The sequence below is a fragment of the Jaculus jaculus genome, chromosome 6, assembly GCF_020740685.1.
Source record: "Jaculus jaculus isolate mJacJac1 chromosome 6, mJacJac1.mat.Y.cur, whole genome shotgun sequence".
Taxonomy (NCBI): Eukaryota; Metazoa; Chordata; class Mammalia; order Rodentia; family Dipodidae; genus Jaculus; species Jaculus jaculus.
The window spans coordinates 8,623,359-8,693,704 of record NC_059107.1 but is presented as its reverse complement, the minus strand read 5'-3'; the positions used below and the strand labels follow the sequence as shown (position 1 = coordinate 8,693,704).

The 70,346-nt window shown below is 47.4% G+C and overlaps 2 protein-coding genes and 1 pseudogene across 5 annotated transcripts; 2 read left to right on the top strand and 1 right to left on the bottom strand.

The window, feature by feature from the left end:
• Positions 1–11,133: 11,133 nt before the first annotated feature.
• Mfap3 (microfibril associated protein 3) lies at positions 11,134–28,662 on the bottom strand. 3 transcript variants are annotated; one of them, XM_045152007.1, is made up of 5 exons: positions 25,542–25,791; positions 25,126–25,170; positions 22,917–23,011; positions 19,324–19,759; positions 11,134–15,399 (listed from the first exon to the last, which is right to left on the bottom strand). In XM_045152007.1, the coding sequence occupies exons 4-5, from the start codon at positions 19,640–19,642 to the stop codon at positions 14,615–14,617; spliced, it is 1,104 nt and encodes a 367-aa protein (XP_045007942.1). In that variant the 5' UTR covers positions 19,643–19,759; positions 22,917–23,011; positions 25,126–25,170; positions 25,542–25,791; the 3' UTR covers positions 11,134–14,614. The 3 variants fall into 3 exon arrangements, with proteins under 3 accessions (XP_045007942.1, XP_045007943.1, XP_045007944.1); XM_045152008.1 differs by lacking the exons at positions 22,917–23,011; positions 25,126–25,170; positions 25,542–25,791 and adding an exon at positions 28,583–28,662; XM_045152009.1 differs by lacking the exons at positions 22,917–23,011; positions 25,542–25,791.
• Positions 28,663–28,747: 85 nt separating this feature from the next.
• Positions 28,748–62,387, top strand: Fam114a2 (family with sequence similarity 114 member A2). 2 transcript variants are annotated; one of them, XM_045153237.1, is made up of 14 exons: positions 28,748–28,798; positions 34,880–35,103; positions 35,434–35,533; positions 37,612–37,704; positions 39,138–39,229; positions 43,310–43,444; positions 44,066–44,224; positions 45,667–45,790; positions 49,342–49,421; positions 54,607–54,726; positions 55,141–55,280; positions 57,649–57,721; positions 58,733–58,786; positions 61,221–62,387. In XM_045153237.1, the coding sequence occupies exons 2-14, from the start codon at positions 34,894–34,896 to the stop codon at positions 61,371–61,373; spliced, it is 1,533 nt and encodes a 510-aa protein (XP_045009172.1). In that variant the 5' UTR covers positions 28,748–28,798; positions 34,880–34,893; the 3' UTR covers positions 61,374–62,387. The 2 variants fall into 2 exon arrangements, with proteins under 2 accessions (XP_045009172.1, XP_045009171.1); XM_045153236.1 differs by having other exon boundaries at positions 28,756–28,798; positions 34,877–35,103.
• Positions 32,795–33,152, top strand: LOC101597726 (annotated as a pseudogene).
• Positions 62,388–70,346: the final 7,959 nt, after the last annotated feature.

The window sequence follows — 70,346 nt, the reverse complement described above, 5'->3', positions numbered from 1 at the left end:
CTGCTAGTTAAAGGGCAGGGCGTGTGCCATACAGGTATTCTGACTTGAGAAGCCACTGTGAGCCTTGGGTAGGAGGTGATGTAACCTGCCCTCAGGCAGCGCACCCGGCAGGGCTGGGACCTTAGCCCAGATCCTCTGACTCGAGGGGTCAGCTGTGTGGCCTGGCCCCACGTGGGGCACAGGCTGAAGTCAGTTAGCAAGGGAGACAAGACAAACAAAATGTCCAGCCTCTGAGGGAGCCCGGGGCCTTCCTCTGCAGCTGGGAGGTAGGCAGAGAACCCAGAAGTAGTCCAAGGAGGGAGTGGGCAACCAGCAGAAGGGGCTCCGAGGCTGGGAACCGGCCCCTGGCTTGAGCGTGGCGGTCACAGTGGACCCCGGTGACAAGCGTTAGTAGGGGGACTGCAGGGGTGGCAAGTCCCCTTTGCAGAGTGGGGTGGAAAGCTGGAGGACAGACCATGCTTTTCAAAGCTGTTCTGTTTGAAGTAGGGAAGCATTAACACACTTACATCTTTGTTGGGAAAGGAGTAGACACTTTAGTGAAAGCAAACGCCTACTAGGACTGTTGCTATGCTCCTGGCACTGCGTTTGCTGATGTACGTGGCTTGTCTTCCTCTCAGCGTTTCTTCCTCTCCATCATCCTACGAAGGGTCCTGTTATGGTCTCTAAGCTACAGACCAAGGAGCCTGAGCTCTGTGAGCCAAGCTAGTCTCCCCAAGGACACACAGTGCAGGTTCCCGAGCTGCCTTCAGAGCTTGCACTAGCTCTGCCCAGCTGGGCCATCTTGCATGAAGGAGGCGGTGGGGGTGGGGGTGCCTCTTTACACGCTCGGATCTTGGTGCAGCGCAAGAGAAACTAACAGTCACTTAAATCGTGGCCACAGCACAACGTTATCAAGTCCCGTGGGATCTAGAAGAACTTCTTTGCTCTGTTACTCCACTGCTGAGTGGCTGTGTGCAGTTCGGTTGACTGCCGGCAACATGTTGTCTGGGTGCCCCTCCCCCAAATGTGCCCCTAAACAAGTCTGCAAGGAGCAGCCTCAAGTCCACCAAACACGACCTCTGCCCTTGTTGCCAGAAGTAACAGGAGGAAGGAAGTGGGGTGCAGAGGACAGAAGGTTTTAGGGCTAGCCAATGCCGTTAGAGGAGGAAATGGGAGTGGCTATTACTGGCTCCATTAGGAGGAAGGAGCATGGGGTGGGGAAGAAAGTTTCAGTTTAAAGAAAAACACTAGCGGTTTTAACTCTCAGGATTTTTGTCCATTGCAAGAGGCTCCTAGAGCTGACACTTAGGAAAAAGCGGAGACCCATGAGGAGGAGGCCATGTTTGGAGTGATGCAGGCACCCAGGCATTCTGGCAACTCTGCAAGCTAGGGCGTGGCATGAAGGATCTTTCCCCCAGAGCCTTGCCAGCAGACACCCTGGTTTCAGATGTCTAGATTCAGACCTGAGAGAGGAAACTATCTGCTGTATGAAGCCACCAGGTCTATGGTAAATTTTGTCATGGCAGGCCACGAAACTAGCACCGTACACGTGGTCGAAACTTGGCAGTATGGCTGAAGAGGATTTTCTTTTTATTTTTTTATATTGTTTATTTATTTATTTACTTATTTATTTATTTGAGAGCGACAGACACAGAGAGAAAGACAGATAGAGGGAGGGAGAGAGAATGGGCGCGCCAGGGCTTCCAGCCTCTGCAAACGAACTCCAGACGTGTGCGCCCCCTTGTGCATCTGGCTAACGTGGGACCCGGGGAACCGAGCCTCGAACCGGGGTCCTTAGGCTTCACAGGCAAGCACTTAACCGCTAAGCCATCTCTCCAGCCCTGAAGAGGATTTTCGTGGCACCCCACACACCATGAGAACTAACTCTACGCTGGATTCAGATCTCCATTAAGAAGATACTAAAGAGCCAGGTGTGGTGGTGCACGCCTTTAATTTCAGAACTTGGGAGGCAGAGGTAGGAAGGAGGGTGGATCGCCGTGAGTTCGAGGCCACCCTGTGACTACATAGTGAATTCCAGGTCAGCTTGGACTAGAGCGAAATCCTAAGACACTTTGGGAGAGGTTCTTCTGGGAGTTCTCTCTGGAGGTAATGTGGTTCAGAGTGAATATAGCAAAAACGGGGTTCTAACTAGGGACACACGCTTGCTGCCTCTGCCTGTCACCTGGAAACCTGCTGGGACTGTAGCAAGGGTTCACAGGTGTCTGTTGCATGGCTAACAGCAGAATGCCCATGCTCTGGCTCCTTCCGCAGTGTGCCTGTGGGCTGCCGAGCTGGGGGCCAACACTCCTTTGCTGAAGTTGGCAGGCTCTTGTGTCCACAGGCTCAGGTGAAAACCTCTTGGCTGTGCATTGATAAGATTAACCAGGGGAAATTGTCAACATGGAAACATAATCTTTGTGGATTTCCTTTCCCAACTAAGAAGGACATTCCAAGCCAAGTGGGCATTCCTCTTAAACCCGTGGCTGAGCATCCTAAACACAGTGCCCGCCCAAGTTTGCTGCATTGAGCCATTGATTCTAGTTACTCTGGAGGAACCTCGGGCCTTGGAGATGAACTCCGGAGTGGCTGCTCATGACTAATGGCCAGCATTTACCAAGCAACTAGGGCAGGCCGGATATTCACTCAGCACTATTTTTTATCACCCATCTCACTCTGCAGACTCACGTTACATGTCAAGATATTGATTGTCTCGCTGCTGTCCAATAAGGCGGCCTACCAGCCTTGCTCTTCTTAGGGGCCCAGCATTAGCAGGGACACGCTGGCGGTTTGGTGAACATATGGGAGGATGTTGTTCTGTGTTTCAGAACTTAAACCCTCACAAATAAGCTGTGACACGTGCTAAGAGATGTGTATTACAGACGTGTTTGAAAGTAAGACTAGAACTATCTACAGTGTCCATCTGTGGGGGTTGGGTAAAGGCACATTTCACTAACAGTATGTCACAAAGCCACTCCAAAGAATGAGGCAGGGATTTAGACGCTCGCATAGAAGATGCCAGAGGCCCAGAATCCGAAGAATATGGAACAGGGCTGTGGTGGTTTGATTCAGGTGTCCCCCATAAACTCAGGTGTTCTGAATGCTAGGTTCCCAACTGATGGAGATTTGGGAATTAACACCTCCTGGAGGCGGTGTATTGTTGGGGGTGGGCTTACGGGTATTGCCAGTGTCTCCTTGCCAGTGTCTGGCACACTATGCTGTTGCTATTGTCCGTCTGATGTTGGCCAGGGGGTGATGTCCACCCTCTGTTGTTTGTGCCCTCGTTTTCCCCTGCCATCATGGAGCTTCCCATTAAGTCTGTAAGCCAAAATAACCCCTTTTTTTCTCTCCAAAAGCTGCTCTTGGTTGGGTGATTTCTGCTAGTAATATGAACCTGACTGCAACAGTAAGTTGGTGCCGAAAGTGGCATTGCTGCTAGACACCGACTGTGTGGCTTTGGCCTTTCAGAGCTGATTTTCAAGAGGAACATAGAAGGAAGAGACACCTTGCAGTGCTTGATGGACTATTCTGACCAAACTCAGACCTGAATTCAGTAAGAACTATGGACTGTGAGGTTTGGCTTATGAGGGTGAGAAAGAGCTTTGCTTGGACTGGGCTAGAAGCGGGTTGTGTGAGAGGCTTGCTGTTGCGGCTGTGTCCTGAGAATTTGTGCAGGGTTGCTTCGTGTAGAAATGGACTGGTGTGAGTAGAGGGATATGGCACAGAAATGAAATCTTTGGGCCAAAACTTCTCTCCGTTCAGCTGCAATTATATGATAATTACAACTTTTGAGATGGGGCCAGCTGACCTGCAGTAGGGCGGCAGGAAGAATGTAGACTCTTTTGAAGGAGGCATAGTGTTCTGAATGCTAGGTTCCCAGCTTATAGAGATTTGGGAATTAACCTCCTGGAGGCAGTGTATTTTTGGGGGTGGGCTTATGGGTGTTATAGCCAGTGACCCTGGCCAGTGTTTGGTACACTCTCCTGTTGTTATTGTCCACCTTATGTTGACCAGGAGGTGATGTCCACTTTCTGCTCATGCCACTGTTTCCCCTGCCATCATGGAGCTTCTCCTGGAGTCTGTAAGTCAAAATAAACCTTTTTTTTTTTTTTTATCACAAAAGCTTCTCTTGCTCAGGTGATTTCTGCCAGCAATGCGGACCTGACTGCAACAAGGACCATTTGTATAAAATACATGGAGCTATAGGGAAGGGAGATGGGAAAGTAATGAGGGATAGAATTTTGTGAAATGAAGACAATTATGGGGACTACTTGTTGAAAGAAAAGAAAGGACAGATGCATAAAATACTGCTAACCCACAGGGCAGTATGGGAGGACAGAACTGGATTTTCTTTCTTAACCTAAAAATCGTCTATCCTGTTCATGTTTTTAAACAATGCCTATGTATTGAACTTATAATTAACAAGGAAGCAGAGGACGTGGGACTTGTTACCAACATTTGGTGTCTGCGGAGACTGCAGAGTAACCACACAGGCTTATTCTGCATGGAAGCTCAGGCATTGAGGAAAACATGGCTCTTAGCAGGACGCGTACCAACACGTGCTAGATCAGGTTAATACTGTGCTCAGAATAGACCTCAGTCAGCAGTCTCAGACATATTCAAACGCAGTGAGGAAAGATAGGCCAGAGCCCAAATGCTGAGCAGATGGATGGTGGAACATGCTTCCCAAAGTGTTATGAAGTCACAAAAGCATACAGGAAAACATAGTGTGTAGCATGAATACTTAATTTATAAGATGTCTCTTCTTTTACAGGAACCATTCATTTCCAAATTCTTCCCCTTTACAGGGCTATTGTGTGAGCCATTAGATACTAAGCCCTAAGATCACAGTGCAATTCTAACATTCACTAATGGTTTTCCCTGTACCAGGCACTTTAGCCCTCACAACACCTCGAGGGTGGGGGGAGTGTGGTCACAAACAGGCAAACTGATACCCAGGGAAATGAAGAAAGCACCCCCTGCTTGATAAGGACAAGCATGCCCGCATTCCAGGCAGAGGACATGCCTTAGGCATCACCTGATCTATAGGCAGTGGCCAGATGACTCTGGACCTCAGGAACTATGCCAAGAGCTGCCTTCCACCTCAACAAACGTCCCAGCAGGGCCCTGCATCTGTCTCAGGTAGCTGAAGCCCAGGGTGAGCTGAACTATGCTGGGGCCCTTGGGAACACTATGTGGGTAGCAGGGCGGCACCAGTTCCTTCCCGAGACCCGCATGCCTTATACCTGAACATCCACCTTGCGTGTGTGCACGTGTGCACAGGCACGCTTGCACACGGGTGCATGCGTGTGGAGGCCAGAGGCAACCTCGGCTGCCCTTGAGGAATGGCATTCACCTTTTTTATTCATTTTGAAGTTTTTAAAGCAGAGGTCCCACTCTAGACCAGGCTGACCTGGTCCCTGTAGCTTAGGCTGACCTTGAACTCGCAGCCATCCTCCTACCGCAGGCTCTCAAGTGCTGGGATTAAAGGCATGCGCCACCACACCCAGCTCATTCGCTGTTTTTGAAATGGAGTCTCTCACTGGCCTAGAACTCTTCACGTAGGCCCAGGGAGCCCCAGGGAGCCTCCCAAGCTTTGGGATTACAAGCTCAGACCACCGTGCCTGGCTTTTTTAGGTGGATTCTTGAACACAGGTCCTCACATTTGCCCAACAAACACTTTATTGACTGAGATACCTCCCCAGCTCCAGAATGTCCAGTTTTTAAAAATTGTTTTTGTTCATTTATTTATTTATTTGAGAGTAACAGAGAGAGAGAAAGAGGCAGATAGAGAAAGAGAGAATGGGTGCGCCAGGGCTTCCAGCCATGGCAAAGGAACTCCAGATGCATGGCCCCTTGTGCATCTGGCTAACATGGGTCCTGGGGAATCGAGCCTTGAACCGGGGTCCTCAGGCTTCACAGGCAAGTGCTTAACCGCTAAGCTATCTCTCCAGGCCGAACGTCCGGTTTCTGATGCTGGTCTTTTCCTACCCCTGGGCGCCACTGTCAGCCCGTCTGTGGCTGGCGGACCACTGCGGCATCACTTAGCCTCATCTACAGCCCAAACGTGCTTGAACGCTGGTTACCACACTGGGCTCTAGGACGTACCCTGGAGTGCAAGCCTGATCCTGTTACCCCTCTGTAAAACCAGGCCTCTTGCTTTTAGCAGGAAGACAGCTTCCTAGTCTTGGCTGGCTGGGGCTCTGCAGTTAGCCCCTGGCCTCCTTGGCAGCACCATCCAGAGCCATGCTGAGTTCTTAGGCTGTCAAATGCATGATGGCTTTGCCTTTGCCAGCCTGTGCATTCTGTGGCCTCTCAGTGTGAACCAGCGGAAAGGCTATTCTTAGGCGAGGACATCTATGCGGAGCCCCTGGTGGGCCTTTTTTTTTCTTCAGAGACAGGGTCTTAGGTAGCCCAGGCTAGCCTTGAATGTGCTGTGTAGTGAAATGAGGTGAACGCCTGATTCTCTTGCCTCTACCTTTTGAGTAGTGGGATTACAGCTTTGGGGCGTCATGCCTGGTTCATGTAGAGCTGGGACGGGAACTCGGGGGCTTTGTGCCCTCTAAGCAAGTACTCTACCCAACGAACCACATTTCCAGCTCCCCCGGCCCCGCACCTTCCAATGGGCCTTTGACTCCTGTCACACTGGTACTTACTTGATCATGGAATGTCTTCCTCCAGAAAGTTATGGGCCCCAGAAAAGCAAGGGGCCACAATGCCCTTGTTCATCACTCTGAGGCCACACCTGGCCTGGCGAGTGCTGATGCCCCACAGGTACCTGTGGATTAAGGAAGTGGGAGAATGGGGAAAATCTGTGTCCCATGCTGTAGGAGATGTCAGTTCGCCTGAAGTCCACATTTGCTGTTTCTGAGCTTGCTTCCATTTCACATCCGAATATGACAGCATAGGCTTCTAACAGCGTCCCCAAGTCACTGACAAAAGGCTATGCTCAGTGCACTACCAGAGGTGGCACTGAAATTCATCTGAAAGCTACTTGCATTAAAAATGTTCAAACCATGAAAAAGTCTTTACAACAGGGATATTAACTATGTGACAAAAAAATACTAATACTTAGCAAACACCCATCAATGCCAGCCAAAGTGTTCCTGTTTCCATTTAATATGCTTATGTAATTTCATATTGCAAATGGGTGCGTTTTATTTCTCCTTTTTACTCAGTTTTCAGGAGTTACATGAATAAGAAAACAAATGAATTCCTTTCAAATGGCTCCCTGCTCATAGATTCCAAGTTTTTCATAATAGTAGGTAAAAGCCTTTAGCATTTCCAGTTATTTCAATCAGTTCCTTTGTATTCTAGAAAAGCCAGAAAACATATTACCTTTATTTCAGCGGGAGAGGGAGGCAAAGAAGATAAATATTTATTTATTTGAAAGAGGTTAAGACGCACTGAGAGAGGGTGAGAATGAGAATATGGGCGAGCCAAGGCCTCCATCCACTGCAGATGAACTCCAGATGCATGTGCCACCTTGTGCATCTGGCTTTACCTAAGTACTGGGGAATTGAACTTGGGTCTTTAGGCTTTGCAGACAGGTTCCTTAACTGCGGAGTCCTCTCTCCGGCCCCGATAAACGGTTTAAGCTCACACAATCATAGTAATCCACCCATCTTTGTACCAAGGAGGCCACAAACATTTATGATGGCCAACTTGGATGACAGGCTCTGTTTCAATTGTTGGGAATGGAGTGGGATAGGAGATGGGTAAGGAAGGCCTCTGTGTCTATGGGGGCTGAAGTTCACCAGATAAGTGAACAAATAAATTAGAAAGATCAAATAGTGTCTGGGTGCAGGGGCATTAATCTGCAATTCTTGTACTTGGGGGGCCGAGGCAGGAGGAGCAAGTTCAAGGCCAGCCTGAGGTATATGAGAGTTACATCAGACAAACAAATAAACACACAGCTAATATATACTGTTCCTTGTTACTCAAAACTGTCACATGAAAGGTGGAAAACTGAATATATGCAAATATTTCCACAGGAATGGAGGGGACCTTGTATGGGTCAACTCAAGAAGATAGGCAGGACAAGAGTTGCTGGAGGGTCAAGAAAATGTGTGTTTGTGTAGACACACGCGGGTGCTCATTCGTGCACGTGTACACATGCACGTGGAGGTCACAGGCTCGTGTCTGGTGCTTTCAATCGCTTCTCACCTTACTTTTTCTTTTGTGGGGAGGTGACTCTCGGTGAACCTAGAACTCAGACTTATCTAGACCAGCTAAGCCTGTCAGCTCTAAGGGATCCATCTGTCTCTGCCTGTCCAGCCCTGGGATCACAGGTGTGGACTGCCATGCCAGGAGCCTTTTCATCATTGGGGATCCAAAACCAGGCCCTCATGCTTGGCCCCATGGGTGACTTCTGAGTGCCAACAGCGGACTGACGCCCTTTCTTCTTTTGTGTCTAGCTCAAAATCTCACCCAGTCCTTTCAAAATCTTCTGCTTGCACACTTTTCATTTTTCAGTCCTGTCTTTATCACCTCCTGCTGATGGACGGAGCACCTGGTGATACATGCCTCTTTTAGGTGGGTTTTTATAAGAACATATTATTATTATTATTTTTGAGGTAGGGTCTCACTCTAGCCCAGGCTGACCTGGAATTCATTCTGCAGTCTCAGGGTGGCCTTGAACTCTCCGTGATCCTCCTGCCTCTGCCACCATGCCCAGCTCATTTTTTTTTCTAACTGGCCTGCACACCTCTCCTAAGCAGGTATCTGTGACTTGAATCTCCAGCCTCTCAAGGGAAGGAGTGTCATCAACCCTCAGGCGATGCTGGCTGGTTCAGGCACCACCTTTTCCTGGGGTTCCTCAGCGTCAGTTACATCAGGCCCCTTTGATGCTGGGGCTCTCGGTTAACTGTTCACTTTCCAAGTCACTGCTTGCATCAGCAACCTTCTCTGGGCTTCTGGTTTTGCTCACAGGTGTGTAGTGTAGCTGGTTTGTGGGCGGGCATCCTGAGAAGCGGGTCGAGTAAAGGTGGCTCCACGTTCTAAGGGTCAGCACAGCGAGGAGCCTCAACAAGAGTCTGCTTGGTTTCTGACATGGAAAGCACGGCACAGAGGGGGTTCTTTTGCAGGTACTCCCCTTCTGCTTAGGGACAAGGTATTTCCCAGAGGGTGGCCCTTCTCTGAAGGAGGCCCCTTTGAAAGCTTATTTATCAGCACTGTGGATACTTGAGTCCCTCCTGCCACTGCCCAGCTGAGTGGGGGACAGAGCAGTGCCCCTGACTGGGAGAATCCGCAGCAGGCTGGCAGTGCCCGCACTCCTCCAGGCAGATGGGGTGACATATGCGCATTTACATGTGTGTGTGTGTGTATATATATATATATATATCGCCTAATCAATAGACTCTAGTGAAACATGAAAACTCAAGAACATGATTAGAATTTAAGGGGCTCTGAAGGAGTTTAATTCCTCAAAGAAAATGGGCATGATTCTTACACAGGCAGAGGACTTAAGTAAAATACCAACAGTATGGCTAGAGGACCCAATTCCCTTCTTGAAAGGTCTGAAACTCCCTTTCCACATTACTTATTTCACTTCTGGGAACAGCCTCGACTTGGAAATCCACCCACATCCCTGGATCCCCTCTTCCCTGCCTCTCCCCTCTCCTGTCCCACCCGGTCCCCTCCTTCCATTCTGCCTTGTTGTTCTTGCTTCTGAAGTGACCAGGCCCACCTTGTGGCATCTGGTTCACCACTTGGTACTCAGCACAAGGCTCCCCGATTACAGATGCACCCCGAGGATGCAGGTCAGAACATGTAAGTCTGCAGTGGAACGTGCCTGCGATCTGGGCACTTGAGGTGGAGGCAGATGAGGAGTTCAAGGCCATTCTCAGCTACAAAGTGTGTTTGAGGCCAGCTTGGACCAGAGATCCTGTCTCAAAAACAAAACAGAAAACAGCTGAGCGTGGTGGTTCATGCCTTTAATCCCAGCACTCGGGAGGCAGAGGTAGGAGGATCACCATGAGTTCGAGGTCACCCTGAGACTACACAGTGAATCCCAGGTCAGCCTAGGCTAGAGCGAGACCCTGCCTCAACAAACAAAAAAACACTGTGTCACCATCCCTATGAGTCTCCAGCTTACGGAAGAGCATTCAGTATTGGACAGGTGGTCAGTGAGGACTTGTTAAGAGATCACACAGGCTAAGATAAACCAGTGATGTCCCAGCAAAACCCCTTTCTTGTCTGCTGTTTGAGCCACATATGGGAGACAAGTGATGGCCAAATGCAATTCTGAGATGAATGTTTCGTTGACAGCATGTGTTAGCCGGACATGGCTAACAGAGCCCACACTCTGACTGTGATATTACCATATGCTCCTTGTGCAGAATGGCACATGATGGTTTTCTTACGTGTTGGTATGACTAATCTTCATGCGACTTCTATCACATAGGTTTTATCAGCTTCACAAGCTTGGAGAGGAGAAGACATTATGTCGAAGTGTATGGTGGAATTCTACACTGAATTCAAATTCACTTCTCTATGAAATCATTGACATCAGGTTCCGTCTTCTGTTGCCCTCATCCATGACTGTAGACAGTGGTTGTGTCAGGATGCCACATTTAGTGTGAGGCTAACAGTGGCATTAGGACTTGGCATCCTGTGATCTCTCGCCAGTGAGAATCTTTAAGTAACAAGTTTTACCTCCCACCAACCTCTGACTTCCTTGATTGTTCCTGTCACCGACATTCATACCTAAGCACTGCATACCTGCTTCTTCTGGCTGCTATAGCTCACAGACTTTGCACTCTAACATGTTCTTCAAACACACACACACACACACACACACACACACACACACACACACACACACACCCCTCCCATTTCCAAGCCTTTGCCAGCATGCTTTATTTCAGAAGAAAGTTGAAGTGTTGGGCCAGGGGCAATGGTCTGTTACCTGCAGGATTGTGGACAGGTTACGTATTCCATAAGGCTCATGACACCAAACACATATATCAGAAAATACTTGTTCTGTTCAAGGTAGCCATGGTGGAATCCCATACACACTGAATCCAAAGTTACTGCTTAACATTGACATCAAATTCCACCACACGTGACAGTGAAATGCTCTGTAGATCGCCGACAAATAAAATGAACGCCACATTTAATAATAGTGCACTTAAGTACGACTTTTTCCTTTAAAAGTGATGTTACAATGTAGGTTGTTTATTAAAATGATAACTATTGCACATGATGTGAATCACACAAATGACACTCGTTTCCTTTTGTGAAATGTGCTCTTGAGAACCTGGCAGCTTCTGTCTGAGCCTCCCGGCGTAGGTGAGGAGATCGGAAACACAATACATATGAGTTACAACTGCTGGTGTCCCTGGAGACAAGACCAGCGTCTACGATAAGCTGGGCTCTGGACAATAAGCGCACATTGCTTCTGAGCCAGCAGGACGCAGTCAAGTCTGACCCGGGGAGAACCACATGAAGGGTGCAGAGTGCACTGGACAGGGCTCCCGGAGCTCGGGGGACTAAGGGAAAGGCCATGCAGGAAGTGCCTTGACCTTAAAACACACGTGGTGAGGAAAGCAGGAGCCTTCTCGCCTCCAGCCCAGGCCAACCATCCGGAAGGCATTTGTTTACGTCACTGCCGTGGGCAGGAAATGCACATGTTCACTGGGTCTGACTCCATAAGTCTTAAAGCCAGGCGTGGTGGTGTACAACACCTTAAGTCCAAGGTTGGTTTGGTCTACATAGTGAGCCCCTACCTTGAAGAAGAGAAGACGAGGGGTGGGGGAAGAGGTTTAAAGCAGGCATGGTGATGCACACCTGTAATTCTTGCTATCATTCAGGAGGCTGGGGCTGAAGGATCAGGAGTTCAAAGCTAGGGTGGACTATATATATGTATGTATGTATATAGCCAGACCCTATCTCAAAAGCAGACAGACAAGCATAAAGTCATAATAACAGATGCAAACTTGAGGCCAGTTTCTGACCTGCCTTTAAACACAAGCAGGGCATTGATTCCAGGGACGCGTCTCTATGAGGAATCTACTAAGATATTTAAATGCCACCTTCTGGGAAACTTATCTCACAAAGGTACTACTTAATTCTGTAAGGAAAATAAGGTTCATTAGATGACAATACAAATTTACAAATATGATGAAAGCACTATTTTAGAAACATTTTGTGGCACAAAGGCATTTTTTTTTATTAACTACACAATTCAGCAAGATAAAATGAGAACTACACCAGTGTCTACAGACTTAGATTCTAGTTTAAGTTTAAAAGAAGTTTATAAACAGATGGGACTATTCATTACGTATGGAATAACTGACTATGGAAAATATTTGAGGTTTTCTCTTCTTGAAAACTAGCATTACTAACACCAACTCCTATTGAGTTTTGACTGACTGACTCTGCACCAGATCCTTTGGGATGTAAAGCAAATCAGGTACCCTGGCCAGGGTCTTGTACATACTAGGCGTTGTGATGTGAATGTAAAATGTCCCCTGTAGGCTCAGGTGTTTTAACACTTGGCCCCTCGCTGTTGGTGCTGCTTGGAAAGGTTATGGACCCTTTGGGAGGCAGAGCCTTGCTGGAGAAGTAGGTCACTGGGGGTGGGCTTTGAGATTTGATAGTCCAACTCACTTAATGCCAGCTTTCCTTCTGCCTGCCAATGTGATGAGCTGGCTGCTGGCTCCTGCTACCATCTCTTCCTTGCCACGAAACTGTGAAAGCTTATACAAGTGTTTCTCACACACACACACACACACACATTTTTCCTGTTTTTGCAAAGTACTATTTCCTGGGACTCTGGTCATTAAACATGTCTGAGAGCTTCAAACACTAAAGTTCCTCTGAGAACATGTGGGGCAAAACCACTGCCTTTATCGTGACAAACTCCACTGTAAGGTATGATTCCAAATGTGTCACATTAGGGAAGAGATGGGGCTCCTATCTGAGGACTGAGTGCTACTCACCAGAGGAAGGGAAAACATGTTCTACAATCTCGGATGTGTGCACGAGCCTTTGTTCCTACAGCCCAATGTATGAAAACAGTTTTCCTTAAGAAATCCATGTCTATGAGCCAAGGCAAGCTTTGGCTAAATGATTAGTAGCTTTTGTTTGGCTGCGGAGGTTTCCATGGAAACAACCGGAGACAGAAAAGGCATCATTATCCTCTCATCCATATGCCATCAAAAAAAAAAAAAAACAAAAAAACAAAAAACCCAAACCACCAGCGCACTGCTTCATTCATGCTGTCCAGGGCAGACGCATTACTTCTGATAGGCCTGGACAAGGCAAGGCATGAGTCTACTGCTTACACTTTGAATCCCCTATCTTCCTCTGCTTGAAATCTTCAATTAAAATCGAGATAAAGCTCCTATGAACATTTCCCTCAGGCTCTCTAGTTCAAGTAATGCTTCAATAACCAGAAACCAAATGAAGAAATGTGAAGCATCGGGTGGAGTTGCACTGCCAACGTTTGAAATTACATGGCATCAAGCTTCCTGTAGCTGAAGAGTATTCACAGCTCCGCCGTACTGATCTCAGCGAGCACGGGGTTTATGATACACACGTAAATCAGGCGGCACCAGCCAGCATGGTCCCCTTTCTTTATGACTACATTATCTGTGAGCGTTTGAATACACGAACACACCAAACACAATGATCCCAGCCACTTTCAGGAAAGTGCTTCTCAGAACGGCCTCCAAAGAAGTCCTGGCTCAAAATTATGCACCGGAAACACACGAAAATAAAAACATCAATGATGACACATCAGAGAGACAAGCAAGCTAAGGAGGCATGCAAGCTTTAGCACCATATTTAAGACCGCAGAGGGAGAGTGCTGACTGCGGCCTGCAGAGGAATGTGCGGTTCTAGACGGTCTCCAGAGCGAGGCCCCAACCACAGCCCGCCTGTGCGCTCCGTACTTTTAAAAAGCAGCAGCCTGGAAAACATAATTTTCTAGAGACAGACACTCTGACATCCTCTTAGCCGAACAGCACTCAAGACCCTCTTCTTTAGGGACAGACTGCTCACTTGGGGAGATCAGGTGGGAGGTCACCGCCAGCCTCAATGACTTCAATAATGTCTCAGTAAATTAAAAAGACATGATTTACTCCCAAGATGGACCAATTTACTCAGACAATAGTTTTCCAATGTGCCATCTGCTCCCCGATTTCTGTGTAACAGCGTGTGGACCCTGAGGACTGTAACTGTACGCCCCCAGGGCAGAGCATCAGACGGCCCCACAGCGTCAGCGCCGAGACAGCGGACACTTGCCAAAGTGAGGGCGGGAAGTCTGGGGGAAGGTTTGCTTTCAAGTATGACAAGCTGGGGGTTTAGAGCAAGAATCCACTTTTGGTGCCACAATCCAGATCCCCCACATCACCGCTGACACTCTCGGGTCTCAGCATGAGTGTCTCCCACTGTTTGGCACTCGAGCTGCTTTCAATCCGAACCTTACCATGCTCCGCTTTGCTGAACTCAAGGAAAAGGACACAAATATTGGGGGAAAAGTTGCCTTTTTCATAAAGATTTTGGCAATTCACGTTCGGATGTGCTTAAGATTAAAAGGAAAACTCCAGTCACCATTTGGTAAAAGCAGTATTTCCTCCAGGAGACAAGCTCTTTTCCTGAGTGTTTCTGGGCGAGCCGGCGGTGGCGCCCCTCAGTCCTCACACGGCCCCTCCTTGTGGTGACAGCCGCGCTGGGCAGGGTCGGGGTCGCCGGGCGGGCTGCAATGGCTGCTGTCTTGAGAGTCGGCCCCGATGCTTTTGGTCTCTGACTGCAGGTGGACAGACACCTGGACTGCTATCTCCTGGCCCTGCTCACTCAGAGAGCCGTCGTCTGAATCTCCCCCTGGGGAGCTGCTGCGGCCCAGCTCGGGGTTAATCACATAGATGCCGCCTTGAGCACCCAGGGCGGGCCGCTCCTTCACCCTCTCGCCCACGTCGTCGGGGTCGTCCACTCGCACGGCTTCAAACATTTCCTCCACGAAGGCCCGGCAGTTCAGGATGAGGGGCGGGAGGGGCACGCTCCGGGCCAGCTCCTCAATGTAGCGCGCAAACTCCATGGTCTTGAACTGCGTGACTTTGGCGAGCTCCAGGGTCTTGGCTGAGGTGATGATGGGGATGCGTTTCGCAATCTCAAAGGCCTTCTGCAGTTTCTCGGCACCTTCGGTTCTGAAGAACTCGTTGATGGCCTTCTCGGTCTTGCGAAGATGGGTGCTCATCAGGCACAGGCGGGTGACATTCAAGATGAGCGTGATTGTGAAAGCAATCAGGCACACCACCACATAGTAGATGCTCATGTCTCCCGAGGTGAAGATCACACGGAGGGTGACGGAGTAGGAGGCACGAGTTGGAGACGTGACGACACAGGTATAAAGGCCTCGGTCATCAAAGGCTATGTCGGTGATATTTAGGAAGTTGTAGGCAATCAGCCATTTTCCACCTGATAAATATGAAAAAGAATTAAAATAAGTTACACCATAAGAAATATTATTAAACAGGTAACTGCTTCAACATTCTACTCCTCATCTGTTAAGAGCTACTGTTTGTTTAAATCATGTGAAAAAGGGCAGATGGCTGTGTCTAGAGCCACGACTGGAAAAGCCTGAAACTTAAAACAATTAAGATCTTTCTTTCTGAGACTAAGAATTACCACCATTTCCTTTTCAGTCTCTCAGGAAGACAAGTATAAATACTACTAAATGACGAATCTTTGTTTGTTTTTTTTTAAAGGTAGGGTCTCACTCTAGCCCAGGCTGATCTGGAATTCACTATGTAGTCTCAGGGTGGCCTCGAACTCACAGCGATCCTCCTACCACTGGCTCCTGAGTGCTAGGATTAAAGCATGCGCCACCATGCCTGGCATAAATGACTAATCTTTTAAAGAAGTTTATACATAAGCATGCTGGTTTATACTATAATGGCTACATATACATTTTGATAAACAAGAAGGAAATATGTTAGAAACATAAAGTGAGGGATGGTTATATATTGGGTGATGGGCTATGCACTAACTAATGAGTCATCTCACAAGACAAAGTTCTTTTTCAAGAAAGCACTTAGCAATGGAGTGCATGTGTTTGATCACTAACTGCCTAACCGAGCATGCCTTGCAAACACTCATTTGTTTTGATTCAAAAGCTTTGCTGATGATATCTTGATTTTCTGGCAAGAGTAACTGAAGCACAGGCCAAAAGATATATCTCAAGTCAGGGTCAATGAATCGCTTGGCAAAGAGAATCAAGTTATCCTTAAAACACCTTAACTCCAGCTTTAAACCTGACACACTGCCCCTCTCCCACACATGAGGACATCTACATTCACAGACCATGCACACAAAGTACCAAGTGTGAGACGACAAAGCACTGGTGACGCGGCATCCTTCCACAGTGTGCTCTGCCTCTGTGATCTCATGGTAACATCCAAGAAAACTCTGTGCTTAGCCATGAAGACCACTGAAATATGGGACAACAGACTAACTTGGGGAGTGGGTGTACACCCCAATGACTAGAGGTAGTTTCCCAGGGAAGGCTGGTACCTAATCTTCGGGCCACTTTCCTCAAGATTCTAATGGTTCTGCATCATTGCAGGGGCCTGAACACTCGTAAGCCCATCTTGCTAATCACCAGAACTAACCCAGGGTCTATAGTCAATTATCTCTAGGAGCCATTGCTTCACCAATGCAGAAATCCCAGAAGACATGTGGCTGTGAACACAGTTGTTATCTCCTAAGTGTCTGCCCATGAGCTTGGATCTATGGATAGGACACTCTTTAAATCCCAGCCACGATGAACTACACAGACTCCATTAATCAACCACTGCACTGTAACCACAATCTAAACGCTAGCTCACTTGCTGATAACAGCTCAGGATTTATGAACCTTAAGACTGGACTGACGTGCTCTTTAAACCTCTCCCACTCGAGATTCATAAAACTTAATACAATTTCCCAGAGCTGCTGCTGAGAGCACCAGTGATAGATGTCAGGGGTTTTCAAAGCAAAGGGAAAATGGGAAAATGAAACCGACATTCCACTGGGCCGGATGTGCCTGAATCTAATGCTTTGTTTATGCAGCTAGCCTATAGTGATCACATTGAATAATTCAAATCTCGGATGTGTTTGTTCAGAATGTTCTAGGGCCTAGAGGAGATAGAAGTCTTCTTCAGGGGACTGAAAATATGTTCAAAATGCATATGTTGACCACCTCTTAAGTCTGATTGAAGACTGTATTTTAATAAGCTGATTAAAAATATCCCATTATATCAATTCAACCTCTTCAGTCCCACAGTTAGTATTTGGTCTGCAGAAGGTTCACATGTTTATTGTTTATTAGATATATACAATTCCCATGAGGAATTTTCAGAAAAGGCCACTTTACAAATATGAAAAATAATGAATACTGACTATTCCTGTTAGAATAGTCAACCGAAGGAGACAGGTGGTACCTGCTTCTAAAGTACATCTGTGCTATGGACTGGGGATGTAGCTCAGTGATGGTGTTTGCCTAGCATGTGTGTGTGTGTGTATAATGCCACATATATAACCTTTTACACAGATACATGTATATGTATGTACATACTTGTATTGGAGATCAAACCCAGGGCCCCCACCCCCACACACACACACGGCCTCACACATGCTAGGCAAACACCATCACTGAGCTACATCCCCAGTCCGTAGCACAGATGTACTTTAGAAGCAGGTACCACCTGTCTCCTTCGGTTGACTATTCTAACAGGAATAGTCAGTATTCATTATTTTTCATATTTGTAAAGTGGCCTTTTCTGAAAATTCCTCTTATGGGAATCCCCTAACTTAATCTCCAAGTTTTTAGCTTTTCATGGTAATTTCCTTTTTTATTTATTTATTTATTTATTTGAGAGTGACAGACACAGAGAGAAAGACAGATAGAGGGAGAGAGAGAGAATGGGTGCGCCAGGGCTTCTAGCCTCTGCAAACGAACTCCAGATCCCTTGTGCATCTGGCTAACGTGGGACCTGGGGAACCGAGCCTCGAACCGGGGTCCTTAGGCTTCACAGGCAAGCGCTTAACTGCTAAGCCATCTCTCCAGCCCGGTAATTTCCTTTTGAGGTACTTGATAATTCAAATAATCATTGCAAAGTTCTTTTTAACAGAATTGGTTAAGAAATTAAGTCGCCTAGGGAGCTGGGCGTGGTGGTGCACACCTTTAATCCCAGCACTTGAGAAGCAGAGGTAGGATTGCCATGAGTTCGAGGCCACCCTGAGACTCCATAGTGAATTCCAGGTCAGCCTGGGCTAGAGTGAGACCCTATCTTGAAAAACAACAACAACAACAAAAAAAAAAAAAAGGAAAAAGAAAAGCCAGTAGCCTGGATTAAGAGGTGTGGTCATAGATCCACAAATAGAAGAATGAAATTAAAACCTACCAAAAAGTACACTGAGGTTGAATTATCAGTGTAATTTTTAAGGCTAAAATATAAGAAAAATTCCTGTTTCCAAGTGTGCAGTGTGGACATGCATGTGGAGACCAGAGAATAGCCTCACCTCTTCCTCAGGGCCATTTATTTCCTTTGAGACAGCATCTCTTATTGGACTGAAACGCACCAATTAGGCTCACCTGGCCGGCCAGCAAGCCCGGGGTTTCTGTCTCCCAGCACTGAAATTATAGGTGCGTTGCCCACATCCGTCATTTTTACGTAGGCTCTGATGATCTAAATTTAGGTACCCATGCTTGCAAGGTGTGATGGTTTGATTCAGGTGTCCCCCATAAACTTAGGTATTCTGAATGCTAGGTTCCCAGCTGATGGAGGTTTGGGAATTAATGCCTCCTGGAGGCAGTGTATTGTTGGGGGTGGGCTTATGGGTGTTAGAGCCAGTTTCCCCATGCCAGTGTTTGACACTCCTGTTGCCATTGTCCACCTTATGTTGGCCAGGGGGTGATGTTCATCTGCTGATGTCGTCATTTACCCTGCCATCGTGGAACTTCCCCCTCAAGCCTATAAGCCAAAATAAACTTCTTTTTTCCCACAAGCTGCTCTTGGCTGGGTGATTTCTACCAGCAATGTGAACCTGACTGCAACACAGGCAAACACTTTACGAATTGCTTTATCTCCCCAGCCAGCCCTACAGTTACTTTGTTCTTTTTGAGAGGTATGACATTCAAAAAGGCTTTTTTTTTCTTCCTCAGTGCTGGGATCAGCACTGAATCAGGGCCTTAGCATGCTAGGAAGTGCTTTACCACTGAGCTGGGCCCTTAGCCCCTTTTGAAAGGTTTTAAAGCTATTCAACTTGGTACGTCACCTTTAGACTTCTTCTGTAATATGTCACAAAAACCCAAAGAACAAATGGGAATGAATAATCTTTAATTAGCCCTGGCACAGTTACCTCTGCCATCCAGTTCTTGTCCTTTGGAGTTGTACCAATGGATGTCTTCGTGGTGACCGACTGTAAGAGGACATTCAAGTGAAACGCTAGCTCCCTCTTTGGCTATGATGACATCATCACCTGTGTGGGAACCTGCTAAAAGTCCAAAGCCAGGGAGAAAAGATGTGTTGTAGGAACTATGGTTTGCTCCCAGTGGGGGCCCATCTCCCGAGGCCAGAGCAGCTGTCCCCATAACAAACACTGCTGTGAAGAGGCAGCAGCGAGGGGGCTTCATGGGAAAGTGAAGGAAAACGTTTAGGCTTAGAAAACTCAAAAACATTTATGTTGTAACAAGAGTGCAGTGGGTGACTTATTGCTTGGTACAGACGTTTTCCCAAAAAGGTACATCCAGGTATATTTTGAGGTCTTCAAGATTAAGAAGATGAGCATGAAGAACCTGAAAGAAAGCCAAATATGATGTTAACCGATGCTCATAACGGGGCGAGACTGTCTGTTCTAGAAACGAATAGGTATGAAGCTGATTCAAGTAATACTACTGGCATCAGGGAGGGATTAGAGAATACCCCAAACTAAGCTCCCACAGATGTGGCGGAGAAAACCCCGAACTGGATGGGCAGGCCTTGAGGTGGCTTGAGCTCTGCCACCAGCCGCATAGCCATGGAAGCAGTGCCTCCATCGTCTCCGAGCGGCGGCTGTCCCACAGTCAGGGAGGCCCGGATGGAGCTCATCTCCAAGAATGCCTTGGTTCTGGAACAAAGGCTTGGACTGCATTTCTCAATGACAGATATTCTATACAAGAGGAAGCCACGAAAGGCTAAGCTAGCAAAGCACTCTTCAGTTAACCTGCACCACTGCCCCCTGTTGCTTGAACAACTGGTGTACCACAGTCATAATCATGAAGACCAGAGTCTGTGTGATCCCACATATATATATTAAACATAGATGACACAGGACCAATTGAGGTGGAATCTTTTCTTTGTATCAGAAAAAAATGCACAAACTGCATGACCAGAGATAGACTTTCAAGGCTATACTCAACCTTCCTTTCAGGTAAAAATGTTAGCCTGAAGAACTTTCTGTTAGTAGTTTCTTTAAAATTGAGAGATAGAAATCAAGAAAACCAACTTCATTCATAGCCTGAAGTCTAGTAAAGCTGACATCTTAAGTGTGTAGTGGATAGAAGTGCAAATACAAAACTACCCAGAAGTACGATCAGACAAATGTAAAGGAAGAACATATCATAAAATAAAAACCTAATCTGAGTCTAAGGCTTATGATTATCTTCCTGCTAACCTGATTTCCACTTTAAATTACTGGCTCTCAAAAAAAAATTAATTTACATTTCTATAAAATATGGGCTGAATGCTTGGCTTCATTTCTTGTAGAGGCCCAAGCTAACTAGCTCTGGCAGTGACATCTGCTTCTCTCTGGGCCCGCACGAGGCCATAGGTCACAGAGCACACAGCGCGGGGAATCTGTGTTCTGTGGTTCCACTCCTCACGGTCTGAATTATGAGAAGTTCCAAAAGTCACTTAATAATTTTCATTAGCCCTGAGAGGACGGCAGAATGACGACAATAAATATCTTCTACAACTTTAAAATTTAAGGACAAACTAAAACTCTGGGCTTTGGTCCTCCTGATGCTTTCGGCACACATGTCTTAAGACCCTACATAGCGGCAGAAGAGAACCCCTGACCAGAGGCACCGGCAGCCGCTTCGGCGGGGCTCTGGGCAGGTCACCACTGCGGGAGAACAAAGCCAAACCGAGCAGCGCTGCGCAGCTCTCCCCCACCCCTTGTTTCGTTGCTGGCATCGCCGTCCTCCCTGCCTCCCCAGCACCGAGCTTGGAAGGGAGGTTCACGGCGTCATCCACTCGGCGTCTACTGAGCACACGCCCCGCCACCTCTGCCTTCACAGATCTCAGCCTGGCCGATGCCAGACAACTGAGCACATCTATAGTACGCGCAGTCTGCCTCAGGGGAAACACAGGCTGCCGCGCGAGGAGCCTGCCGAGGAGCTGGTCTCACTGCAGAGCCCCCGGGGCAAGGGGTGGGCAGCCGACCGGAGGATGAATGGACTCCGAATGGACGCAAGTGCTGCAGGCAGAGGGTGGGGGACGGCAACGAGCAGCAGAAGCAGCAGGCCGTAGCAGCGTGCATATAGGAAAGAGCCACAGGTGGCAGTGGTGGCAACCATGCCTCGAAACCAAGTTCAGGCGGCCAGAGGACATGGGCTGAGTCTGGACTCTGGAGGGAAGAGACTAGGTCTAGTCTCGACTCCAGTGTGAAATCAGACATGAACTGTGGACATCGCAGGGACTGAGGTAAGTAAAGGAGGCATTTGTCCAAGGGCAAGGACTGAAAAGGTTAACGAACTGCGCGGTTCAGGAGAGGGGCGGCTCTTCTCTAGCCATGTTCCCTCCCAGCAAGAGTTAGTGCAGGATACGGCTCCTGCTCCCACATGCACAGCATCGGGCAGTGAATGGTCTCTGCGGGCTGTCGGGTAGCAGTGTCCTCCTCTCAGAAGACTCCAGGCAAGGAGGGCATTTGCCTGACAAGCACAGGCCTAGAACTGGCCCTAGCACCACAAAACAAGGAACAGAGGCTTGGCACCGCCTAACTGCCGCATGGAACCCCTTTTTCATACAGCTGCGGCTCTCTTGCCAAGGCCTGGCTTCTCCTTCCACAGGGAACCACTGCCCACCTGCACACAAGAGGGCGGCCTCCTCCTCACTGTAGTGCTGGTCACCTCCACCACTCAGGCTCTTGCCAAGCAGCTCTCTACTGCTGGGCAGTCGGCCTCTCAACGCTGAGCCCTGAGCAGTTTGTCCTCTCAACACTGAGCCCTAGGCAGTCTGTCCTCTCAATGCTGAGCCCTGAGCAGTCTGTCCTCTCAACACTGAGCCCTAGGCAGTCTGTCCTCTGAATGCTGAGCCCTGAGCAGTCTGTCCTCTCAACGCTGGCTGTGGTACATTTTTTGTTGTAACTAGCACATGTTTGATAAATAATGGAGAGCATTTCAATTTTGTTAAGGTCTGTGATGGATCTTTAGAAACTGAACAATGTTAACTAACAAGAATCCTGTGATTCAGACTTTTTAAAGCAATACTTAGATCCTCTGAAATAAAAAGATATGGGACTAAACAATCACAAATGCAGGGATTCCAAACCTAACTGAGTATCAACATTATCTAGAAAGCCCCACCCCAGCCAGGTCTGGTAAGAACCTACTGGGAGTTGGCCTTAGAATTAATTCATGGCTTTTAATTAGCAACCTAGGTAGTTCTGTGGCAGGGATCCTTGGATTATCAGCTAGGGTCCATTACCAGTTTCCTCAATCCCATCGACAAGCCTGCCCAATGGTGCACTAGCTTCCTGCAGACAAGAACTCACCCAGCACCGTACATTCCAGAAGTAGCTTCCTCGGGAGTGCCCGTCATCTGATAAAGTCGGGGCATGAAGGTAAGAGTGCTGACTCAGACTCACTAGAATTCAGGCTTTGACTCTAAGCAGCCCTATAGCTTTTTACAAATGACTCAGTCCTTGTACCTTGCCCCTTACCTTTACAGTAGGAAAAAAACAACACTACTTACTCTCACAAGAGAGTGGGGACTCTGATCGCTGTAAGTTCGAGGCCATCCTGAGACTACATAGTGAATTCCAGGTCAGTCTGAGGTACAGTGAAATGCTACTTCCAAAAAAAAAAAAAGAAAAAAGAAAAAAGAAAAGAGTGTGAGAACTCTGAAGGAGTATAAATGAAACTCAACTGGGCAACAGCCATCGCTGACTGAATCATTCGTGTTTAAGGCTTTCACTTGTGCTAAAACTCACAGCTGAGTTCACTTGTGCTAAAACTCATAGCTGAGGTCACACCATTACAACGCACAAGCATACAGAACACACATCACTATTTAACAACCTTGCGTGCCTGTGGGGGCGTCTTTATGCAATTTTAAATTTTAACACAAAACAACATGTTTCTCATTTTCTTCCTGTAGACCAGTATTTTGCAATAATATGGGTCAAACAGGCATTGTGTGTGACATTACCCGCGTTCCGTACGTGTGACATACAACGTTCCTTGAGATCAGCCTGAGCTACTTTCTCAAGCCCTGTCTCCCTCTGCTGGTGTCCAGGAGGAAGTCAATCCCTTAGTTAACCAAGCTCGGCAACAGCTCTGTTCTTGGAACTCAGGATGGAAACATCTGTGGTTTAAGGCCACTTGAGGAAGAGAAGGCGCCCAGGGGGCTGCTGGACAAGGGGAAGCTGAGGGACAGGGCAGAAGGGCGGAGAAGTGGGGGAAAAGGGAAGGAGGGAGGAAGAGGAGAGCAAGGCCCACATGTGCTGTTCTGGTTCTTGACAGCTGTCAACTTCTTGGCTCCAGTGACTTTTAAAATTTTTTTGAGGTAGGGTCTTGCTCTAGCCCAGGCTGACCTGGAGTAATTTCTTCAAAATAAGAAATAGTCATCTCTGTTCAATTTTATAATTTTATTTGAAATTAAAACCACAAAGACCCAAGCCGAACACGCGAACGAGGAGAACAGGGCAGTGGCTAGACAGAAGCCTGAGGTCCGCAAAGGAACGGACCCTGAGCCATGGCCACCAGGTCCGTCCCCAACCACCCTCCTCGCACTTGGTGTGGCAAGCAACCTGCCCCGTGGCCAACGGGAGGTGGTTCTTTTGCTCAGTCCCATGCACGGGGGTTAGGTACTGTCCCAGACAACCGGGAACTCATAAACTAGCTTAGAGGGTGGGACAGAAAGAGCTAAGTACATACAATATGGACTGAGAAACCCTGGGAAGCCAGAGAGAGGAGGAACTGGGGAGCGTTAGAAGTGACACACACTTTCAGGTGTGGGTCTTGCTAGAATACCACGCCTGCTATGCTCGATGTAGCGGTGGACATTTGAGGCTGGACAGAGTTCAAAAGTGGACACCAAGTGCCACCATTCCATAAATATTTAAAAAGGGCTGCACTCTGCTTGGATTGAATTTTATATCGTCTCTCCTCAGCATACTGAGAAGAGTTGAGCATGACACTCCAGCAAAACCTGTTCTTTTTTCAGGCTCCAGGCACATACAATTTCGGGTGTGTCAGGATCACAACAAAGCAGAAATGTTCAGGACTTCGCCCTGGCAAAATCATTCTGATCACTGACTGTGATTTTAGCAGACAGAAATGAAAGAGCCTACGGCTGTCACCCCCCAACAGACTGACTGCTGTTGCTCCTGCCATTTGTACCCAGTTCTCAACATGCTCAAAAAAGGAAGTACTGGGGCTGACTTCTGATCTAGGGCTCTAAGAGAAGCCGGCCGAGGAAACTGCTGTCTGCAGTATTAGCTCAGGGATAAGACAACAGGAAAACACGGACACCTAGATGCTACTGGATTTTTCCCCCCTCCAATTATACTGGGATGTCAATGCTCTATTAATAATATTAGTAATTACTATTAGTAATTACTGAGCTGCAGGCTGAACTTACAGCTTGTCCACTCTGCCCCACACGGAGGAAACGGCGCTCCATACTGGCGGCAAGAACACCAGAAGAGCTGACTGTGAGAAGGGCTCTCTCTTTCCCTTAGCAAGGAACAAAGAAGGCTGTTAAAAGTCAGTATTATTCGCAGCAGTGACCATTCCAGGACCACTTACTTAGAGCTTCTAACGGAAACAGCCCTATACTTTTCATACTATCTCACCTTTGGGTGCGCTCAGATCAAACATACTTTCTGGTATTCTGAGAAGCACCTTTTATGTTTACCTATATTAGATGTTTGGTTTAGCGCTACGATTATTGGTCATACCTGTGATTTTTGTCCTCTCTGCCATAATCATTTATTCACTAGGAACTGGAAGAAAATGACAAACATCAGTAAAACAGGCTTAGATTTAGGATCGCTCCACCCTAATGTTTTTCCCCACCTCTGTGAGCAGTCCAGGCTGCCCTCAAACTCAAAGTCCTACTGTTCTTGCCCTAGGTCCTTTCATCACACCTGGGTACCATATTGTCTTTGAAATTTATTTTCTTGGGTTGGAAACATGGCTCATTAATTAAAGGTACACTTGCTTGTAAAGCCTGCCAGCCCTGGGTTCAAAGTGGCACATGCATCTGGAGTTTGCCTGCAATGACAAGAGGCTCTAGTGTGCCCATTTCTCTCCTTCTCTTTCTGCTTGCAAATAAATAAATAGTAAAAAAAAAAAAATTAAAAAAAAAACTCACTTGGTGCGCATGTGTGCAAGTCAGAGACACCTTTCAGGCAGGTTCCTATCTTCCACCTCATTTGAGGCTGGGTCTCCATCTGCAAGCTTCAAGCAGACTCCTGTGCCCACTTCCCTCCTTGCTTACAGACTACAGAAGCCAGCCACATTTTATGTGGGTCTGTGGACCTAAACTCAAATACTCAGAGCTGCATGGCAAGCGTTTTCTGTACTGAGCCCATCTCCCCGGTCCCTTCTTTTTAATGCCTAAACACTTGGTCACCCACCAGATCTACATGGTGAGACCCTATTGCTAAAGATGACCCAGGCTGCAACCCCAGGACACTGAGAAATCAAGCAGGAACTGAGATGGAAGCCAGTATCCTGTTGGCTAGCCCTCATGAGCTGATGGGGACAATGGTCAACAACACCATGAACAAGCTGGGGATCCAGCCAGGCAAGATGTGCTCACCTGTGCAACAGTGCACACAGGCTACAGAGGTAATCAGCTGCTCTCTGATTGGACACGAGAACTGGTCAGTGGGAGAAAACACATACCTGGTACTGAAAACCGAATCAGAAATCTATGGATAGGAATCTCATGCACTCTAGAAGGGCGTTATCACTGTTCTTTGGCTAAAATGAGAGAGTATGCCCATTAAAACGTCTTCTAGCCAGGTGTGGTAGCGAACGCCTTTCATTCCAGCACTCGGGAGGCAGAGGTAGGAGGATCGCCATGAGTTCAAGGCCACCCTGAGACTACAGAGTGAATTCCAGGTCAGCCTGGGCTAGAGTGAGACTGCACCTCGAAAAAAAAAAAGTCCTCTAAATGTCTAAGTTTATCCGCTTTGATTCATGCTGCCCTCACTCTTGGTTAGAGAATCTGCATTATACAGATGGCAACAAATACTGGGGAGACACAACACCTACCAATATGACAAAAAATAAAAAAAGCCAGCTGTCTTTGTACCAAGAGCCAAGCCACCTCTATCACACTTGCTCAGGCCACTGAAACCATACAGAGGCGGCAGCATACTAAATCTGAGCTGCTCTCACAGCTGAGAGCCTGCTCCACGGAGATGATGGCAGACACGGCGGAGGCTCAAAACTCCAAAACAGAACAGCTGAGGCTGTTGAGAGCTCAACACTAAAAGTAGACTTGTAACACCTGCTCCAAGGCTCAGGGAACACTGCAGAAGAGGGGGTGCAGGAGTATCCTGAGGCAGTGTCCCCCACATCCACAGAGACTGACTGGTGCATTCATGACCCCAAAGTGATGATGACCACAGTAAAGAGAGCCCTCGGTGAGAAGGGAACATGAGAGGACAACCCAAGGGAATGTGGCCTACATGCACTATGTTCATCCATCTCTCATGGACTTTTCCACTAATCATGATACAATCTTAAAATTCCAGCCTAGCACCCACAATTCTCCAGGAGCAGACTCAGAGGGCAGAGGAGGGCTCACAGTGCCTACACACACAAAACCTGCTTGCTGAGAAGCAGGTTCACTGTGAAAGCAGCTCAGTATACGGCCTTTAGGCGCATAGCAATCACGGAGTTGCTCTGGTGTGCTCTAGGCGAGTCTTGGCATGTTTCCTGCCCGGCCTTAAGTATGCCTGTCTTACTCTCTACTGTCTCTCAGTAGCTTCTCGCCCTAAAGTTCAGGTTCTATTTGTTCCCTCTGTGTACCTCCTCCCCTACTATCTCGACATCTTCCTGTGAAAATTCTACTCTCTGTAACATTCCACTCTCACATTATTCAGGAAACTTACTTACTGAAACTCTCATTCTAGCCTCTTTAATTTGGATAAATTTCTTTTGGTCGGTCAGTCACGACTCTTAAGACTCATGGCAGTACCCTTTTGCTTAGCTACCTGCTCAACCTCTTTGCCTCAATCTCTGTCACCTTAGTGCTGGGATTACAGATATGTACCACCGTACAAGGCTGGAAAATATTATTTACAGAAATGCTGGCTATGTTGTCATGTAACAAGCTTACTACTATTACATGAACGAATTATTAGTTACTGCTGGGGATCAAACCCAAAGACTTGTACATGCTAGGAAAGTGCTCTCCCACTGAGCTACATCCCTAGTGCAAGATGTGGAGTCCTAAAAAGCCAAGTTTCTCCGACTGTCAAGAATCCAAGCTTCTGGGAGCTGGAAAGATGGCTAAGTGCATAGATGGCTTGTCATGCGAGTGAAATGATCTGAGTTCAAATCCCCAACGCCTACGTAATTGCTGGGTGGCCATGGCAGTCACCTGTAATTCCAGCACTGGAGAGATGGGATTTCCTAGAACGGGCAAGTTCTGGACTGAGTGAGAGACCCTGTCCTCTACGTGCACACAAGTGTGCACACACACATGGAAACATGCACACACACCATACACATGCCAAAAAAATATCAACTCCGGCTTCCACACGTTAGCTGTCATGAATGCGCTGCTGGCTGCCGGTCTGGGTTACGTGCATCCCCACTACTCAAGGGCAAAGGAGAGATGCCCGGTTCTGGTGAGGGCATGGGGCACCGTCACAGTCACAAACCAAAGCACGGCCGCAGGGCTCAGAAAACTTCAGTCACTTGCCACTGAGTTCCAAAAAGAAGAAGTCCAACTCCTGGCCACAGGCCTGACAAGTCCTGCTGCCTAAGTCTCAGGCCCCTGCCTTACCACGTTTGGCTCCAAGCCAGCGGTGGCCGTTTTTCTTTATTCTCCCCCTTCCCGCCGACTCCGCTAAGCTTGCTCCCAGCCGGGCGGGCTCCCTCCTCTCTCCCCTCGGAAGGCACTTCTCGGACCTCCAGAAGGCTGGACACTTCCTCCCTCACTTGGACCCGTCCACCTATCTTTAAAGCACTCGGCTACCGCCTCGGGTCACCCCGCGTGCTCGGCTCCTTGAGGGTCTCCTCCGGCCCCCACGTCGCGCCTGGCAAGGATGGAGGCCCCCCGGGAGCGGGCGCGGGACCGCCTCCGCAGCCGCAGGTCCCGCCCGCGCTCGCCCACGCCGAGCCGGCCTCCGCCCAGGGGCGCGCCCTCCCCAGCCCGCTCCACGTCCAACTCACCCGCTCCGCCCGGGTCCCCGCAGCCCGGCACCTCCCACCCCCGAGTCCGCACGGCCCGGGCGCAAAGCCGCGCTCCTTCCGCCTCCTCCCCCGCCCCCCGCGGCGCGCGACCCGGAAGCGCTCTGGAGCCGGAGAGCCCGCCCCCCGCGCTCTGCAGCGAGTACTTCCGGGGCGGGCGGAGCGGCGCTGCGCGGCGAGTCGGCGGCGGTGTTGGTGGTGAGGGGGGCGCTGCGGGGCTCCCGGGACTTCCCGGGCCGGGGAGGCGGGCGCGGGGAGGACGCGGGCGGGCGCGGGGAGGACGCGGCGGCCCCGGGCGCTTGTTTGCCGCCGGGCGGGGAGCGTTGGTGCCGGGGGCAGCGCGGCGCCGGCGCCGGCCGCGAGGATGTCGGCCGCTCTTCTAACTCCCGCTGCTTTGGGGGCACGCGAGTCAGCATCTGGGTGGTGTGTGTCTCTGTCTGTCCGTCTGTCTGCGGTTGTGTTCCTTAACAGAAGGGGCGGGGGATCCCCTCAGATTTACTTTTCCAGTCGTGGAGTCATTGGGATCTTTTCTCCAGCATTTGTGAGGACGGTGCGCACTGACGGTGAAAATGCCCGGAAAACTTAGAAAAGTATCAAGTATATTGCAATCCCATATGCCTGATACACGCACACGCGTATGAAATCTACAGTCTGTGTGATTATATGTATTTATAGCATAATTATGTGTAACATATGTATTAGGCTTTGATTTATTTATTTAATAATTTTTTCCGAGGTAGGGTCTCACTGTGGTCCGGGCTGACCTGGAATTCACTATGTAGTTCCAGGCTGGCCTCTAAGTCAAGGTGATCCTCCTGCCTCTGCCTCCCGAGTGCTGGGACTAAAGGCGTGCGCCACCACACCAGGCTAATTTTTTTGTTTTTTCCAGGTAGGGTCTCTCATTCTAGATCAGGTTGACCTGGAATTTACCCTGTATTCTCAGGATGGCCTTGAACTCATAGTGATCTTCCTACCTTGGCCTCCCAAGTGGTGGGATTAAAGGCAAGAGCTACCACGCCCTTATTTTTATTTTATTTACTTGAGAGAGATAAAGAAATAGGCAGGTAGAAAGAGAGAATGGGCATGCCAGGCCCTCCAGCCACTGCAAACCAACCTCAGATTTGTGTGCCTGCCCCTTGTACATCTGGCTTAGGTGGGTCCTGGGAAATTGAACCTGGGTCCTTTGGCTTTGCAGGCAAGTGCTTTAATCCCTAAGTCATCTCTCCATCCCAGCTCTTTTTAAGTTCTAAATTGACTCAGAACAGGGTGGTGCAACCATGTTTAAAAACTTTTTCAGGTATCTGCAAGTGTAGGTCTGTGAATATGCCAGGATCTCTTGCCACTGCAAGCGAATGCCAGATGCTTGCATTCCATTTTGCATCTGGCTTTATGTGGGTACTGGGGAACCTAACCCACGCCTACAGGCTTTGCAAGGTAGCGCCATTAGCTGCAGTGACATCTCCCCAGCCCCCAGCTGTAGCCATTCTGATCACGCCGAATAAGTAGCCGTCACCACACAAAGATTGTCTTCTGGTGTAATGCCTGGCACTTTCTAGGTGCTCATTAAGTGTCACGCAGAAGAAAAGCTAAGGGTATCTGTTGTTTGACATTGTGGAGTAAGTTCTAATAAAGTTGGGTGAATTTACTCGATAGTTACATATATTTGCGTTCACCACACTCTTACTATAGGTTGTAACCTGGAGAGGGCATAAGGAGAAGATTGTAAATACATATCTGTCCATCTGCCAAAACGTTGACCTTTGTGCAAGAACCATGGAGTTACTTAATTATATAAGCCTTTATACTGAGTCAGACAAATTGCCTTGTTCTGTCTCCTGAGCTTGTTAACATGGTAGGAACGTAAAAGGTTTCCACTGTTGGTTTGTACGCCAGCTGGTACTCGCATGTGGACTTCTTTTCTCTTTGTGTGCAGTCATATCCCACACGGTCTAGGCTCCTTGCTCCCTGATGTATGAACTTCAGGCAACTGTGTCACACATCACTGAGCTTTCTTGGTTGCTGGCATTTCTATTTCTATTTCTATTTTTTTTAAATTTTTTTTTGGTTCATTATTTATTTATTTATTTGAGAGCGACAGACATAGAGAGAAAGACAGATAGAGGGAGAGAGAGAGAATGGGCGTGCCAGGGCTTCCAGCCTCTGCAAACGAACTCCAGACGCGTGCGCCCCCTTGTGCATCTGGCTAACGTGGGACTTGGGGAACCGAGCCTCGAACTGGGGTCCTTAAGCTTCACAGGCAAGCGCTTAACCGCTAAGCCATCTCTCCAGCCCTCTATTTCTATTTTTTAATCTGAGAGAGAATTGTTGTACCAGGGGCTCAGCCACTGCAATCAAACTCCAGTCGCTTGCCTCACCTAGTGGGCATGTGCGACCTTGCACTTGCCTCACCTTTGTGCATCTGGCTTACATGGGCTCTGAAGAGTTGAACGTGGGTCCTTAGGCTTCGCAGGCAAGTGCCTTAGCCACTAATCCATCTCTCCAGCCCTGTTGGCATTTTCATCTGCCAAAATGTTTTTTTTTTTAAATTTTTTTCTGTTATTCTTGTTTTTATTTATTTGAGAGAGACAGAGAGGGACAGAAAGAGGCAGATAGCGGGACAGAGAATGGGCACGCCAGGGCCTCCAGCCACTGCAAAAGAACTCCAGACGCATGCGCCCCCTTGTGCATCTGGCTAATGTGGGTCCTGGGGAGTTGAGCCTTGAACTGGGGTCCTTAGGCTTCACAGGCAAGCGCTTAACCACTAAGCCATCTCTCCAGCCCCAAAATCTTTTTTTTTTTTTTAATATTTTATTTATTTAAGAGAGAGGGAGAGAAAACGAGAGAGAATGGGCATGCCAGGGTCTGTAGCCACTGCAAACGAACTCCAGTTGCATGTACCCCCTTGTGCATCTGGCTGACATGGGCCCTGGGGAATCGAACTGGGGTCCCTAGTCTTCACAGGCAAATGCCTTAATTGCTAAGCCATTTCTCCAGCCCCCCAAATCATTTTAAGCAGCCTCACATGCGAACAGAGTCTAACCAGGTTAATGTAAATGAGTGAAGCAAGTTTGGAAGCTGATCAGGCTGGTAGAGGACAGCTGTATCTAAAAGGGCCTGATCGCCACCCAACATCAAGTAGTTTTTACCCCGTCAAATCTGGGCCCCGTGTGGCCAGATCTTTCAATTTTATAAGGGAAGGTTATAAAGGACGCTTGTATTAATAGGAAGACTAGTTTTATAAATGTTAACTATTTTAAAGAAAGTCTAAACACTGCAGGCCAATTGAAGACATCTGAATGTTCACTCAGTGATCAAATCCCCAGTTTGTGATCACTGGCAGGCTTATTTCAGGTACATTGTGTGAGTTCTTTCCTGTTGCTTCAGAGACGCCTTCCTGTCAGTTCTTTGAGCCTATTTTGTATGTGTTTGAGTCATTGTGCTGTCCCCAGACTGCCTTAGCAAACGCCTTTTGTAGCGCATCCGAAACATTACAGCGACATGAGCTAGAGTAGTTCTGTCCTTAGTGCATATCTAAACGTCTCTATACATACCTGGCATGCACGTGTCTATATTGATAGCTGAATAAGGTGTGCTTATATGATGCCTGGCATGTATGTGCATATGTATGTGTGAGATACATTTATTCTCTGTAGAGGTACCGATGGTATCTTACCTTTGAGTGTCAAGGACTAGGTACTTTTGGGAGGAATTGAATTGGGTAACATTGCTACTCAAAGCTGACCCGTTGGTCCAGTGGGTGTAGATACGGTCGGTTCTCCCCTAGCCTTCATGAGGCCAGGGCTTTGAGCTGCAGCACTATCAGAGTGTAGCTTATTTGCCTTTTGATTCCATCAAATGGTTCAGTTGGCAACACAGGGTTGGTGTATTTGCAGTTAACATTAAAAAAATAAGCTGATCTGACAAAAACGTTATTTGATGCCTTTAAATAATCTCTGGAAAAATTGAGGCTGGACCACTTAATGATTAAGATTTTTGAAGGACAGCAGTAAAAGGAAAAAAAAAAGATAACTGGAACCTCATCAAAATGAAAAATTTTCTTGGCGAAAGACCCCATGATCACAGGTTTATGGCCACAATCACATGGAGGTTAAAGCCGGAATATTGCCATGAGTTGGAAGCTAGCTTGGGCTATAGTGTGAGATCTTGTCTCAAAAAAGAAACAGAACCGCCAGGATGGATGTGTTTATGATCTGGTGTCACAAGACCACCATCTTCACTGATGCCAAGGGATCAAGCACCGTGTTGGAGCTGAAGCGCATTGTTGAGGGCATCCTCAATCGGCTGCCCGATGGGCAGCGGCTGTACAAGGATGACCTGCTCCTTGATGATGGGAAAACGGTGGGAGAGAGTGGCTTCACCAGGCAGATGGTGAGACGGCAGGCCCCAGCCACAGTGGGTTTGGCCTTCCGGGCAGATGATGCTTTTGAGGCCCTGCACACTGAGCCAGCCCTTCTCCAGCTCTCCTGAGCTTCCAGATGTGGTGAAACCTCAGGACTCAGGAGGCAGTGCCAATGAGCAAGCTGTGCAGTGAGGGCCCCAGGCCCACTTTGAGGCCCTTTCCTCCCTACCCCCAATTAAAAGAGATCTGGGTGTCTGCCTGGTTGTTGCTGCCTCTTTCTGTGCCCTCCTTCCCAAGTCCAGGCATCAACCTGTGATGGGTCCTACTCCGTCTCCCACCCCCTTTCTTCAGGCTTGTGCCAGATTGCCTGCCATGCTGCCAGCTGAAAACGTATCCCCAGACTGCCACCCACACTAGCCAGATGCTGACTGAGAACTAAAGACCCAGAGCCCCGAGCCAGCCTGTCTGGATAGAGAGAATGCATCACGCTAGCCCACCACGCTCAGGAGACTTTTTCCTGCCCCACGTCTGTCTGGATGTCAGAAAAGACCATCTTTGCAAAACACGTTCTGTGAGAACCACAACCTAGAGGAATGAATGAGTCCTCTTCCCAATCACTTGCAGCTTGGGCACTGGTGATCACAATTAAAGTTAGTTCCCCATCCATTTCTGTATTTCCACACCTAAAAAAATAAAATATACAGAACCCCCCCCTCAAAAAGAATCACAAACAGGTGATGAAAAATAAGCTATGGATTGGAATTTTATCCCATCTGTGGGATAGGCAAAACCACATATTAAATCCAGGTTATAAAGCACTCTTAAAACACTTTGGCCACAAACACGTGGGCACCTGAACACACGTACACACAGCCCCCCTTGCACATGCAGATGTACAGTCATGTAATAGTATCATATTGGAGACTGCAGGAGACTGTGAATGGACATAAATTGTGATGTATATATATTATGAGATACTACCCCAAAATAAAAGGGAACTTTTGACACGCTCAAAGTGGACTGAAGGAACTTGGGCCGAGTGCAGAGTCACTTGATGCATTTACGTCACTCTGAAATGACAATTTCAGGGTCAGAAAACATCAGTATTTGCTTGTTAGGCTGAAAGACATATGGGACGTGTTTGTGGCTATGGAAGGGATGGCACCAGGGATCCTGGTGATTGAATTGTTCATTGTCGTCATGGTCACTGGAGTCCACGCACTTGGCCACTTGGACCATGAATTTTGCATCTGAAGTTTCAACCAACTACAGATTGAAAACATTCCAAAAGAAGTTCTTCTGTACTGAACTTGTACAGGCTGTTTTTAATCATTGTTCCCTGAAGAACATGGTCTAATACCCACACAGCATTGCCATTATGTTAGGTACTGCAAGTAGTGCAGAGGCGATTAAATTATATGAGGAACTATCCATTGATTATGTCCAAGTACTACGAAGTTGGGATTCAAAGTGGGACTTTTACCGCAGTCGGCACATGCCTTACTGCCACAGTACTAATCCCCAGCAGTAGATAGATTTCATTAAGCATATAGGCTGTCTTTACACTCCGCTGTTCTGGTCTTCTAAAAAAGTATACCATATGACGAACTTGACCACTGCATGTTTTCACCAAGAGCAGAGGGGGTCCTGGGAACCAGTTTCCTGCAGAAAAGATAATAATAAATGCTATAGAGCTAATGCACGTGCAGATGGGTGCGTTTAAACCTGTTCTTATCCAAGTAAGAGCGGTGGAGCACATCCTGCCATTCTTGTGTTTATTAGTGGGGGAAAAGGGTGAAGGTGTATGAGATCTCTGTATTACATTAGCATGTGCATCTGGAAATCTCAAAAGGTGTAAACACATAGTTTATAGCAAAGTAACCTCACAGGTAAACTTTTCTTGGGCTCTGTTTTAGCAGGTGATGCTATAATCATGTCGGACAGAGATGACACAGACGCTCCAGAGACAACTGACGCAGCTCCTCTACTCGAAGATGGAAACTGTGAGCCAGCTGGGAAGACTGAGGCTGTTGAGCAAAGCGTCCAGCTGGAGAGTAAATCAGAACCTGTAGCTTCCACTCGGAAAAGACCAGAGCTCAGGCCCTCTGGTGACCTTGGGATGCCAGAAGCTCACCCTGCCCAGGTACCATAGCTGTAACCAAAGCACAATGTCTGCTGAGATGCTGGAGTCGAGAAGTCGTGGGTGAACAGTGGTTTGGGAGCACGGTCACTTCAGGACTGTGCTTCCCGTGGAAAGCCTGAAGGGGGTTCCGGCATGGGCTCTTCACCATTGCTGCCCTGGCTGCGCAGCGCTGCATGCCTGCTGCACTGACCGGCCCCCCAAGCACTGCATTTCTGTCGGCAGACAATATGTATCCACCTATACTGTGGCTAGGAATTAGTTGCCTCATTTATACACTGAGTCTTCTCTAAAGTTTCCATTTTCTTGTGTCTTGTTTTTGGGAAAAAATAGGAGACGGTTTCCAAAGATGTACCGCAGACCGGATGGGGTTATTGGGGCAGCTGGGGCAAGTCCTTGCTGTCCTCCGCCTCAGCCACTGTCGTGACAGTAGGTAAGGCCATCGTCACTGCGTTATTGTTGTGCATGTGTCTTACAGGCTCAATTCTTCATGCTGGTTCAGAGATTCAGCTTGTTTCAGGATGACTGGTAAAATAGTTACTTTCTCATTGCTGGGACAAAACACCCACCCAGAAGTGGCTAGTGGGAGGAAAGGGTTTATTTCAGCTTACGGTTCTGAGGGAAGTTTCATCATGGTGGGTGGGGCAAGAATAGCAAGAGCAGGCATCAGGGTGCCACATCTTGTCCCATCAGTTGGGAGGTGGCAGCTATAGTGAGCTAGTTAGCACCAGCAAGGGGAGCCTACCTCCAGTGACATCTTCTCCAGGGTCTACAACTGTCTCACGTTGCCACCAGCTGGGAACCAAGTGTGAGGCTGAATCACAAACACATGGGATGATCAGGAACATTTTACATCCATACCACCACAGCCGGTCATGGGCGGATGCACACTACCACTAGAGCTTGTACAATTTTTGTATTAGAAAGTTGAAGTCTAGGGAGAAGCTTATTCCTTGTGATAAAAAAATCAGTGTTTTTTTTTTTAATTGTTCTTCACTTTTGGTAATGACATATCCCAAGAATTCTTTCTTCTAAAAAAGTGTTTTATTAACAAATTCCATATGGATACACAATGCACCCTAATTATAATGCCCTTCTGCCACTCTCCTTCCTTATATCCCCCTCCACTGAACTCCTTTCTTACTAGTCCCTCTTCTGTTTGATGTTGTCACCCCCCCCCCATATTATGCAGATCTTGTGTAGGTCCCCTCAGCTAGTGTGCTTTGTTCATGGAAGACAGCATTCCAAAGCACTCCTGCCCTTCCTTTCTGCCATCTCTTCCACAATGGTCCGTGCACCTTGGAGGTTGTGATAGAGATGTCTGTCAGTGTTCCACACTCCACTTGTCATTTCTTTTCAGCACTATGATTTTTGAGTCACCTCCAGTGGTCACCAGCTTCTGAAAAGAGAAGCTTCTCTCAGCACAAGTGAGAGGAGGGTTTACACATGAGCATAAGCATAGGTATTGGGGGGCGGTCTGGCAGACAACATATTTGCTTAGGCAGACAGCGCCCACCCCACCCACACCACGACTTATGATCTTACTGGGTTTTCAGAACCAGGCATAAATTTATTCCCATGGAGTAGACCTCACATTCAATCAGAGAGCATTTGGTACCTCATAACAGGCATGCTACCATTGTACCAGTTGACATGTTTTGGCTGGCTGGCCAGCTGTCTAGCTTGCTGGTTATAAGTATTTTTGGTGACTTATCTTCCCCGACAGGCTGCGTGGCTCTTTCTAGCACCATGCCAGCTACTCAACAGGGAGGAGGCTCCCAGCTCAGCTCCAGCTTGATTTCCTAGTGTCCTGCAGCTTAAGTACGTGGTGTCTTTAGTAATAGGGTCTGGTCGTCTAGTTCTGATGGGCAGCCAAGAGCCTTGGCCACAGCCTGTCATGTTTCAGGGCACCAGGACCTTCCCTGACAACAGCTTGCTGGGAGACATTCCACCCCAGCACTGACGTTTGAAATCTTTGGCTTTGGGGTATATACCCATGGGCTCCTTCTGCCCATGCGCTCTTCTTTTTTTTTTTAACACGCACACATGTTTATTAGTGAAGTAGGCTTCCATATGGCTTACTCATGACCTTTTTTTTTTAAGTTATTTATTTATTTGAAGCGACAGACACAGAGAGAAAGACAGATAGAGGGAGAGAGAGAGAATGGGCGTGCCAGGGCTTCCAGCCTCTGCAAACAAACTCCAGACGCGTGCGCCCCCTTGTGCATCTGGCTAACGTGGGACCTGGGGAACCGAGCCTCGAACCGGGGTCCTTAGGCTTCACAGGCAAGCGCTTAACCGCTAAGCCATCTCTCCAGCCCTACTTATGACCCTTTTAAGTTTGGTTAACCCTCCTCCCATCCTCTCTTCTCTGTTCCCCTCCCATGGTCCTGCTTATTACAATATTTTATTATTAAAATATGTCTTTTGATTGTTATTTTTAAAATATGCAGGATTTCAGTTTGAGTTTTGGTTTGTTTCTTTAGTTTTGGCTATTGTTTTTCTCATTAGGACAAGGTATTTCAAGTGTCATTGAGAAAGCAGAGACTTCTCTTGGGATCCCTAGTCCCAGTGAAATTACAACTGAAGTCAAGCATGTGGCCGGTCAGTATATCAAAACATAAAGGTCTAGAATTTTGGACTGAAATGGAGTGGTTGAATTCTTTTTAAAAAAATTAATATTGTTATTTATATGCATGAGAGAGAGAATATGATTGTGTATGGAGGCACTAGGGTCTCTTGCCACTGCCAGTGAACTCCAAAAACATAAGCCACTTTGTGCATCTGGCTTTTATAGGTTCTGGGGAATCGAACCTGGTTTGGCAGGCTTTGTAAGCAAGCACCCTTGAACACTGAGCTCTTTACTCAGCCTAAACTCGTCTTTACAGTAGATCTTCACTGAGTATCTAACACTTGGGACACTGCAGCACTCTGGGGAGGAAGGGCGTTTGCACTCTGTGGGGCCAGTGTTGTACAGCCATTTGTTTGTTCTGTCACTGTCTGCATCAATGGACTGATCTCCAAGGACTGTGTGAACATTGAATAATGAGTCCATAAACAAAGAATGTGAGGATTGCTAAGCATTTTGCTTGGTGTAATTTAAGTATGTGGCCAGCAAAATTTGAATAGAATGGCATGGTGAGATCAAAATATTTTAGTGTATTTTGGGGAAGCAGAGGTTTTTTTTTTTCCTCTTTTTTTTGTATTTGGAATTTTGTGAAGGTAAAGTGTTTTTTTTTCTGGAGGTTTGTCTCGATCAAAGGAAAGCCTTCTCCACTTAACCATGAAGGACACATTCATCAGGATTCAGGAGGGTCAGGGACCCAGAAAGGAAAAACCTTTTAAGACCTTATTTACATGAGAGAGAAAATAAAAGAAGGAGAATAGACTTGCCATGATCTGTTGCTTCTGCAAATGAACTTCAGATGCATGTGCCACTGTGCATCTGCCTTTATTTGGGTACTGGGGAATCAAACCCAGGCCATAAGGCTTTGCAAGCAAGAGCCTTAACTGCTGTAGCTTTATAATTTTATGTTGTTATAGATACACAGTTATGTTTATAGGAGATGTACTATGTATATATGTATTAGGTATATGCGTATTATGTTTATGGGTAGTCAATAAAACAATGTGACATACAAAGAAAAGTTCCTGTATCTATTTGAATAATTGGGATATAAAAATATTTTCATTACTCAAAAAAAGTTCCTTCTCGGGCTCCTGTAGTTACTCTGTTCTGTGTCCTCACAGCCCTGATCTGTTTTCTATGCTATCATTTTATCCAGAAGATCATATTACAGATCATTCTGTATTTGGCCTGATTTTTGTATAGATCAGTAGTTTGTTCCAAAGACTCGATACTATTTTTGCAAAGAAATAAGAGTAAAAAAGCTGTTTACTTTAGTTTTCATTTTAACATAGACAAATAGCTTAAAATAATATGTAAAAAGGCCTGAGGTCCTGAGTGTAGTATGCTAATAAAGCAAAATAAATAATGAACCTTCCTTTCCTGTTTACACATCCCCTACCATTTGCAGGAGAAACAAATGCCAAAGAGAATGAAAACTCCTCATCTGTGGCTGGGCCGTTTGGTGTGTTCTCGACCATCTCCACGGCTGTTCAGAGCACTGTTAGTAAAGCGGGGGGTGGGGGCTGGTTCTCTCACTGTTCAGAGCATCCTTAGTAAAGTTGGGGGCTGGCTCTCTCACTGTTCAGAGCACCGTTAGTAAAGTAGAGGGGCTGGCTCTCTCACTGCTCAGAGCATCATTAGTAAAGTGGGGGGCTGGCTCTCTCACTGTTCAGAATACCTTTAGTAAAGTGGGGGGCTGGTTCACTGTTCAGAGCATCATTAGTAAAGTGGGGGGCTGCTTCTCTCACTGCTCAGAATACCTTTAGTAAAGTGGGGGGCTGGCTCTCTCACTGCTCAGAATACCTTTAGTAAAGTGGGGGGCTGGCTCTCTCACTGTTCAGAATACCTTTAGTAAAGTGGGGGCTGGCTCTCTCACTGCTCAGAGCATCATTAGTAAAGTGGGGGGCTGGCTCTCTCACTGTTCAGAATACCTTTAGTAAAGTGGGGGGCTGGCTCTCTCACTGCTCAGAATACCTTTAGTAAAGTGGGGGGCTGGCTCTCTCACTGTTCAGAGCACCGTTAGTAAAGTGAGAGGCTGGCGCTCTCACTGCTCAGAATACCTTTAGTAAAGTGGGGGGCTGGCTCTCTCACTGTTCAGAATACCTTTAGTAAAGTGGGGGGCTGGCTCTCTCACTGCTCAGAATACCTTTAGTAAAGTGGGGGGCTGGCTCTCTCACTGTTCAGAATACCTTTAGTAAAGTGAGAGGCTGGCGCTCTCACTGCTCAGAATACCTTTAGTAAAGTGGGGGGCTGGCTCTCTCACTGCTCAGAATACCTTTAGTAAAGTGGGGGGCTGGCTCTCTCACTGTTCAGAGCACCGTTAGTAAAGTGAGGGGCTGGCTCTCTCACTGCTCAGAATACCTTTAGTAAAGTGGGGGGCTGGCTCTCTCACTGTTCAGAATACCTTTAGTAAAGTGGGGGGCTGGCTCTCACTGTTCAAAGCATCATTAGTAAAGTGAGGGGCTGGCTCTCTCACTGCTCAGAATACCTTTAGTAAAGTGGGGGGCTGGCTCTCTCACTGTTCAGAGCATCATTAGTAAAGTGGGGGGCTGGCTCTCTCACTGTTCAGAGAATCATTAGTAAACTGGGGGGCTGGCTCACTCTTCAGAATACCTTTAGTAAAGTGGAGGGGCTGGCTCACTGCTCAGAGCATCCTTAGTAAAGTGGGGGGCTGGCTCTCTCACTGTTCAGAGCATCATTAGTAAAGTGGGGGGCTGGCTCTCACTGTTCAGAATACCTTTAGTAAAGTGGGGGGCTGGCTCTCACTGTTCAGAGCATCTTTAGTAAAGTGGGGGGCTGGCTCTCACTGTTCAGAGCATCTTTAGTAAAGTGGGGGGCTGGCTCTCACTGTTCGGAGCACCGTTAGTAAAGTGGGGGGCTGGCTCTCTCAGTGCATAGCTTTCTCCTTTCCCAAAGAAACCACAGGCACTCATGGTACCTATGGTGTCCAGCTCACGAGGACCAGTTACTTCTAGGGGTCTAGTAAGAGCCACGTGAGGGTGGGAGAGCTGGCATAGCAGTGAGGGGCGTGCCTGCGAAGCACGTTGCAGTCTCCAGGTCCCACAAAGGAGACGCAGTGATGCCAACGCAGTGTCGCACATGCACCACAGGGGCGCATGCATCTGCAGTTTGCAGTGGCAGAAGGCTTTGGTTCTGTCTCTGCCCCTTCCCCTCTCTCTCAAAATAAATTTTAAAAAAAGAGCCATATGAAAACTTGCTTTAATAAGCAGAATATAAGGTGAAGAGTTACAGATAGAATATTTTACAGACCTGGATGTCTAGGTTTGGTGCCCTAGAAGATGTTTCTGCTTTACAAAAATATTTTTCTCATAACTGCATATTTTTAAAAAATTATATAATTGCATACAAAAAATTAGGTTTAGGGTTGGAGAGATGGCTTAGTGGTTAAGGTGCTTGCCTGCAAAGCCTAGAGCTCATGTTCGAATCTGCAGGTCCCAGCCATGTAGCCAGATGCCAGCGACACAAGCACACAGTGTCACACACGTACCACAAAGGACGCACACGGCCAGAGTTCACGCGTGGTGGCTGGAGGCCTTGGCCCACCCATTCTTTCTCTCTCTCAAAAATAAATAAAATAAAATAAAATTAGGTTTCAGTATTTTGTCAAACAATTTTTTGGTTTACCTTCCTCCCTCTTTCCCTTTTCCTTTCCCTCCCATTTCCTCTCCACCAACTTCACCTCCTTTCATACTACATTCTTCCTTTTGTCCTCCCCCTTCTTGTCACTTCTTGTTCCCATCATGGTCTCCTCTCTCTAACCACAGCCCAGACTCATGTCCTCGTATTTATATCCATAAAACATTCAAAGTTATAAAGCAGAGAAGTATGTTCTTTTTGATAGATATTTGTAGAACTACACATGATTAGAACATTTTAAAAGGCATCATAGACCAATTTTTGCCAACTTTTATGCTTCATTTAAGTGGAATCACACAGTCTATGCCCTTTTGTATCTGGCTTTTTTCAGACATGTTTGTGTCAGTAGTTAGAGGGTCTGAGATAGAGGCTCTGAGACTAGTATGTGGGTTAATCAAGAACACTTAATTATTGGCTCTGAGCAGAGAGGAGTGTGGCTGAAGAGGGGTGGGGGAAGTCCAGGAAGGGTCTTCAGCCAGTCCTTAGATACGCAATATCGGTGTGGCTGTGGGTGATGCGCTGTTTAAAGGCACCAGTACAGGTGGCTGCTGGCACGCATAAGGGCTAAGGGAGAGGCAGAGGAAGGAAGGAGAGGGACAGAGAGAGAGTAAGAGAAATGGAAGAGAAAGACAGGGGGAGAGAGGTGTGCACATGTCCATTGAGTAGCAAGCTGAGGTGGATAGGCAGGAAAATATAAAGAGTATATGGGGGCTGGAGAGATGGCTCAGTGGTTAAGGTGCTTGCCTACAAAGCCTAACAACCCGGGTTCAGTTCCCCAGTTCCCATGTAAAACCAGATGCACAAAGTGGCACAAAGTATACCAGTTTTCTCTGTATCCTTTCTGTGCTTGCAAATAAATATTTAAAAAAATAATTAAAGCTGGGCATGGTGGTGCATACCTTTAATTCCAGCACTCAGGAGGCAGAGGAAGGAGGATTCCTGTGAGTTCAAGGCCACCCTGAGAATACATAGTGAATTCCAGGTCAGCCTGGACTAGAGTGAGACCCTACCTTGAAAAAAAACAACTATATGTGTGTGTGTGTATATATATGTATGTAATCTATATATATATACATACATACATACACACACATGCTCCTGTAGTAAAGGGGAAGCGAGAGGACAGAGAAAGGGTGTGGGAAATGGCATGAGCCCTTTTATTTCTGTGTCCTTGGAGCTTAGGGGCATAGCTGACTGGCCAGTGAGATGGGGGCTTGGGTGTGAGCTCAAGAGAGGAACCAGGATGTTGGGGTTCCCTGTGGAGCAGAGAGGGGCCCTTTGGAGGAAGACTTCAGTTTCATGTTGGGTGTAGGGAAGGGGCTCTGAGACGACAGTTTGTTCATGTTGCAGTGTGCATGTGTGCTTTCTTTGCTGTATCCCATGGTGTGACTGTCACACCATTCTGCAGTGGGTAAGCATGGAGGTCGTTTCCAGTTTGTAGATGTGCAAGTTGTGGTGCAGTGCATAGTCTGGTACATGTCCTCTGATCAACGCTTCGGCTGAGTGGTAACTGCAGTGCGTGGCTGGGTGGCTCTTTCCCAAGGTGCTTCTGCCTGGGTCACATCCCCACAGGTGATGTCTTGACGGTGGCTTCAGTGCTGCGGAGCTGTCACAGTGTTGGTGCTGCTGGCCACTTTCCCTCCGTTACTGAGAACCTCATGCACGCTAGGTGGCTGCTCTACCACTGAGCTAGATCCTCAGCCTTTTTTTTTTTTTTTTTTTTTTTTTTACTTTTTAAAATAAATTGCCCAGGTACTCCTGAACTTGATATTCTCTTGCCTGAGCTAGGCTCTGAGTAGGTGGAATGAGAGGTCTGTGTCACTCAGCCAGCATTGCCGGCTACTGCCAGACACTGATAGACACTCAAAGTATCTGCCCATCCTTTCTCAGTATCGCCGTAATGACGTGGTCTGTCTTTCCTAGGGAAAGAGTGTTATCAGCGGGGGCTTGGATGCTTTAGAATTCATTGGGAAAAAGACAATGGATGTAATAGCAGAAGGGGATCCTGGATTTAAAAGAACTAAGGGCTTGATGCACCGGAACGCTACTCTGTCTCAGGTACTGCTTTCTTTACCTGTTTGCTTTGTTTCTGCTCTGTTTTGTTTTTTGAGTGCTGGGAATCCCGGGGTGCACCTGTGTCTCCCCCCTCCCCCTGCAGTTTATGTTGAGCTGGGGATTGACCCAGGGCTTCATGCACATTAGGCAAACACTCCACCAACTGAACCACATCCCCAGCCTTATTTCTGGTTTTGTTTTTTTTTTTCCTTTGTTAGCTTTTGAAGAATTTCAGTGACTTTTTAATTAAGCATTTTTGGGAGTAAAAGTGGGTAGTGAAAGCTTTATGCATAGAAAAATGTCCGTCTGTGTTTGTTCCCTCTTTTCTTTCTGCAAGAGGCTTCTGTCATTTTAGTACAAAACCCTAAACCCTGTCAGAGCTGTTTATTAGATCAGTCTGGTCCAGAGAAACACCTGGCTCCGTGGGTGTTACTTACCTTGGCCAGCATCAGGTTATGTGCGATAACGTTTTTACTGCTGCTCCGAGCCTGTTGGATTTGGATCGCGACGCAAGGATGAAGGGCTGGCCTGGGCTGGCGCCTGCTCAGCTCTGCCTCCCTCCGCTCCTGAACCGGCTCCTCAAGCTCCTCACTGCTGCGCTGTAATACATCCATATCTTTCTAGGTTTTACGAGAGGCAAAGGAGAAAGAAGAACAGTGGACCTCCAGTGAGGTAACCATGGAAACAGACAAGAAACCTCATTATGGGCTTCTCTTTGATGAATTCCAAGGCCTTTCCCACCTGGAAGCTCTGGAGATGCTCTCCCGAGAAAGTGAGATCAAGGTAAAACCAGCCCTGAGGCCCTGCCAGAGTCAGGCTGCAGAGCTCTGGGAGGTGAAGCAACGCTTTAGTGCAGTGGCAAGAGAACTCTCACCAGAGCCAGCAGTGGCTGAAGAGAAATACAGTGACTCAAGTGTTTTTTTTTTTTGTGTGTGTTTTTTTTTTCTGTAAAATAACACAAAAAGACAGAATACCAAGAAGTCTTCCTGGCACATCTGTTATTTTCTTTTTACCTCAGCCTTTATTGTGTCTCAGTTCCTTGGCTTTAGCTGCTAAAATCTCTTGATGACCTAAGCTGCCAGTTTGTACATAGTGACCTACTCACCTTTTTATTTTTATTTATTTATTTGAGAGCAAAAGAGAGAGAGAGAGAGAGGCGTGCAGAGAGAGAGAGAGAGAGAATGGGTGCACCAGGGCCTCCAGGCACTGTAAACAGTCTCCAGACCCGTGCGCCCCGTTGTGCATCTGGCTAATGTGGGTCCTGGGGAATCGAGCCTCAAACCGGGGTTCTTAGGCTTCACAGGCAAGCGCTTAACCGCTAAGCCTCCTCTCCAGCCCACACGTGTTTTTTTTTTTTAATGAGAGAGAGCGAGCAAGACAGAAAGGATTGGCTCTGCATGGCCTCCAGCCACTGCAGTCGGACTGCAGATGCGTGCGCCTCCTTGTGCTCATGGTGACTTTACATGCTTGTGTTACCTTGTGTGTCTGTTTCACGTAGGACCTGGAAAGTCGAACACTGGTCCTTAGGCTTCCCAGGCAAGCACCTTAGCTAGTAAGCCATCTCTCCAGCCCAGGATCTGCTCACTTTTAACCAAGACTATTTCATTTCTCTTGATTTCCAAGCTAGTCTTAAGCACTGGTAATTTCCAGGTATCTCTGGCCTTTTGGAAATACAAGTTCTTCCTACCTTTTTGTAAAACTAGCTTCTTATGTGGTTTAAGGGTTAGGAGTCAGACCTAGAAATGCATGCCTGTAGTCCCAGTGGGCAGAAGGTTACAGCAGTATAATTAAGAGTTCAAGGCTAGCCTGGGCTACATAGGTAGACGCTGCCTCAGACACACACAGGTGCGCATACATGCACACACACCTACTTATACACATGCACTTAAAGATTCTTGGGGCTCAGCGGTTAAAGCACTTGCCTGCAAAGCCTAACAACCCAGGTTCGATTTCCCTGTATCCATGTAAAGCCAGATGCACAGAGTGGCGCATTTATCCAGAGTTCATTTGCAATGGCTAGAAGTCCTGGCATGCCCATTCTCTCTCGTAGTTACTCTCTGCTTGTAAATCAATAAATTATAAAAAAATTAAGGATTCTTGATGTAGTTTACCTTGGTTGGTTAGCTCATAATTTGGAATTCAGGTTGACATGTGGTCTCTTCTATGTTTGAAATTTTTTCCCTTTCATACTTTTCTCAATGTGTTGTATTCTTATACCTGTTCAGGTGAAATCTATCCTTAATTCTCTGAGTGGACAAGAACTAGATACGATAAAAATTGAATTAGAGCAGTTGAAAGAAGCATTTTCCCTCGCAGACTTCTCTGAGGAAGAGGAAGAAGAGAAGCAAGGTAACGCAAGCCCGGGCATCTGAGCAGATGGGGAGGCTGCCTTGGCTGTACGCACTGCTCTGCCCTTGGAGTGCATTGTTTACTCTTAAGCACATTACTTTCCCTTGACTGGGCATTGACATGGTCAAGTAGACTTCTTGCCCATGCTCCCTCCTTCCTGCAAGATTTTATCTTAAAGCTCACATTCACAATCACATATACAATCAGTTGCTTCCCTAGTAGGAAAGGCTCATTTCATTCCCTTTCAAAAAAGGTTCACCAGCCAGGCATGGTAGTGCACACCTTTAATCCCAGCACTCAGGAAGCAGAGGTAGGAGGGTCACCGTGAGTTCGAGGCTACCCTGAGAATACATGGTGAGTTCCAGGTCAGCCTGGAGCTAGAGTGAGACCCTACCTTGAAAACAAAACAAAACATAAAAAGATACACCACTACTCTACTTTGAATACTCTATGTAACTGTTGATACTTCTGAGGGAAATACTGCCATGACAAAAGTAGTTGTGCTCACAGCTCCAACAATAAAAATGCTTTTTCTGGGCTAGAGAGATGGCTTAGTGGTTAAAGGCCTTTGCCTGCAAACCCTGCTGGGCCTGGTTCAATTCCCGATACTCATGTAAAGCCAGATGTTCAAAGCAGCACATGCATCTGGAGTTTGTTGGCAGTAGCAGGAGGCCCTGGTACACTTGTTGGTACGCTTGTGCGCGCTCTCTCTCTCTCTCTCTCTCTCTCTCTCTCTCCCCCTCTCCCCCCCCCCTTTCTCCCTCCCTCCCTCTTTGTCTTTCTCTCTGTCTCAAATAAATAAATATAAATTTTAAAGAGTCTCAGCTGGAAACCATAAAATGATTTTGGTTTGCCCAGGTTCCTCCCTTATTCCTAACCAAGCCATGGTACGATAGTTCTCATTTATTTATAATGTAACTTCTGTTATTTGTACGTGGAACAATTAACAATGCTTGTTCAATTTAGTCAACATCTGGCTTTGCATAGTAATCAGAAACCTCAGTCTTTAAATACCATTCAAAGGACTCCAAGGAGTTTTCTTAGCAGATGGATTTGTGTCTGCGATTCCCCCCCACCACCTCCTTTTTCCCAGACATGAGAACTTTGAAAACTTAGCAGTAAATTCCAGGACAAACCCCGTTTGCCCTCCTCCCAGCTTCCCTCTTTGGTGTTTAATTACAACCAGTGAAGTTGTTTACAAGAGTGTGGGAGTAGCAGAGGGGACCACGTAGGGCCTGGGTTTGGCGATGCTGGTCACTTTCCCAGGGGCACCAGCTCCTTTGCCTTTTGTCTTTTCCACCTGATGCCTTTGCCTAAGAAGGCGTCTGTGTGTGGGAGGTGCTAGGCTCCTTCCACAGTCCCTCCAAAGCAAGACCCTGTCTCCTTGCCATCCTTACTCAACATTCATGCACGCGTGTGCACACGCACACACACACACACACACACACATTTGTTTGTTTAGTTTTTTACCCTCACTGGGAGGAGAATCAAACTCAGGGCTTTGTGCATGGTAGGCAAACATTCTCCCACTGAGCCACACTTTTTATCCAAAACTGACTGTTATTTTAATGCAGAAACTCAGGTTTTTATAGCACACTTGGCAGTGATTGTCAGACACTTTTTAAAGAATATTTACATATTTGAGAGAGGCAATGAGGAAGAGAAAGAGAGAGAGAAAGAGAGAAGGATTGAGAGGGCATCAGGGCTTCCTGCCAGTGTGAGTGAGTTCCAGATACATGACCATTTGTGTATCTGCCTTTACGTGGGTACTGGGGAATCAAACTTGGGCCATCGGGTTTCCCAGCAAGTGACTTTGATACCAAGACATCACTCCAGCCCCTGTCAGACATTTGTTTTTAGATATTTAATTTATTCATTTGCAAGCAGAGAGATACAGATACACACACACACAGATAGAGAGAGAGAGAGAGATTGATTATGGGTTTACCAGCACGCTAGCCACTGTAAATAAACTCCAGGTGTATACATCATTTTGTGCAGCTGGCTTTACATAAGTACTGGGGAATCAAATCCTGGTCGTTTGGCTTTGCAGGCAAGCGCCTTAACCACTGAGCCATTTCTCCAGACATGTTCCGTTTAAAAAAATATATTTTTATTTATTTGAGGCATATAGATGGGTGTGTGTACACACACACACACACACACACACACACACACACACACACATATGGGGGGAGATGGGCATGCCAGGGCCTCCAGCCACTGTAAATGAACTCCAGATGCGTGTGCCACCTTGTACATCTGGCTTATGTGGCTCCTGGGGAATTGAACCTGGGTTCTTTGGCTATGCAGGCAAGCACCTTAACCATTAGGCCATCTCTCCAGCCCCTATCACACATTTTTTGATCACAACTTTTACAAGTAAGTTTATTAAGCACTTAGATATAATATATACATATATAAATGTGTATAAATTAATATATACACTGCTATAATATTATATTACTTATATTCTAAAATATACTATAAGATAGGTTCCCTCTCCCCACCCTCTAAGGCAGGGTCTCGCTCCAGCCCAGGCTGACCTGGAACTCACTCTGTAGTCTCAAGCTGGCCTTGAACTCATAGGGATCCTCTTACCTCTGCCTCCTGAGGGCTGAGATTAAAGGTGTACCCCACCACAGCTGGCTATAAGAAAGATTTTTATGTGTGATAAATGTAAGTCTGTATTTTTTCCTGCATACTCTTGGATTATTTTGTCAGCTCCATGAAGGGAATACATCTCACTGTGGATTTAGAGTCATCCCTTGCACCCAAGTAATTTAGAACTTAGTTGGGAAAACAAAATGGCTAACTATGTTAGAATCAGTTTTGAGATTTTGTTCATAGTAGGATGGAATTAAGAATTGCTGTGTTTGTGCATACTGTATTAGTAAGACCAGCTTTTCCCAAACCATGTCAAACTGGATTCACTAAATCTTCTTTTGTTTTGTTTTGTTTTGTTTTTGTTTTTCGAGGTAGGGTCTCCCTCTAGCTGAGGCTGACCTGGGATTCACTATGTAGTCTCAGGGTGGCCTTGGACTCATGGCGATCCTCCTGCCTCTGCTTCCTGAGTGCTGGGATTAAAGGCGTGCGCCACCATGCCTGCCTTGGAATCACTAAATCACCTTTAATTTTCTTCCTTAAATATGTAGAGAGAGGACAAGGTTGCAATTGATGGACAAAGACCCTCTCAAGATACATTCCTCCCCTCTAGGACTTTTTTTTTTTTTTTTTTTTTTTGGTGGAGGAGAATGCTAGGTATAAAGTAGAAATAATGACTTTTGAGAGTCATGAACTTGTGATTAAGAAATACTCTTTTTGTTTCTCCTCAGATAGGGTCTCACTCTAGCCCAGGCTCATTGCGAAAACGAGCTAACGGCACACATGCGTCACTGAGGCAGTCAGTCCCTGGAGGGCTCCTGTGCAGAGCTCGCTTCCTCCCCGTCAGAGCCACGTTCATCTCAGTTGCTGCCACTGCTGCTGCCGGTGGCCTCGTCCTCTCCCTCCTCCTGACCTGGGCAGTGTTTCACATGCTCTTGATTTTCTAGGGGACGAAGATTTTACCAGGGAGATAACAGAGCTGTTTTCTCAGCTGCACGTGTCCTCCAGACCAGAGAAACTTGCCAGGGTAAGTTGTTGCTTTGTAAGTTTCATTGTGTAATTTAATTAAAATATTTAATCTTAATATTTAAAAATGTCCTCTCACCCCACAGTACATTGAGCATAAAATTGCAACTTCCTAGCCAGGAGCTCTCAGCAACATCAAGGATATATTCTTGATGTTCCCAGAAAAGAGGTTCCCTATGTTTTGCCTGCCTTCTGTACCCCAGACTAGGGAAACTCGTGTTTACTTCACAACACACATCCCATCTTTACCTGTTTTCACTTAGGATCGCTTTGCTTGTCTGAGGTTGGTCGTGTGAAATTGACAGTGCTGACCAAACTAGTAGTTACTAAGGTCAAGTGTCGGCTGAGGTCTCTCATCAGAGGTGACAGTATGTAACCCTTCCTCCATGGAGCTGGAGCCAGCATTGAGACTCGGGGACACCGATAGTGACATTTGACACATTGAAACAAGAGTCCTGTGGCCGAGCCTCTGGTCTTAGGTAGTGACTCCTGTGCTGTCTTCATACATGTGAAACCCAGAGGGTTCTTTGTCACACAGCTAAGAGTGAGTGGGGAGGAGTCCCAACTCCAGGGTAGTGCTTCCGTAGTGGCACGTCTTCCATTGTCTGTTTGTGGGACACTGTTCACACCCATCTCTCTCAAGCTCAAAAAACACTTCAGCCCAGTCAGCATCAGCTACAACTCCTTGCTTACTGGCGGGGAGGGCTGACAGTCTGTGCAGTCAGCAGACATCTTGTCCCACCCACCCAGCAAAGGAGTCCCCGTGCCCAGGGGAAGTGATGCATTCTCCACAGAGCTTTTAGATCACACCTCAGCAGCTCTCCTCCTGATTCCACTTTCATCCTTCACCACACACCTTTAGTCTTATGTGTTTGGTTACTTTTGTGTCACTGTGACCAAAATACCCAACAGACACACTTAGAGGGAGGAAAGACTTATTTTGGCTTTCAGAAGGTCTCAGCCCACCTTAGCAAGCTCGGCATGGTGGCACAACTCCATCCTCCTGGTGGGTGTGGGAGGTGGCCACTCTTTTCTTAAGCAGTGGACCAGGAAGTCAAGAATGGCCTGGGCTGTAACCTTCAAGGGTGTAACCCTTGGGTGTAACCACCCCTAAATGACTTACTTTTTCCAGCTAGGTCCCATCTGAAAGGCTCCACAGCTCCCCAAATTATTGCCACTGACTGGAGAACAAGTATTCCAAACATGAGCCTGTGGGTGACATTTCACATTCATACCACAGCTTGAATCTTAGTGTTCTTTTGTTTTGGAAATGTCATCACACCGAGAACACCATTCCTGTACCTTTGATGCAGGTTACTATGGCTAGTGTTTGTGCTTGCCCATGAATGCTGTGTATTCGCACACTTAGTTTTGGCAGCTGTTTCAGAGTGCATTGTAAACAGAGCCTTGTATATGAACTATTTCAATGCCTATCTCCTAAGGACACGGATGTCACCTTACATAACCACAGCATGTTTTACCAGGGCCAGTATTTGCAGTTCAGTGGCTTGAACCCAGGGCTTCATGCATGCTAGGGAAGCCTTCTACCTACTGAGCCACATTCACACTTGCTGTATTCAGGATGCATGTTGTACTAGTCTTTATTGTAAAAAAGGTAGCTTCACTTTTTGTGACTGGACATTCCCTCCACCTGTGACAGCTGGCTCAGCATTCTGTAGCAGGCAAGAGCTCCGTCTCCTTCCCTCCCCCTCGTTCTCCTCCCTTTGTCCTTGCGCACTTTGCTTCTTCATTGTCTGCTTGTTACTGTATGGTTTCACCCATTTCTGTGCTTGATTGTCGTTCACTGCTTCCTCTGTTCCACTTGCCTTCCTTCCTTTGGTAATAAGTGTCCTTCCTGCCTCCTTCCTTTTTCCTCTCTCTTTCTCCCTTCATTTACACAGTGTGCCATTTCCCTCCTGCTTCCTGCATCCTGTGCTGTGGGCTTGATAGATGCCTTGGTTTACTCAGCACACTGGATTTCCTTGCTTCTGTTCTGTTTGATGTTTTGGAACTGAGAGGTTAAAGCATAAGTAATGGAGGGTTCAGGTCAGAGCCTGATTGCTCTTATCCTCTGGGGAGAACGAATCAGTGGGTGCACAGGGCTCTGCTCTAGCTCATGCATCTTGTAGCCTTGGGCTCAACCCAGCCCGTGGTTCAAGATTCAGCCCCAAAACCACATCGATAAAACCTATGAGTCTCCATTTGGAACGCTGTCCAGTCTTTTATGATCCCTGTTACCTGGTTATAGCTTAGAACACATTCTGTCTATAGTAAGTTAATCAGTGGGATATCTTCATTTCATAGCAGTAAACATTTCTTGAGAAACCAGGACACTGTCTCCAGCAAGTGACAGGAACTCAAGTCAGAATGGCGTAAAAGCAATAGCTAAGTTAGCCTGGACAGGACTGGCTCCTGGCACGGCTCATGTGCCTCACTGTCCCTTGGCTCCGGTCTGTCTTTTTTGTTTTGTTTTTATTTTATTTTTTTTTATGTATTTGAGAGCATCAGAGAGAGAGAGAGAGAGAGAGAATGGGTGTGCCAGGGCTTCCAGCCACTGCAAATGAACTCCAGACGCGTGCACCCTCTTGTGCGTCTGGCTAACGTGGGTCCTGGGGAATCAAACCTCGAGCTGGGGTCCTTAGGCTTCACAGTCAAGCGCTTAACCACAAAGCCATCTCTCCAGCCCCATCTGGTCTGTCTTTGCTGTGGCTTCTTTCCTAAGGCAGCTGCTCTGTGCTGTGAGATGGCCATTGGCAGCTTCAGACTGATGCCTTCCACCACCTCCCCCCCCCCCCCCCCCCCCGCCCGGCCAAGAGCCATTCCAGCCAAGAAGGCTTTCCTTTCCAGTGATTTTACCAGGTGCTGCTGTGGGCGCCCCTTGACCTGACAGGGCCACTTGTTTTATCCACAAAGCAGTCACTGGGGGCAGGGTGGGGTGAATGTGTTTAGTAGCTAAATATGAATCATGTGCCAACTGTTGGTGCATTAGACTATAGATGCATCACCCAAACCACATGACTGAACTAAAGCCACATGCTACCAAAGAAAAGGCGTTTAGATGCAGCCAGATGCACTGTGCCAGGCCTTAGGTAAACGAGCTGGCTATTGCAGTTAGTTTTAGTATATTCTGGTAAGCACTAAAATTTAAGGGGTAACTGGAGAATGGAAATTCAGAGAAAGGTTAAGTACCTAGTCTCCTGGAAGGTCTTTGAAAATTTAGCTGGAGGAGATGGTGTCTGGGTGGTGGGCGGAAAGAACAGGTGCAGCTCCAGGTCACGTTATCAGGCCATGAAGTGAAAGAGGTAAGAGATGGGCTGAAGTATTTAGGGTACAGGCCACGGGGACTTACCACATCATGTAAGGAGTATGATCTAGTTGACAAGGGACCATAACCACAAGAAGAGTGGTGACCTCTGGCTGATGGCAGTAGGACAGGTAAGGATGTCGCCTCAGAAGCAGGGAGCTAGTCCTAAAGTGGATGTGAACTAGATGTCATCAGGAGGGGAAGGTGTAGGCACATTGGAGCAAATCCTTGTGCAGAATCAGATCAATTTGATGATTAGAGAAGGAAAACTGAGTCCAGGATGACCTGACCCGCTGGCTTGGGTTCCTGGTATGTGACAACACTTTTGAAGCTTTGGGTAATGAAAGTTTAGTTGTATGAAGAAGAAAAAAAGATATCCAAATTCTTTTACTTTTATATGTTGGATATGGGATACTTGAAGAAATCTGGTGCATGTGTCCAGAAACTTTTAGAATATATTTTTTTAAATTTTTATTTATTTATTTGAGAGCGACAGACACAGAGAGAAAGACAGATAGAGGGAGAGAGAGAATGGGCGTGCCAGGGCTTCCAGCCTCTGCAAATGAACTCCAGACGCGTATGCCCCCTTGTGCATCTGGCTAACGTGGGACCTGGGGAACCGAGCCTCGAACTGGGGTCCTTAGGCTTCACAGGCAAACGCTTAACCACTAAGCCATCTCTCCAGCCCTTTAGAATATTTTTTAAAAATATTTATTTATTTGAGAAAGAGAATGTGTGAGAGAATGGGTTTGCCAGGTCCTTTAGACACTGCAAACAAACTACAGATGCATGCACCACCCTTGTTCATCCAATTTTATGTGGGTACTGGGGGATTGAAACTGAGTCTTTTGTTTTTGCTGGCAGATGCCTTAACCTACTGCATTGTAGTCAGGTCCACATTGCTGGCAGCAATCACCCAAGCAAGAGCAGCCTGTAGGAACAAAAGGTTATTTTGGCTTACAGGCTCGAGGGGAAGCTCCAAGATGGCAGGGGAAACGATGACATGAGCAGAGGGTGGACAACCGAAATAGTCTGTGCAAATACTGGCATGGGGAAACTGGCTGTGACACCCATAAGCCTGTCCTCAACAATACACTGCCTCCTGGAGGTGTTAATTCCTAGTTCTCCATTGGCTGGGAGTCTAGCGTTCATAGCACCTAAGTTTATGGGAGACACCTGAATCAAACCACCACATATTGCCATCCCTCCAGCCCCAGAATACTACTCTACTTCACCAGAGGTTAAGGGTTTAGGCATAAGTAGCAGGTTAGGGTAGTTAATAACTCCTGGAGTGGGATGGATGGTGGTGCTCAAGGAGAGAGTGTGAGGCGATGGTTGTGATGGTACAGGCAGGCCAAGCAGAATTGATAATGTACTAGAGACCAAGGAGCTGTGATTATATGGGTAGGTGGGGAACCAGAAGATAATACATAATAACGTGTCAAAGAAAACTAGACACAACTGAAAGGTTCATTATCAGGAGAGTGGACAAATTGTCGTCACGTGTGTTTAAAACAGCATATTATGCGGCAGTAAGTAAGATTGAACAGTCCACACAACAACATGGACACATGTAACACATGTTGTGCAGTGAGTACCCGGACCAAGTGAGAATGAACGTACGGTTCTATCTTTATGCCTTGTAAGACTTGGTGAGACTAAGTTCTGGTGACTGGAAGGTGGTTATCCTTGAGCAGGAAGGAGGGAGACATGGTGTGAGCCATTGAGGTGTGATAGGGACTTCTGCATCGTGGTCTGGCCCACATTGTAGTGTCCTGTCACATAGCCTGTTCTGGTGAGAACTGGAGCACAAAGATCTCTGGGATGCCAATGTGTTCCTGATAGGATTTGAATTGTTGAATGATAATCTGTCCTTATTTAGGCAAGAAATACTGCCTGTGAGTGGATCAGGACCTGTCCGGCCCAGTCATTAGCAGAGAGAGGAGGAGGAGAACGGCTGGAGGCAGAAGATACGGAGGAAGTCAGCCGAGTCTCAGTAGAGGTAACCAGACGACCAGGGCTTGTCCGAAGCAGTCAGGTGAAGATGTGGGATTGCGTTGGAGAACTGCTGTATCGCAGCTGTCTTTTCAACTCTGGGATCTAAGATAGGAGCATCTTAGCTCCAGACTGTAGGGCCGGCCACGAGGAGAGTTCCCAGAAGCTGCCAGCAGACACTGTGTGTTAGTCTTTTGCCCACATGGCCACTCCCCGTGGCGGGAGCCTCGGTGCTGGGGTCCTAGCTCCGCCGCGACGTGGCGCTGTTACCGTGGAAGAAGGCGGCCGAACGGAGGGGCCGCTCTCAGTCTTCGCTGCTCAGACGCTGAGCTCTCAGTTGGGAGAAGCAGGCTGGAGTCAGTTTCACTCATTGAAAAGATAAACAACCAAATGAACATTCTGTTTTTATTTTTCTGTCCAGGATATCCATGCCTTTGCTATCCGGAGCCTCGCAGAGCTGACTGCCTACTCCATCGAGCTGTTCCACAAAACAGCCGCCCTGGTTCTGCACGGGCAGACGCAGGGAGTGACGGCCTTAGAGCGGGGCCAGGCTCTTGCCCAGTGAGTGCGGCGAGGCCCCTTCCGCAGATTCACTGGGGGTTGCTGAGAAGTCGTCTTGACTCGTCTCCTGAGTGTGTGCAGACTTCTCTCTTAATCGCTCACATTGTACCCATGCACATAGTAAACGTGTACACTTGGAGTTTTGTTTAAATATTTTATCCATTTATTTACTTATGAGAGAGGAAGAAACAGATAGATGATGGCACGCCAGGGCCTCTAGCCCCTGCGTGCAAACTCCAGACACCAGAGCCACCTTGTGCATCTGGCTTATGTAGGTCCTGGGGCAAATGCTGTAACTGCTAAGCCATTTTCCCAGCCCCACTTTTGGAGTTTTTTTTTTTTTTTATTGAGCCTGTGACACGTCTGCATTTCAAACTGGCCTTTTCCTTAATTGACTGGTGCTGACCGTTGGTCCTGGTAGGACTGGGACTTGGCATAGATAAAATCGGAAGTAGTTGTGGGCGCCTCAGTTCTTAGTTGTAGTTGTTAATACTGGGCTCATTGCACGTCAGGACCGCGCGGAGAGTTAACCTGCCATTCCTAACAGAACACAGGGCGACTGGTGCAGCTTTAAAAAACTAGGACGGCAGACCTAGAGAAGTCAAGGGCATCTGCCAAGTCCCAGGTTTTAGACACCAGTCTAAACGTCACACATATTTTTTTCCCTGGCTATATTGTTTTTGAGCAAACTTTTCAAAGTAATATGTTATAATGTGAGTAATAATGTAAGTCATCCCAGAGACAGGAAGAAAAAGGCTTAGTACTTTCTAAATAGACCTACTAATGGGTTTTTTTTTTTTTTGGAGGTAGGTTCCTGCTATGTAGCTTAGGCTGGCTTTAAATTCACAGTCTCCCTTCCCGAGTGCTGGGATTATAGACACCCTGCTGCTCAGCCTCCGGCTTTAATGGAGAGTCCTCCTTGCAGTAAGTGTGCAGCGTGTCAGGAGGGGATGGCCTGCGAGCAGCTCCCGGCCCCCCAGCAGCACCTTCACCACCGCCCTCCACAGCAGCCCGGAGTGTGGAAAGGTGCCTGCTCCTCAGGCGGGCAGCAGGCGCGCTCACATGCTGCCTCCTCGACACCCTCCCTTGCCACGCAGCCCGATGCAGCATCTCTCCTCATTCGTCGGTCCTTTGTTCTGCTTTATTTTCATACCGTGCGTCACTGCCTAGTAGATGAATGCGTACGTGTGTGTCTGTGTTCTCGTGTTTACACAGTCAGATATGTGTGAATAGTGTTTGTAGTCTCCCTTAACTGGGATCCATATTAACTGGGGCTTTAGTTGTTCAGTGATGTGTCCCCAGTGCTTAGACTAGTGCCCGACACAGGGAGACTTTCCATGAGTGTTTCTGAGTGAATGAATGCATATTTACTTATACTTACTTGGTGAGGGGAATTAAGGTTGATGTTTTAGTGCCAAACTATATACTAAAAAGGTCTGACATGCTTCCTGCCTTTTGTCATAGGGAAACTCCCTCCCAGTCAATATGGCCTTAGGAACATATTCACCCAGGCACACTAGTGAAAACAGAATCTGCCTCTGAGAGCAAAACAAGATACCCTATGCGTAGTCAGGATAAGACAGTTGATGTCCAAAGACCTGTGATAAGAGGGTTTCAGTAAATTTTCAGTATTATGTTTTCCTCTAAGCTTTGGAACGTGACTAATGTTATTTATAAGCTGAGTGACAGTGGCTAGGCTCCTTAAGTTCCCTTAGCTTTATTGTCTAAAAGTGATAATATCGGTGCGTACCTCATAGTGGTGTTGAGAGATGACATGAGTTAACACATCATTACTGTACCTGTCAGAGTTCAGCCAAGTAAACAGGCCAGTGTGTCCGTTCTTAGAATTTAACAAGGGAATTTATCGCACCGAGTGTGGAAGGTCTGAGAAGGCAAATGCAGGTTAGAGACAAGGAGGGAAGCCATTTCCACAGCTCCGGTTGCAGGGACGTGGGTCAGAAGTCAGGGAGCCAGGTACAGAGAGGGGTCTGCCTTGCGAGAGACTAAACCTCAGGGAAAGGCAGGGGCTGCAAAAGTCGTCCTCGAAGAGAGACAAATAGTCTGGCTGCTACTATGTGAATTTTGGAGTGTGTGTTCACGCAGGAGGAAGCTTCGTACCCCTTGTGCTGATGATGGCTGCTGGAACCCAAGATGGGGTGTGAGCAAGGGGCAGGATCACCCTGTGGTTCTTAGTAGGGCCATTGCAAAATGTTAGTTCCTAACTAAACCAGCTGGAGAAAGGCTTTTTCTTTCACAGCCATCACCAGGAGTGACTTGTTTTCTCAAGGCAGTTATTAAGGACAGCTTATTAAGTAAATAAAAGAGAAGGGAAAGGGCACGGCTCTGCTGACTCTGCTCCTCTTCCTAGGGTAACGGCTGTGCTGTGTACAGAGCTGTCTTCCCTGTCCAGAGCGTTTACTGCCCGCCTGACCGCTGCTGGGGTAAGCGCTGCGCCTCGGGCCGGGCTCTAGCTGGGTGGGACGTAGTTGCTCGCCGCGCAGCTGCCCGTGTCAAGTCAGAGACGTTTAGTACTTAGGCGGTGGCAGTCGTCGTTAGAGCAGAATTTTAGAACATTTCCTCACCTACTCCAAAATATTCCAAACACATAGCACTCGTTTCCCATTTCCCTCTCCACAGTCCCCTGTCCAGGCCACAGTGGTGTTTCTGCCCTTGCATATTTGTTTTACTCATTCATATGAATGAGAACTTAGAGTAGGTGGTGTTTTGTGTCCAGTTTTGCTAGCTTAGCTTTCCTTTTTTTTGTTAAAAAAAAGCTTTATTGGCAATTTTCACACATGTTTACAAGGTTTTTTTTAAAAATATTTACTTATTTTGAGAGAGAGAGAAAATGGGAACTCCACGACCTCCAGCCACTGCAAACGACCTGTACCTGTGTGCCACTGTGCAGCTGGCTCACGTGGGTCCTGGGGCGTCAAACCTGGGTCCTTTGGCTTTGCAGGCAAGTGCCTTAACCACTAAGCCATCTCTCCAGCCCTATATTCTATCTTTTATAAAAAGACATTCTTAGCTAGGTCCACACTTTTTTTTAATAATTTTTTTTTTTTTTTTAGTTGAGAGTGACAGACACAGAGAGAAAGACAGATAGAGGGAGAGAGAGAGAATGGGCGCGCCAGGGCTTCCAGCCTCTGCAAACGAACTCCAGACGCGTGCGCCTCCTTGTGCATCTGGCTAACGTGGGACCTGGGGAACCGAGCCTCGAACCGGGGTCCTTAGGCTTTATAGGCAAGCGCTTAACCGCTAAGCCATCTCTCCAGCCCAGGTCCACACTTTTAATACCAGCACTGTGTAGGAAGATTGCTGTGAGTTTAAGGCCAGCCTGAGACTACATAATGAATTCCAGGTCAGCCTGGGCTAGAGCGAGAGCATACCTTAAAGAACCAAAAAAAAAAAAAAAGGAAGTTCTTTATGTTAAACTGTGTGCTTTATTCTAGGTTAAAGAAAAGGCAGATGTCCTTAACCCATTAATCACTGCAGTATTTCTAGAGGTCAGTATTAATTGTTTTTAAACCTTTGGCTCCCAAGCATTATACTAAGTGTTATAAGTTTCTTTATTTTTATTTGGAGGTGGGGTCTCACCGTAGCTCAGACTGGCCTTGAACCCATGGTGATACTCCTACCTCAGCCTCCTGAGTTCTGGGATTACAGGTGTGAGCCACCATGCCTGGTTTACATTCATTTCTTAAGTCTTTAATTCTTCCCTACTTTTAAAAGTCAGATTGGCAGTTCAGCCGGGTTGGTGTAGATGTGGGCAGGTGCTGTGTGTCCGTGAGTGGCAGGTGAGAGCCGAGGCTGCGGTAAGAGGAATGAAGGGAAGCAGCCGCGGTGGCGCCAAGGCCGTTCTCAGAGTGAAGCACGTGCTGCCCCGTCACACGGGGGGGCCGCATCGACAGACGAACAGACGAGCCCCGCTTCCACGCACGGCTTGGGGATTGTGCAGAAGTGCTAGAAAACATTATGTCATGCCTGCCAGACATCTTCCTTTGTTTTCTCAGAATCGTACCTGTCAGAGTCAAGAAGTCAGAGCTTAAGTTCTCAGAAGAGGATGCATGAGACAGTCCCATAGTTGGCCATATTAACTACTTATGGATTCCATGTTTTAAGAACTCTGTCTTGTAAATTCATTGTGTGTACCACTTGGACTATTTGAAAAATATATTTTTAAAATATTTTATTTTTATTTATTTATTTGACAGAGAAAGGGAGAGAGAGTGAGTGAGAGAATGGGTGTGCCTGGGCCTCCACCCACTGCAAATGAACTGCAGACATGCGTGCCCCCTTGTGCATCTGGCTAACATGGGTCCTGGGAATCAAACCTGGGTCCTTTGGCTTTGTAGGCAAATGCCTTAACTGCTAAGTCATCCCTCCAGCCCTAAAAATATTTTTTAATTAATTTATTTGCAAGCAGAGAGGGATAGAAAGACAAGAGAAAATGGGCACACCAGCACTTCTAGCCCTACAAATGAGCTCCAGATGCAGTTGGCACTTTGTGCATCTGGCTTTATGTCAGTATTGGGGAAGTGAACCTGGGTCATGAGGCTTTGCAGGCAAGTGGCTTAACCACTGAGCCATCTCTCCAGTCCTAGACTTTTGTTCTGTTTGGAACATACTTATATTAGTCTAGTGGGAAAAATGTATTAATAGCTTTTTAAAAATTTTTACTCATTTATGTATTTGAGAGAGGGAGGAGAGACAGGAAGAGGCAGATAGAGAGAATGGGTACACCAGGGTCTCCAGACGCTGCAAACGAACTCTGAATGCATGTGCCAGCCTGTGCAGCTGGCTTACCTGGGTTCTGGGGAATGGAACCTGCTGGGTCCTCAGGCTTCGAAGGCAGCTGCCTTAACCACTAAGCCTCTCTCCTGCCCAGTTGGGTAGCTTTTAAATACACCTAGGCTGTTACTTCTTCAGTTTTAAAATGATTTTGTTATAATTACAGAGGGTAATTCTTTCCTGACAGTCTGCTGTCTATCACTCAGAGGAGCTCCTGTGATCATTGAAATGACTTGCAGAATGTGGGTTTGAGGTGTGGTCGCTGCCAGAGCCGAGGGGAGTTCATAGAGCAGGCTGTCCTGCGGTGGCTTGTGCTGCTGCTGGGTGAGCTCTGGGCCGGGGACTCGCCCCACTGGCAGTGACTGTCCTTGAGTGCAAGGAGGTTTGACTGGATGACCTTTGAGGTGCATTGAAGTGTGGGTGGGAGAGGTAGCCGTGGACGTGCAGGCAGAGCCATTCCTCTTGAAATGGGCTCACGTTGCTGTTTTGAGTTTGCTGCTCATGCTTACAGATTTGTAGCTCCTCTGTCCTTGACCTTGAAATCACATGTCTTAATGTTTTGAACTGTCTGTTATTCTTCTGGAAGGTGAGAGCTTCTTGATAGAAATCAAGTCTGGCGAACTCTGAGTAGAAGGATTTCCTAATATCTTTCATAATGTGTCCTGTTGGTTTTGTGTGAACGTGTGTCCCGTGTCTGAGCAGTATCTGGTGTTCTCTGATTGCATGAGTGGAAGGAGGCTGTCAGAGGGCTGGACATCCCGCGGGTGCAGGGTTCACCCGCCCTGTCTCCCATCCCCTGTCCCCCGGCCTCTTTCAGTAATTGACTGCAGTAATGGGGCAGAATCTGCCCATTCAGTCAAGGGACACATAAGCCTCGACTCACCGTTGAGCAGGACACTGAGGAGCGGCTGCCATTTCTGATGGGCAAGCTGGGCTGGTGCTGATGCCCCGTGGCGCTGCAGAGTCCTCGTCCGTGCTGGCCCTCGTCTTCCGCTCACGCGCCTCTGCGGAAGTCGGGCCGACGCTCGCACTTGGCAAGCCGTGGTTTCCGCTAGACTGCAAGTGCGAATCTCCGTTCTTGTCGTGTGCATGTGTTTTCTTTCTCGTATCACTGACCTTTTCTTTCTTGTGAATCTGTGATCCTGCCAGGCATCGAACAGTGCCTCCTACATCCAAGATGCCTTTCAACTGCTCCTGCCTGTGCTGCAGATCTCTCTCATTGAGAGCAGGACCGAGTCGCCAGGTGTGAGCCACGCACCCAGCAGCCTTTGCCAGAAGCCTAACGAGCAAGGATCCACCTGAGGAGGTGATGGCTGCTTTCCTCGGGGCTGGCCTGCAGAAGCTCACAGGAAGAGTTGCTTGAGTGAAGGGAACTGAGGAGAAGCAGGCTGAAAGGGTCTCTCGTGTCTTCCTGCTGCCAGAGCTCTCAGGTTCTCACGCTGCTCTTCCCAGTTGTGTAACGAGTACTGGAGAGGAAATGTTTGTAGCCATCCCAAGAATAATCGCTCTTAGATAAGGGTTAGTGGGACACTTGGCAGACATGTGGTCTTACTTTCGTATGTGGTCAAACACTAACTATTCCCTCGTGGATATAATTTACAGCCTGGGGATATGATTGCTTGTTAAACAGGAGAAAGAACTTAATTTGGCATCCTGGAGTTTATGACAGTCTTGGCTCACTAATGCCTTGGGCTTGCTGCTTTCTAGAGTAAAGTCTATGGCTTTAAGAGAACTGAGCATACGTAAACCTAAGGTGATTACGTTTGCTCACGTGAGGTTGTGAGACGGTTGGGAAGTGTTGCCTGCTCTTGACTTTCCCATGGCGTTTGGTATTGGTTGAGCCTTAGCAAAGTCCCCTCTGCCTTCAAGTGACTTTCCCACCCCGGACGACAAGCTCCTGGTATGACTGACCTCTCCTCAGCTAGCCTGAAGCCCAGCGCGTGCGCCTGCAGATCCTGCGCCGCCTGTGCGGGATGGACCGACAGCAGCAGGCCTCAGAGGTGGCCAGGCGCCAGGGTCAGGAAGCCCCATGGCAGCGATGCCTGTGCGGCAGGACTGCTCCTCTGAGATGCAACACATTGTTTTCTTCTTGTCTGTCGCTTAATTTATGTGTTAGCATGCTTTTAAATACAACTTCTCTGTGGGTCTTGAGCGCCTCCCCTTTTTTGCTGTCTTCAGTAACTAAAAGCTATTTTTGGTATCTAGTGTTTAAAAAATTCTTCCATTTTGTGACTTTTAATGGTTCAGACAACTTGTTAGTTCTGCCCTCCATCTTCTAAAAATTGTACAATAAAATTTAATTGTACCCACTCATAAGCCATAAGTGTGATATTTCAAAATATCAAGGATTAACAAATTCTTTTAAGTCTTGACATGCTTTCCATTTTCAAAAAGGCTAAAAATGAAATATTTGAGAAAAGGAAGTCCACATATACCATGTTGCCGAGGCCTCTGACACACACACGAGGGGATCCCCCAGGGCTGCCCGCAGGTGTGGCTCCGGCAGACGGGGCTCTGGTCTGCTCATTACTCCCCCTCCTCGGGGTTGTCCTTCTGTTGCTGTCATCTGGCCATGTCCACATCCAGAGTGGTTCATGCCTGTCACTTCCCCGGCAGTTCGTCAGGAAGGCTAAAGCCAGACGTTCTCGCAACGCACTTGTCTTGAGCCAAAGGCAAAGAAAGGCTCCGTGACCACTTCCCGCTCACAGACGCCGAGCTTTCCCGATAGGTGAGTAACGTGTCCTTGCAGAGACAGCGGGCCCGAGCGCGCGCGTCCGCTCACGCCCGCCCGTGCCCCCCTCGTCTCTGCTCATGCCACCGTGGCTGTGCTCTGGGTTCCAAAGCAGTTTCCCTCGGTGACCAGGAGCGACCATGTGCTCAGTGCACGTGCTCACCGTACACACTGGGCACGTGGGTCTGGAGGCCTCCCTTTCCCTGAGAAAACGTCCCTCTAAACCAGCAGCTTGCCATTTCAGTGAGACGGGCTGACCACAGGGCTGAGCCACCTGCCTGTCCCTCCCCAGCCCCGGGGTTCCGCACACGTGCCGCCATCCCCCCCCCCCCCCCCCCCCCCCCCCCGCTTTGGCCTCTCCCCCGTCATTGACAGCCAGGCGGCGCAGCCTAGCTCTCTTTAATTTCGTGAAAGGAAAGGCTCCGAGGTGTCTTCCTAGTGATAGTGCACATACGGCACCTGCGAGGTTTTCCAGAGCCGCTAACTCTTGCCATAGAATGACATGGTGACAAATGGGCACAGCAGGACAGAGACCTCGGAGACGCAGGAGCGCATGTGACAGGCAGGAAGCAGGAGAGCATGAAGGTGCTAGCAGCTTGCCACAGCCTAAACTGGACTCATGTCCTTCAGCAGGGAAATGGTTAAGCCGGCTGAGGAGATGGCTCAATGGTTAAAGGCACTTGCTTGCAAAGCCTCAAGGCCCAGGTTCCATTCCCCAGAACCCACGTAAAGCCAGATGCACAAAGTGGTGTATGCATCTGCAGTTCATGTGCAGTGGCAAGAAACCCTCCTGGCATGCCTAGTCCCTCTGTCTGCTTATAAGTAAAAAATTAATTAAGTGGGCTTGGCATGGTGGTGCATGTCTTTAATCCCAGCACTTGGGAGGCAGAAGTAAGGGGATCGCTATAAATTTGAGGCCACCCTGAGACTACATGGTGAATTCCAGGTCAGCCTGGACTAGAGTGAAACCCTACGTAGGAAAACCAAAAAAGAAAAACAAAAATCAAATAAACTGGTTACACAGTGGGTGGTACTGCCACACTTGAATTCTTTCAACAATTAAAGTAAACTTCAATAGATGCAAGAACCCAGGTGAATCTCAGAGGGATTAATTAGGTGCACTGGTGAAACCCAGTCTACAAAGGCTATGTGCTGTGCATTTCTCTTTATGTAGCATAAAAGTGACAATTGGGCTGGAGAGACGGCTTAACGGCACTTGCCTAAAAAGCCTAAGATCTCCAGATCCCACGTAAGCCAGACGCACAAGGTGACACAAGCATGCAAGGCCACACGTGCACGAGACGTCAGGCATGTCTGGAGTTTTATTGCAGTGGCTGGAGGCCTTGGGGTGCCAATTGTCTTCTCTCTCTTACTCTCTCATAGAAAAAAAAAAAAGCATGGCAATGCATTATGGGAATGGAGAGCAGAGGGTAGCTGCCAAGGGTAGAAGCTTGGGGAGTGGCAGGTAGGGGTGGCTGAAAGAACACCAGGAAGGGTTCTGTGGGGCTGGAGCGTGCACTGTGGTGGGCACACAGACCTGCACAGGTGATCCAGGATGTAGGACTGAGTGATAACGCGCCAACGGCCCCTTGCCAGAACCCGGGAAGGACGGGGATGTCATTAGCCTGGTGCTGAGGTTGTAGTTTTGCATGTTGTTACAATTATGGGAGATGGGAGCAAGGGCCCACAGAATATGGCTTCTCTCTCTCTCTCGTTTAATTTTGTGTTTTCAAGGTAGGGTCTTGCTCTAGTCTAGGCTGATCTGGAATCCACTGTAGTCTCAAACTCACAGTGATGTTCCTACCTCTGCCTCCCGAGTGCTGGGACTGCGGGTGTGTGCCACCTCGCCCGGCCTCAGGATACATGTCTGCAATGACTACATGTGGTTATACAGTGATCTCAATAAATTGTTAAGTAAGCAAAGTACAGACTGGGGAGATGGTTCAGCTGTTGAAGGTACTTGCTTGCAAAGCTTGCCGGCCTAGGCTTAAGTCTCCAATATCTACGTAGAGCCAGATATACGAAGTAGTGCATGCATCTGGGGTCCCAGTGCAGTGGCAAGATGTCCTGGCATGACCGTTCTCCACCCCACCTCTCTCTCTCTCTCTCATAAATAAACAAATTCTTTTTTTTTAAGTGGAGAGGATTATGACCCAAGGCAGCCAACAGATGAAATGTAGGTGCTTCTGAGAGAATTTAATTAAGAGCCAACGGGTCCTCTTGCCTGTGTGAATGCAAGGATGGGCACAGAGAAGCAAGAGGTGGCGAGCTGGGTTCAGTGTGCCTCTCCTCTGCCAGTAGCTACTTTGCTCACAGGTTTAACATGAGGTGAGAGGAGTGGGGAGGGGTTTTACTGTCCTTCTCATTTATTAAAAAAATTATTTAATGTATTTGAGAGACAGAACAATAGAGAGAGAGAATGGAGCCGGGCGTGGTGGCGCACACCTTTAATCCCAGCACTTGGGAAGCGGAGGTAGGAGGATTGCTGTGAGTTCGAGGCCACCCTGAGACTCCATAGTGAATTCCAGGTCAGCCTGGGCTGGAGTGAGACCCTACCTCGAAAAGCAAACAAACAAACAAAAAAGAGAGAGAGAATGAGAGAGAATGGGTGCACCAGCCTCTAGCGATTGCAAAAGAACTCCAAATGCATATACCACCATATATATCTGGCTTACATGGGTGCTGGGGAATCAAACCTGTGTCCTTAGGATTTGTAGGCAAGCACCTTAACCACTAAGCCATTTTTCCAGTCCTCATTCATCTTTTTCCACTGAAAACTGCCAACTTAGCAGAAAAGATGCTTATAGACTTTTGTTTCTAGCATTCCTGCATCTGCACATTAAAGAGCAGCAATGTGTGAGCAGATGCATTGGTAGAAGCTAAATTGTCTCACGGGATTTATACTGTGACATGTTAGTCTCTCTTGATCATAACATAAAATAGCTAATGTTAACTGGACAGTTACTGAGTGCCAGGACAGTATGTTAAATACACAGTATTACTTATGTACACAACAATCTTACAAAGCCCAAACCATTACTCTTTCTATAGTTGGGGATGAATGTCCTGCAGAGGTTAAGACATTAGCCCAAAGCCATCCTGTGTGAGGGTGACGGCATGCCGTGGTCACATCCACTGCTCCTTGACTCTCAGCCACAGAAAGAGGAAATGAAGCCACTGATTCTTTACTAGGCTTCTTTAGAGGAATGGATTTGAGAGAATGAATATATATTATAAAGGGGAATGACCAAATTGGCCATCCAACAATGGCTGTCTGCAGGCCGGAGAGTCAGAGAACCTAGTGGCCACTCAGTCCATGAGGCCGGATGCCTCAACAGTCCTGATCTGTGCTGAAGGCCTGGAGGATTCCTGGACAGCTGCTGGTCTTCAGAGCTGGAAGGCTGGAGAAATTGCCTCTGATGTCCACAAAAGGTGGCACCAACAGGGTAGATGTGCTTGCCAACAAGGGGCTAAGGCAGCCAGGCAAAAATGTTGCTTTTTTCTGGAACCTTGTCATATATTAGCTGCCACTGGAAGGCTGCCCATACTGGGGAAGTTTGTTTTAAAAATATATATTATTTATTTATTTAACAGAGAAAGAAGGAGAGGGGGAGAGACAGAGAGAGCGAATGGGGCGCCAGGGCCTCCAACCACTGCAAACGAACTCCAGACACGTGTGCCCCCTTGTGCATCTGGCTAACGTGGGTCCTGGGGAATCGAGCCTTTGCAGCCAAACGCCCTAACCTCTAAGCCATCCCTCCAGCCCTGGGGTAGAGTCCGCCATGGTGGGGAAGGCAGAGCAGAAGCAGGAAGCCAGCGCCACATCACCACACCAGCAGGGAGGAAGTAGGAAGAGAAAGAGAAAGGAAACAGAAGCGGGACAGGGCTGCACCACCTCTAGGCCACCCTCATTGACTTACTTTCTCCATCAAGGCTTTACTTCCTGAAGGTTCCATAAATTTCCAGAATAGCACAACAGGCTGGGGATTCAGTATCTAATTACACGAGTCCATGGGAGACATCTTCCATTCAAACTATCACAGTCCACAATCCCTTCCCAACACATCTTGGAAAGCAGTAGCGACCTCAAATGGAATAGCAGATGGGAAAGCGCTTTGAGAAAGAAAAGAAACGTTGTAAGGCAAGAGGGGAGGGAGCCAGCCTCTCACCTGAGCCTGCTTGCCTTCCAGCACCACCATGGTGGGAATCCCCAGCAGAAAGTCAGGAAAGCGGAGGCACTGTGGATCCACAGTGGGCAATGTGAGGTCACAGTAGGGGACTTTGCTGTCTACAGGAGGGTATTGTGATATCATAGTGGGACACTGAGCTGGGAAGATGGCTCAGTGGGTAAAAGTGCTTGCTGCACAGTGGGGCATTGTTGTGCTGTAGCAGGGAACTAGGATGTCCCTGTGGTATTGTGGTATGACAGTGAGGCATTGTGATGTCACGGGGTTGAGTTGTGATGTCATAGTAGGGTACTGTGAGGAGAATTGAGATGTCACAGTAGGGTATTTTGATGTCAAAGTAGATCATTGTGATTTCGTAGTGGGGGATTTGATGTCACAGTAGCTAATTGTGAGGTCACAGTAGGGTGTTGTTATGTGTCAGTGGAGCTTTGTGATATCACAGTGGGGAATCGTGATGTCAAAGTAGGGCTTTGTGATGTCACAGTGCGGGATTGTATGTGACAGTTGGGCATGTGATATCAAATTGTTAGGTCAGAGTGGGTCCTTAGGATGCCACTGTGGGTATTGCTATGTGACAATATTAGATCACAATACCCATGGTGAAAATTTAGTGGGAAGGTAGGGTGTTATGATGTCATATTGTGACACTGTTATGTTACAATGGTGTATTGTGATGTCAAATCAGGGTATTGCAATGTCACAGTAAGGCGTTGTGATATCACCATGGTAACTGCTATGTCACATTTGGGTGTTGTAATCTCACAATGGGGCCTTGTGATGTTGCCATGGTAATTACTATGTCATAGTAGGGTATTCTGAATCCACAGAGAGCCACTATGATGTCACAGAGAGCATTGTATGTAGCAATTGGGCATGTGATGTCACAGAGGGGAACTGTTAAGTCAGAGTGGGCCACTGTGATGTCACTTTGGTACTGGTACATGACAATGGGGCGTTGTGATGTCAAATCAGGGCACCGTGACATCACAATATAGTTGTGATGTCATAATAGGGCATTGTGATGTCAGCGCACAGCACTGTGAAGTCACAGTAGAAGGTGGGGGGCCTGAAGGGAGGTTCCCTGAGCAAATGAGGCTTGTGGGGTGTCAGCCACCAGCCTCTGATTGACTGCACTGTCCAGGTTGGGCTGCTCCCAGTGGGAGACATCCAGGGGAGACCGGGAGCTGGCTTTGCGCAGGGCGGGAAGAGTAGAAGCAGTGCTGCTGGGCAGCCATGAAGAGGCTTCAGCGCTTTGCAAATGGACCGAGTACTAGGGCGAGCAGGAGTGTGGAGTGGACACTCCTGACCGGATCTTAGTAGGAATGCTTAGGGTTTTTTTCTCCATTTAACATGCTGTTGGCTGTGAGTTTGTCATCTGTAGTCTTTATTATGCTGAGATATGTTCCTTCCATTCCTACCCTCCATGACTTTTATCATGAAGGGGTGTTGGATTTTCTCAAAGGCCTTTTCTGCATCCATTGAGATGATCATGTGATTTCTGTCTTTGGGTCCATTTATGTGATGAATGACATTTACTGATTTATATATGTGAGTCATTCCCACATCTGTGTAACAAAGTCCACTCAGTTGTGGTGTATGATCTATTTGATGTGTTTTTAAATTTGGCTTGTAAGCATTTTACGGAGAATTTTTAAATCTATGTTTATGGTAGTGTGAATGCATGTCTCCCATTGACTCAGGGGTTAAAAACTAAACTTAAAACTTGGATCTTCAGGCTGAGCGTGGTGGTGCATGCCTTTAATCCCAGCACTTGGGAGGCAGAGGTGGGAGGATCGCCATGAGTTTGAGGCCACCCTGAGACGACAGAGTTTATTCCAGGTCAGCCTGGGCTAGAGTGAGATCTTACCTCAAAAAAAAAAAAAAAAAAAAAAAAAAATTAAAAAACCTTGGATCTCGGATCTCCAGCTGCCTGGCTGAAGGAGGCATCACTGCATCACTGCTGAATTCCGGCCCAAAGGTACAGAGAGGTGTGAGCTCTTGGGTCCCGTTTGCTGCCGGTTCGTGTGTGCTGACTTTAGCGTTGGCTGGCTGTTTGGTTGTTTCTCTTGGCTGAGTGCATGGAAGCAGCTTCCTCTGCCATCGATGGACCATTCCCTGAACCTCTAAGACTGAAATAAATCCAGTTCCCCTCCTAAACTGTGTCAGGTTTGGATGTTTATCCGAGTAAAGTGAAACTATGACAACGTTCATCAGGGAGGTTGATCTATAGTTTTTGTTCTTTCTTATATTTTTTATCTGGCTTTGATATGAGAGAAATTCTGGTTTCAAAGAGTTTGGAAGCAGGATTTTCCTTTCTGTCTTATAGAATAATTGGACAATTCTTCAGTGAATCCATATAAAACTTTTTAATTTTTTTTAGTTGACAGGTTTTAACTTTTTTGTTCATTTTTATTTATTTATTTGAGAGCGACAGAGAGAGAGAGAGAGAGAGAGAGAGAGATAGAGAGAGAGAGAGAGAGAGAGAGAGAGAATGGGCGCCCCAGGGCCTCCAGCAACTGCAAAAAAACTCCAGACACTTACGCCCCCTTGTGCATCTAGCTAACCTAGGTCCTGGGGAATTGAGCCTTGAACCAGGGTCCTTAGGCTTCACAGGCAAGCGCTTAACCACTGAGCCATCTCTCCAGCCCTAAAGTATGTCATTTTGATTTTCTGAATGATGTTGGCATTTGTTGTAATGCTCCCCTTTTATCTCTAATTTTATTAACTTGGGTCTTCTCTTTCTTTTGGTTAATTTGGCTAAGGGCCTATCAATCTTGCTTATCTTTTCAGAGAACCAACTCTTTGTTTCAATGAGCCTTTGGATCTTTTATTATTAAATTTCTATTTTATTAAGTTCAGCTCTGATCTTAGTTATTTCTTCCCATCTACTGTTTCGGAGTTTGATTTATCCTTGTTTTTCCAAGGCCTTTAAGAAATATTATTTTTGTGTGTGTATTTTTTTTTTTTTTCTGAGATAGGGTCTCACTTTAGCTCAGGCTGACCTGGAATTCACTATGGAGTCTCGGGTGGCCTCGAACTCACCGTGATCCTCCTACCTCTGTCTCCCGAGTGCTGTGATTAAAGGAGTGTACCACCACGCCTGGCCTATCTGATATTTTAATGTAAGCCCTTAGAGCTGTAAATTCCCTCTTAGGACTGCCTTCATTGTATCTTGTAGGTTTTGGTGTATTGTGTTCTCACATTCATTCAGTTCTAGGCATTGTTTATTTCCTCCTTGATTTCTTCAGTGACCCATTCATCATCTAAGAGTGTTGTTTCACTCCATGAGTTTCTGTGTTTTTCTGTAATTTGTCTCACTATTCATTTTGGGCCTTGTTCCATTGTGGTCAGACAGAA

What these genes read in the sequence shown, in the direction of transcription:
- Fam114a2 (XM_045153237.1), top strand. Translation starts at nt 34,894, where the DNA reads ATGTCGGACAGAGATGACACAGACGCTCCAGAGACAACTGACGCAGCT. An exon ending in GGAACGCTACTCTGTCTCAG is followed by an intron (nt 43,445 to 44,065) that starts GTACTGCTTTCT and finishes ATATCTTTCTAG; the next exon opens with GTTTTACGAGAGGCAAAGGA. An exon ending in AGAGGAAGAAGAGAAGCAAG is followed by an intron (nt 45,791 to 49,341) that starts GTAACGCAAGCC and finishes TTGATTTTCTAG; the next exon opens with GGGACGAAGATTTTACCAGG.
- Mfap3 (XM_045152008.1), bottom strand. Translation starts at nt 19,642, where the DNA reads ATGTTTTTGAGTTTTCTAAGCCTAAACGTTTTCCTTCACTTTCCCATG. An exon ending in ACAAGAACTGGATGGCAGAG is followed by an intron (nt 15,400 to 19,323) that starts GTAACTGTGCCA and finishes CATATTTATCAG; the next exon opens with GTGGAAAATGGCTGATTGCC.